The following is a 72,089-nucleotide window of genomic DNA, read 5'->3' on the forward strand; positions in this document are numbered from 1 at the left end:
TTCTCAAGAACACCTGGGCCAGAAAAGCTAAACTTATGTGGAAGCATCCTAGGGTAGTGTAGATTCTAAATTGTTCAAATCATGACCCCCGGGGGTAGGGAGGAGTCACAATAGGGAATCCAAGTTTTACATTGAAACATGTAGTAAAAATCGTTAAAATTCTTCTTCTCAAGAACCACTGGGCCAGAAAAGCCGAAACCAACGTGGAAGCATTCTGGGGTAGTGTAGATTCTAAATTGTTCAAATCATGACCCCCGGAGGTAGGGAGGGGCCACAATAGGGAATCCAAGTTTTACATTGAAATATGCAGAAAAAATCTTTAAAAATCTTCTTCTTAAGAACCACTGGGCCAGAAAGGCTGAATCTTATGTGTAAGTGTTCTAGGGTAGTGTAGACTTTAATTGTTTAAATCATGACCCCTGGGCGTAGGGCAGGGCCACAATAAGTACAACAAGGGGGGGGGGGGGGGGAGAAATCAAGTGAAAAACAGCAAGGCCAAAGTTACTCAGGTGAGCTTAAAAGATTGTTAAATAAGCATAATACATGAACATGTATATCAATCTCAATAGATTTAAAAGGTATACTGATGTTTGATAATCTGAATTAATTTTTTTGTTTTTATTTTTCATACCTCAAAACTGTGATCCATCTGCAGATGCTATACATGTACACTAGCAGAGGGGCCTTAAGGGGTGTGAATAGTGAGGGGGGTGAAAAATGCCTAAGCAATTGGTTGAACCCCTTTTTCATGTGGTTGAACTCCCACCCCCTTTTCACAAATTTCTTGATCCACCTATTCAAAATATCTGCAAGTCCCGTTTCTTTTTAGTTTTAGTCTGTGGAACACTCAATAATTCAAAAACCTTTTGTATGCATTGGATAACTTTTAATGTTCAATTTAAAGAAGACCAAGATCAAAATTATTATAATTATGAAAATTTTTATTTTCTACTTGATAGATTCAGAGGACAGCTGCACAGTGCTTTAACATTATTTGGTTGCTATGACAACAAAAGATGTGCCTTCAGAGTATTACAGGTACATGTACATTGTACTGGCATGTACTTATTTCATATCTCAAATGAAATGAAATGAAATATATTGTTAAAGTTTCTAAAAGTTTTAAAATGATAGAAGTTAAACAGTGTCATAACGATTTCTTTAATTCCCAAGTAAAAAAAAAAAGCAGTTTAAAAGTTTCATAGGATGGTAATATATAGCGTATCATATTCATTATTTGCAGGATAATATAAATTATTGTTTATCTACATTTACAGATATCTTCAAGCCTTATAAATTTGGCAAGTGACAGTAGGCAGATATGTGTTCCAATGAAATCCAACATTTGATTTTGAAGGAGAGATTACACCTGACTGTGTTCAACTATTGTATGCATATGTCATTAATACACACATGTTCTATATACATGTACATAGCAGTATTATAAATGGAAAAAAATATGCAAAATAATCATTGAAGATGTACTGTATGTGTTTTTCATGCTGAAGTTGAAGATGGACAGTTGAAAAACAGTGATGTGGTGTTACTACCCAGGTAGCTAACATGTTAAAAAGATATTCAGTAGTGTACTCATGCAGTGTTATTATGTATGATGAAGCACAGAGATGAACATAAAATTATTTTGTTAAAAAACATTCTGATTGTACACACAAGTACTCTGAAGTTGACATTAAAAAGATGCTTGAGTTTCTGATTGACAATATCTATGTGGTTTTTGGAGACCAGGTCTTCCAACAATCTATTGGAAATCCCATGGGTACCAATTGCACCCCATTATTAGCAGACCTTTTTTTGTATTCATATGAAGCAGAATTTGTCCAAAAGCTTGTATGTGAAAGAAGAAAACACTTGCTGTGGCCTTCAACTCGACATTTAGATATATCAACGACATATTGTCAATTAACAATGGCTATTTCTGTTCTTATGTCAATACGATATATCCTAGTGAGCTTGAGATAAAAGATACCACGAGTCTGACACATCTTTTTCATATTTGGATATTTTACATGAAAAAGACGTTAATGGTAATCTAACAACCAAGCTTTATGATAAATGTGATGACTTTAACTTTTCAATCGTCAACTTTCCTTACTTATGCAGCAATATACCTTCATCACCTGCATACGGGGTTTATATCTCTCAGTTGATTCGATACGAAAGAGCATGCTCTACGTATGTACAATTTCTAAAAGGAGGTAAATTATTGACAAACAAGTTGTTGAAATAAGAATATCAGCTGTCTCGTTTAAAGTCTTCATTTTGTAAGTTCTATGGTTGATACAATGACCTTTCAGTAAATACAATTTATCATTGAGTCAAATGCTGACTGACGTTTTTCATACTAATTGTTAGGCCATTATTTACACACTGAATTGTCGACAGATTTTTCTGTTATTTCCCGATCATGACAAGGAGCACACGGCGGGTGTGACCGGTTGGCAGGGGATGCTCACTCCTTCATGGCACCTGATCCCACCTCTGATGTTTGGAGGTCTGTGTTTGCTCTGCTCCTATTTTGTATTGTTTAATGGACTTTTGAGCTTGAATACTGTTCATTATCTCCATATATTTCATCCAGATGTTAATGAAATTGAAGTGCATTACTTCACTATTAAATATTTAAAACAGAAGATGCACATTTTTTTGTCAATTTTATTATATTAAATGCTTTTAGTTCTTTTTTAAATTAAGTCACATGGCTGTAAGGGGAGGGGGGCAATAACTTTGCCAAGATATACCGGTATACATGTACATGTAGTATCCCAAGTCAAAGTGAACTGCTTATTTTAGCAGTTTATAAACAGTTATTAGGCAGTCTGGAGGTATTTGGGCAGTTTTTAAGCAGTTTCTAACAGTCTTAGTCTTAGCATTCCTTAAAACTGCTAACAGACTGGTTAAGAAACTGCTAAGAATTTGTGTTAGCAGTTCAGTATTGAACAAACTTAAGCAGTCAAACAAGCAGTTTCTCAAAACTGCTAAAAGTGCAACTAATTCATTTCAGCTTCTCACATGAGGAAATACAATACTTTGTCACTCTTGGTGGTCCTAGCTTTCACTAGCCTTCATTACAATTGCCCATGTGTTACTGTTAATGCATCACAAATAATTGGGGGCCAGGCAGGAATTTCTTATACAGAAAATAAAATTAGAAAGAAACAAAGATATATTTAAAATCTTACTAGAAATGATACAGTAGTTTATAATAAATTGAGGCTACACATTAAAAAGGCATGCACACATGAGCTTCTAATCTTTATCCCATCAACTTGCAAATGCAGTCCTCTAGTTAACAACCTGCTGTGTCCCCCCTGGTTGCTTGAAACTTAGGGTTGTATCCAATGAGGTGAGCCAGTCAAGATTTGTGCGCGCTTCTCAGACCAGTTCAAATTTCAGTACAAATTAATGTTTGTGAGGGGTATGAAATTATATAGATGTATACAGTAAAGAAGTGAAATATACTTTGGGAAATACATATCTGTCATCACTGTATTGGTTTGGATGTGAACATTAATTAGTTACAAATGTATCTGAAGTCCATGAGATGGGAAATATTAATGTATATGATCTTTTTATTGACTGGCACTTCACGAGCAACTACTATAATTATAAATTCAAAATCTTTGCAGATAAAAGTTGCTGATTGAGGGATCTGCAGATTATCCCCCTGTATTGACCAAGCTCTAAAGTTGGCACTTGTTTATAAGAAATGCAAAAAAAATTAACTTGATGAAAGGACTTATTTACAATTTATACCTGTATGATAATTGAATGGAAAATGAAATCCTTAAAAAATGATGTTTATTCATCTACACAATGATTAAATCTAATACTAAGCTAAATTCCCATCTGTAATGTTATTTTTATGAATGAATCACCCTGGAAGCATAAATTTTATGCATTTTCATATTCATAAATGGGTGGAGTTATCTCCTTATAAGTAGAGAAGAAAACTGCTTATAGCAGTTTCTTACCAGTTTTTAAGCAGTTCATATATTTTCATATTTATATGTAGGTGGAGTCATTTCCATATATGTATAGCAAAGGAAACTGCCTATAGCAGTTGCTTAGCAGTTTTTAAGCAGTTCACCTAAACCTTCCTATTGACTGCTTAGATACTGCCAAGGAAACTGCTTAGCAACTGCTAGGATACTGTTAATGAACTGCTTAGCAACTGCTTAAACGGTGGACTGCTAATAAAAACTGTCTAATGACTAGCATGCAAAAACCTTCAGCCAACAACAGAGGAGAAGGCTAGTAAACTGTCTAAAAACTACTTCAGCATTGAACTGTGAAGGTTAAAAAACTGCCAAAGAACTGCCTTCCACTTTGACTTGGGATACTATAGAAAACAAAGCTACTTTACGGATGTTTTCCATTAATATCTTTGATGATCTTTATTTCTACCTGTTAGGGAGTTTTGGCTTGGTAGTGCCTACCCAAACTGAAAATGTTTGGTTGTCCTCCTACCCCTACCCCCCCCCCCCCCAAAAAAAAATGCTTCCAATGTGACTGAGTAAACAACATAAAAAAATCATGTAGCACACCAATGCTGTTTCCTTTTATTCTCATCTTTTCATTTTCCATAAGAAGTTCAGATAAAAAATATGCAATTTCAAAAAACTCTATTTTTATACACCCCTACGAAGAAGGGAGGGCATATTGCTTACATGTAGCTGCTGTCTGTCGGTCGGTCTGTCTGTCAGCCAAACAACAGCTTCTGTTCATTTTCTTTGCAGAGGTTGCACATACTAAATTGAAAATTGGTATTCAGATTTATCATATTTATCATACGATCGATCAATTTTTGACAGAGTTATGCCCCTTGGACTTAGAAAAATCCCAGTTATTTGCAATTCTGTTCATTTTCTTCGCAGAATTAAGTTGCACATACTGAATTGAAATTTGGTATTCAGATTTATCATAAAAATGTCTAGGCCAAGTTCTGTTTTGGGTACAATCGGGCAACTTTTGACAGAGTTATGCCCCTTGGACTTAGAAAAATTCCAATTTTTTGAAGTTTATGGCACGCCAATTTCACAAAAATTAGCGAAACTTAGTTTCACAGTTGATAAACTAGGTTTATCGACTGTAAACTATAGTTTACAAACCGTGAACTATAGTTAACGATTCGTTAACTATAGTTTTCATCTGTAAAACTATATTTAACGGTTGTTAACTATAGTTTACGAATGCTAATCTGAGTTTATCTGTCTGTAATTAAACGTTAACAATAGATTTTGTTGATAAACATAGATTCACATCTGTAAACTATAATTTACAATCGTGAACTATAGTTAAGAGTTGTTAATCATAGTTTCACAAATCGTGAAACCATATTTATCAGATAAACTATGTTTTACATTCGTTAACCATAGATTTCGGTTGTAAACTATAGTTAACTGTCATTTATACTCACAAACTATATATAACTGACGTAAACTATACTTATCGAACGTAAACTATAGTTTTGAGAGCTAAACTATGATTCACATTTGCCAATCATACTTTATCGTAATAAACTATAATTCACACTCGTAAACTATAGTTAAGAGTTGTTAAATATAGTTTATGAATCTAAACACCTGTTAACTGTTAACGATAGTTTTCAATTCGAAATTTCGCGGCACCAATCGCGAGAAGCAATAATGGGGTATAGGTTTTATCAGTGCGACACGTGTTGAGCATTATCTAAAGCAAAGACCGAGTTATATATAATCAATATTACTTTCTCTGTTTAAACAGGATTAATTGTATTTGTTTTAAAATGTCGTGTATATATACATTTCCTATGGGGAAATTTTTAGAAATATGATAAAATTTTAATTTTTTAAAAGACAGAATATTATGAGATTTTTGCTCAAGCAGAGGAGGGTGAAGCGCGTTTTACAATGTGCCAGGCATTTCCGGCCACATCTCATCACCAAAACAAAGAAAATGCAGTGGCGAATATAGATAGGGTTGTGGGGGTTTCAACGTCCTCCTTTGAATTTAAGAGAGAGAGAATGAGAGAGAAGTCCCAAATATTTGTTGTGTTTGTTCCGTGAAAGGCCACTTTTATTTATGTATGAAGAAAATTCGGTTGTTGAAAAATAAATTCCGAGCCTGCAATGTTACATGTACTGTGTTCTGTCTTTATTTACAGATGAATATAAAATATACATGTATTTTATTAATGACAGATCACGCATTTCGGTCTCTATTTTTCTCTTTTAAATCAAAAAAATAAAATTTTTATCAATAATTTTCCAGTCATTTTTCTTTTTATTTCCAAATAGATTTGCTTTAAAATAATAGAACATTTACTTATAACGCCAACAAGAAATATACATGCATAATTATATTTAACAACAATTGTCGTTACATAGCAAAATCTTATAAAGCTGTAACTAGGATTAGCCGATCTATAATTTACAGAAAAAACTATTGTTAACTATAGTTTTGATCGTAAACTATGGTTTAGAGTCGTGAAATCTAGTTTCACAGAAAATTGTGCATCTCCGATACAAAATAAGAGATTCTGTTCCTAAACTGTGTTTCTCAAGTGTAAAACTATGTTTATCGCATTTTTGTGAATTTGGCGCTTTGTATGTCTGTAGAGTATACTTTTACAAAGCCTAAACTATAATTTACATTTGTTAAGTATAGTTTAGAGTTGTAAATGATAGTTTACAAATCGTGAAACTATATTTATCAGATAAACTATATTTTGCAGTAGCAAATGATTGTTTTCCGTGTTAATTATAGTTTACGCTTGTGAAACATAGATTATCGTGTAAACTATAGTTTACATATGTGAAATATAGATTATCATCGTTAACTATAGTTTACGGTCTGTAAACTATAGTTTACAATCGATAAACCTAGTTTATCAACTGTGAAACTATGATTAGCTCATTTTTGTGAATTTGGCGTGCCATAGAAGTTTCTGGTTCATTTTCTTTGCAGAAGCTGCACATACTGAAATAAAATTGGTTTACAGATTTATCATAAAAATATCTAGGTCAATTTCTGTTTTGGGTATGATCTAGCAATTTTTGACAGAGTTATGCCCCCTGGACTTAGAAAAATTCCAATTATTCGCAGTTTCTGTTTATTTTCTTAACAGAGGTTGCACACACTGAAATGAAATGGGGGGGGGGGGGGCATAAGTGTTTCACAAAGATCTCGCGTTATTATTATTTTTTTTTTCTTTGGTGAACAGCGTTGCCATGGTTACTTAAATAGAAATTTCTGTATTTTCTTTTTCAAAAGTCTCCTCCCATTCTTCAGTTTTAGTCTGCCTGCCACAAAAAGACACTAAACCAAGGACCATTTTAAGTACAAACCAGTAGAGCTACAGCCTCATCAGAGATTTCTGGTTATGTTTAAAAATGTGAATTAAAAGAAATTTATGAAAAAATTTTGACAAATTCCGGAATTTATTAGATTCCTGACCAATTCGGATTATAACGTTTACAAACAACTTCCTAACAAAAGATTATTTACCTTTGCTTTGCACTTTATTTTTTAACTGTTAACGAATGCTTAGTAGTTTCAACCGGAGTTCAAACCAAATTAGTCGGTCTGAGAATATTGATATATTACTGAGTCAACAAAGCTACAGAGGTGTGTAAATTTAGTAGAGCCATTATGCCGTTCGAATTTCCTCGTTGATAATATTTACATGATATTACTGTATATTATGTAATTCAGTATATTGATTATATGATGTTAATCAGATATACACGCATTTCAGTAAATTTCATGGAGTTAAGTTTCCATCTTATTAAAGACGGTCACGCCATTGCATTACAACCTGAATGATAACAAGTTCATAATTCCACAATTTATCACCTTTCAATCTTGACTTATTTTGCTTAAGTGCAAACTGCCTGGTATAATGTTATTTTACAAGCAATTTGAAAACATTAAACATTTAAACTCTCCTTCATGAGATCTAATGAAACTCTCAGAGTTAGTGGCAGCATTTATTAAACCATCTAATGATCTTTTCTTGCGCAACAATGCATTCATTAACAATATACATCATAAAATTTAGACATATACATGATTCTGATAAACAGCATGATGTCATTTGTTATAGATGTGAATTCAGCTAAAGTATCATCATCAAAGGAAGTTGAATAAGACATAGGATTATTAGTTCAGCACAGTCAAATGTAATGGAAGAGTTATTCTTATAATTTTTATACCCAAGAAATGTTAGGCCGGAGCTAACACTGTTAATCAACAGGGATGGAAAATTCAACAATGGCTGATCAACAACATACCTCTCATAGTGAGGATGGTACTCAGAACAGACCACAGCATGAATCGGCAGAAATAAGGGCTTCAGGTGTATCCAAGGAATCCAATCTACAAAACAAGGAAGTGGGTGTACATGAGAACAGACTCAGTTCTGAAGATAATCCTCACAAGGATGGGGAAGAGGATCCTCAGGAAGGGGGGTCAGGTGAGTCTGAGGACAGCAGTGAGGGGACAGTGGTCACTAAAGTCAAATATAGAACCTGGCAGAACACCAGCTCAGAAAGCTGGGAGTCAGGAAATCCTATATCTCCTGTAGAGGCAGAGGAACTGGAAAAGGAGGCATTGGGAGGGCCAAGCCAAGAGGAGGGTACAGAAGATGAGGCCTCTAATTCCTCATTGCCTAGACCAGAGAGTTTGAACCTTCCAAGGCCACTGCAACAGTATGAAAAGAAACGAAGTCGCAGCGATGGGGTGGCAATTGAGTGTTATAACCATTTAGCTAATATTCCAGACAAGAAAGACTCGGAATTTGAAAATATTGAAGAAACAATGTTGTCCAAGAGCATGCCACATGGAGTGGTTATGAAGAAGGGGGAGTTGTTTGAATTTGTGGCAGATGACCTGCAGGAGAAAATCAGACAAAGTAGTCCTTTACCTAAGACTGGTAATTCAGATATTCAACATTTCTTGTTATATATAAAATTTATGCATGTACATGTACAGTAACATATATTTTTATTAAGAATCCCATGGACTTGCATATGTCCAAAATATTCTCACCCTACATAGCTTGAAAGCTTGTTGCATGCATTTCTTTCTCTAAGTACATGGAAGAAATATGCTAGTACTTATACTTAGCCTTATTATTACTGGTATATATTCCTTTTGAGAAATGTGTTTACATGGTTAATGCTAAACAATACTAGTATTTAAAGAATAGTGAAAACACACATCAACATATCATAAATGTTTACCACTACAAAGATATCTAAACTAAATTTTTCTCCATTTCTTCCTTATCAGAATCCAGTGGTTTAAGCAGTAGGACTTCTAGTTCAAGAAGTATTGCCAGTATTTCCAGTGGAAACTCCTCTGCCATGGGAACATCCATGGCCTCTGAAATGTCAAGGTCGCCAAGTACTCATTTTCAAAACAGTCCCATAGACATTCCACCTATTGATCCCATGGCAGTAATGGAACTGGAGATGGCCGCCAAACGGGTGGCAGATAATGTAGACCTTCTTATGGGGAACCTCAAGTCAAATCTTCATAAGGTAGGAAAATCAGATAAGGAAAGCAACCAGAATAGATAAAAATATTACATACTGTCAGTTTAACGTACCAGTACATGTATTTAGTTGAATATATGCATCAATTCCAAGGATAAGCTAAGCAGGTAAAAATTTTATCAGTCTTTCTATTCACATCTTTGCAAGCCTAAGGTGTTAATGTGAACTCAACAACATTGTAGAGTTAAGGCTTGTGAAGATGCTTTGTTCACATCTGTGCCTTTTTATATAAGGATAATTTTCATCTATGAGATTTAGTGTTTGTTATCGCTTATATTTTTAAAGGTTATTTCAAACTTATCAGAGGTCAACTAGTAACTTGCCACAGTAAAGATGAGCTGCTTTGTCATGTGTTTTACAGAGATGTTCTCTCTTTCAGATGTCAGCCATTACTGTCGGGTGTTTAGATGCCTACAAGAAATCTGTAGATGCCACTTGTGATTCTGTGGACAGTAGTATCAAGGTACATCAACACTTCTCAAAATTTTAGAAGAATTATTTTTAGTCAGAATTTTTTTTAATTTTAAGCATTCAATCCTGTTGACTATGAGTCTGCTATTATAATTTTTTTCAGTCAATGTATGCCCTAATGGCCAAATGTGAAGAATTGAGCAAAAGCATGCAGCCGGTGTACCAGCTAGCAAACCAAATGTATCCTTTCTATGTATTACATGTGACTGATAATTATACAACATGTACATGTTTAATGTATATATGGCTGTGAAATATGATTAGACTATGTGTATACATGAACATGTGTCAGCTGAATATTTTTTAATGAATACTAGTATAGTAGAGCTACATGTGTGTACATGAACACATTTTTTTCTTGTTAAATGGAAATATCTCTTGTATTTTTTTTAAGTTTGATTTAATGATACATTGCCTTAACTTTAATCTAGAAAAGAAATCAAGAGATTGCTGGACAGGTTCGAGTCCCAACTCTCAGAAAAAGCCTCCAAAACAAAATCAGGATAATTCAGTTCAAGCTCCAGTATAAGAAGGACAATTACTCATACTTTAATAATAATGTGTTTCATATGCATATGGTTAATGAATTTCAGGAGGTCACATGCTTCTGTTAGAAACAAAGTACATTTGCATTCAGTTTTATCAATCAGATTTAATAGAAAAATACTCCAAATGATTACTCTTAATACACAAAAGCATTAATTAAGGTGAATGTACACTGTATTTCTAATTGTATTCACTGTGACAGATTTCAAACAGGGTTATTGTGCAATATAATTCCCTTTCTCTGGATATTCAGAGAAAACATTTATGTGTCTAAATTTAGACAATAAATCACGAAATTTATAGTTATTCTGGATTTTCTTTGAAATCTAAAGAGCTCTTTGATGTTTTTATACATGTATGTACCTCGAGATCATTATACAATGTCAGGGTATTTCATTCATCAGTTGATGTCATTAGGAGAGTAGATGTGTATACTTGGATTCTGGGTGATATCTTCTGTTAAATGCAGTGCTAGGCTTTTCCGATCATGTGAGGAAAGTTCCTATATTGTACTCTTCTCTAAAGGTCATGAGCAATGACTTGCAGATGATAAATTCATATATCATGATGATTTTCAAATACAGTGGATATGGAATTTGATTGATATTTGTTGATGATTTATTTTTTATTTTCTGTGGGTACTTAACATTTTCAGCTCACTTTACTTTGAAAGTTTAATACAAGAAAATCATAGGGGGTCCAGCTTTTAGTTGGATCCACCTTTGTATTATTTTGTCCCATGGGATTAAGTACCTACTGGGTACCTTGATGCACAGCAGGATTCAGAGTAAATTAATTTTCAAATAAGATGTCAGTTTACAGTAATTATAGGCATCCAAAGCAAGACTTTTAGTATACTTCTATACAAGCATCACCCATGCAAGTTTGTTTCATGTGACCTTCAAAATGAAAATCCTCAAAAAAACAAGAACCTAGGATGCCAACAGTTACTGTTTGGGGTTTCATTGTACTCTCTTCAACTTTTGTTCAGGTGAGCTATAAACATTCACAACGTTCAAAGGAAGAGGCAATGGATTATAACTCTACATACTTAATTTAAAACTTGACTGGTGTTTGACCAATAAAGCTACATGTACAATCACTGATTAACTGTCAAGAAATAGCAGTTTATGAATCATTTTCAGACAATGTGAATGTTATCACACATACAGATAGTTTTCATCTGACACAATTTTCCTCTGATTTTTTCCCAGATAATGCCATGTTGGAGGTCAATCTGGTGAACAACCAATTCAAAACTGTGACAGGAATTATACATGTACATGTATATGGGAAAAATCTTTACAGTATGAAAATTAAAATGTGAACTTTTCAGAAAACAATGTTTTTACACTTCAATAGCCCATTTGACATGTTTAAATTAGTTAGATAATGAAGAAATCTAAGCATGTTGACCTCCAATATGGCAGGCCAACGGTGAGTAATTCTTGCTAAATTCAAGTCTATCAAAACCTATTTATTGCTTCACAATATATACATCTTTGCTAGCAAGTTTTTTTGGTATGCTACGAAGGAAAATTGAATAGAAATCAATCTTTACATGTATATATATCTGGCAGAAAAACATATGTCAATATAAGCAATATTCAAAAGTCATTTAACCCATATTGAAGTTGACAAAAAAGAGAAAAGAAGAAATGTCTCCACATGAACTTATTTTACTTCATTTATGTTGCCATAATATCTATACAAATAAATGCTGATTCTGAAACAAACTTAAAAGCTCAAATACATTTTTCACAAACTGTATCAGTACACATGACAATACTGTTTATAGAATTTCAACCTTTTCTATGCAAGAACTAACTTTTTTTATATTTGATGACCAGAAGTATATGTACAGTGTAATTACATTTGTTTACTATGAGGCAAATTTTGAACTCTATTACTGTCAGCTCTGACCTATGTGTAGCTGCTAGCAAAGCATACATTATGTTTTTTTATTAATTTATCATTAAAAAAAAATTACATCTTTGAAATTCTCAAAATTTGACATCACCTCATAAGATTTAAAACAGCAGAGTATTTTTAGAGAACTGGAAAGATTGAATGTTTCTCTTCAATTAATTCCATTATCTTCAGCACATGAAAATATGGATATCGATCAGTAACCCTTTCTTTCCAGCTGGGATCTTTCAGTTAAAGGCTTTTTTAACACAATTTTTTTTGGATTATGGGATCTCTTTCACTAGTCACCGTTTATAAAGTACACACACTAAAACATGATTTCTTCTCTAGCTGTCCGTCAAAAATTTCCGTTTTCGCGTAGTATTCATGTAAGGCCTGTACACCCATTCAGTGTCTGCTGTGTCGGCATTTTCTATGGTTCCCAGAATTATCTGATAAACTGAAAAAATAAAGAAAGAAACCTGAACAGAACTTGTTACTAACTCCCTGAGTAAAATATCTATACTTAATATGCATGTACAAAATATGAGAAAACTGCATGTCAAATAAATGTACATGACTACATAAAATGCAAAAAAAAATTATTTTCCTTAAAATGAGTTTTAAACCAATTACTAGTAAGAATGAAATAAAACATTGTCATACAAATGGAAAATTGACACTAAACTGACCGGGCAGTCAACAGAAAATGACTACCTGGTACCATAAATCATTAATATCATTAAGTTAATTAACCTTTCATTTCAAATCTTGGTCCAACTTCCTGGAGTTCTATATCCTTCCCTTTCTCTGTCTTTTTGTAGATGTGATGCCTACATGAGAAGTGCTTGACATCATTGGAAATACGAAATATGCATAAAATATATTTTTGCAATATACATATATATTTACTGTATTCTAATGGTCAGAACTCTGAAGGAATTTGTAGGGAAGGGGGAGGTCATAAATTTTTCCAAGGGAAATGATTTGATAACAAAAATACTTGATCCACTATATTACTTCTGTTTTCTTTTTGAGGGGGCTTTCCACAAACCTGTAATCCTTTGTAACTGTGCTTCCTTTCTGATCTTTAAGTGTCATTAATTCAACAAATTGAACACTCTAGTAAGAAGCTTTAGTATAGGATATTTCGTTTGTCACCAATTGTAATAGTTCCACTATTTTTAACTTAAAATTTTGTCCCCATATGACACCCTTAGTGTCAAATTTTAGGAAGCTTGAATTCTTTCACTTATTACAGCCTATAAGCTACACTGAAGTTTTATCATGACTGTGTTATTGTTTCAGAGAAAAATATCTTTTTGATTAATATGCGACCCCGTTCTTTACATTTTTTTTAAACAATTATCTCCCTTTACAGGAAGCATAATATTAAATTTTATAGAGATACATGTACATATAACTTCTTTTAACTTGACTCAATTCTATACTAAGTTTAGTTCAGGAACCTAAGGCTGAAAAATATACTTAAAAATTTAGATATTTCGAAAAATCTGAAAAATATACTTAAAAATTTAGATATTTCGAACAATAAGAAAGGACTGTAACTTCACATACTGGTACATGGAACTGAACATGAATAATTTATTCTTGGATCCAGTACATACATGTACATTTATACAAACTGACTTTCAACCATTTCTCACCTGAATGAAATGAAGTCCTCATCATTAGCAAAAGTAATAACTCTTTTACTTTCTTCTTTAGGAACAGGAAACAAGTATTTCAGAATACTTTTCACCTATAAAATTCAAATCTATCATTATTTCTTATAAGTCAATTGTTTATAAATATCACTTAGTCATACACATCTACTGGTATGATTATCAAAAACTGTTAGCATTAAAATCAAAATCCTGTATCTTTTCTATTGATACCTACATAAGGAGATGACTCACCCTGTTCCCAAGCCTTGAGGAGAAGTTGTGGAAGATGAGAAGAGGGTACTGTTCGGACATTGTTCCCACGTCAGGAATATCGTGTCTCATCACCACATTAGACAAGGTAAAATAAGCCGTGGGTCCAAAGGGGAGGTGACACACTATCAGGCCATCTTAAGAAAGACAGAAGTGAGGTGCATTACTCTCAGATTCTTATGAACTTGTGAATACTTTACCTTGCGCTCATGTATCATATACGATTGAACTTTGGTATCTCAAACATTGATATCTCGTATACCATGGATATGTCAAACTGAGTTGGAAGTCCCAACCTTTTCTTTATATATTTAAACCTCAATATCTCAAATCCTCAGATATCTCAATGTTTTTTCTTGGTCCCATTGAGTTTGAGATAACAAGGTTTGACTGTAGAACAAAACAAACACATACTGTGGAAGTCAATTTTCACTATGTTCTATATGTACATATGGTAATTTTTTACACAACAGACAATTTATACCCATTCCGACCAAGTATACCAAGTAAATGTTTCAAATATGAAATAAATTTTGCTATCATATAAGCTTAAATAAAACACAACTCAGTTTAGCTTAAGGTTAAATACAGATCAGAAATGGAGGCTAATCCAAGATTTTATTTAGTAAAGAGGAAGAAATTTTTCATTGACCACTGTATATTTGGACAATACATTAACATGTGTGTTTGAAAAATAATGTGTTCAACATCATTTATTCTGTGAATATGGCCCATTACTTAAATAATGTAAATTGTACGATTCAGCTCTTTGTTACACACTTAAGATATTATTCAAGTTTAGAATTTTAGACTAATAGAGCAAGAGTTTGAACTTTCTTCTAATTGTTTAGGGTATAAGATCATCAAAAATCTTGAAACAGTATGAAAAGTCTACCTGAGATTGAAAATGCAAACAAAGATGGTCATTCTTTTGCATTTCAGGCCCTCTTAATTAAATTTGCCTTCTTCAAAGACAGAAGCTAAAATACTGCAATTCACTCACCAGGCACACCTCTGTGCTCATGGAGCAAGATGAGATCTGACACATCATTTGACCTGCATGCTTCAACCAGTTGCTTCACTTCATAGTTACCACGATTTATTCTCTGACTGTTAGGGAAAATTAATCGCACTTCCTGTAAGAAGAATGCAACTCTGTATATATCCAAGACTATCATTTAGATATTTCTTTCATTTATGTAAGAGTTGCCTTTATGACCTTGACCCAAGCTGTGACCTTGTGACCTTGTATTGAACAATCTAAAATGTATTTCTGTGATATTTTATGGTAATAGTCATCAGAAACAGTGTTATCCTTATGGATCATAGTCACATTCTAATGCTGTTTTGATAAATAATTTCATTACAGATTGTCATGTCTTAGGTAAAGCAAACAATATGAGGTTCGATGGTTGAACCACAATTGGTGAAGCTGCTTCTTTAGCTGTAACTTTTTTTCATCATTCAACAAAATGAGACATTTGTCTGATTCATGTATACTTTTTCTTAGTGTCCCATGCATACCACACAAAAACATGACACAAGTACAGTATATTAAAATGATTATAAAACAACTGCAAACCCCACAGATATTTGGAAAAAAAACATTAAAAATGAATAAAATTTTGTTGGAAGTTAACCTTGGCAAACTGCTTGAGTTTAGAGCTAGGGTCCCTGGAGGTAGTGATCATTATTTTGGGATCCTCCACACCAGCCCATTTATACTCATCATCCACATGGTTCACAATGCCTGCAAGAGAGATCAACACTTGACAATTAGTCAGATTTATCCTATTTAATACTCTACAACTACCTCAGTCTACAAAATGATGAACTGGAAATTTAAAAAAAAAAAAAAAGTATGTTGGATACAGACCCTCTGCTCCTGGGCCCTCCCAGTCTAATGTTTTCTGGATATCAATTGCATCCTTCCTTAAGTCTGATGGAATTTCTTTGTTTTCTGAAATATTGAACAAAAACTGTTTCAGTGTTGTGTTCAACTGTAGGAAGAATAACTTTTCACAAAAAAAGAAATCAGAAAATAAAATGTACTTACTACTTAAATAAACAAATAAATTATGCTTTTATCTCTTAAACAGCTTGAAAATTCATGTATTTCGTTTGGTTCCTGATTTTAATAAAACAATCAACAATAAAATATTTATATTAATGATTAAAGGGTGAAGTGCATTACTACATGTACATATAAGATTTGGGAAACTACTTCTTGTACTTTGGACTTCCAAAATCCATTCTTTGTGACCTTTTTTTCTTATTTCCAATTGATGTTCCATTCAATACATTTAAGTTCTTTGTGACACTTAAAACATGACATTGCTATAAGCAGTTATGTGCTTTAAGCATATTTCTATAGGCATTTTGAATGTACCCAGTACTGTAGAATCACATATTTCCATGGGGTTAAATTTTCGTGGCTAAGAGAAAAAAATACTGGTGCATGTGGATTTCAATTCTTGGTTGAAGAATTTTGAAGTATGAGATATGTATTTGAAATTTTACATTTTTTGGACATCATAAATTTGTGATTCGATCTCTTCATACCACAAAAACACCGAAAATAAAACCACCATGAAAATGAGTGATTTCACAGTTTTCTCCCACACTTTACCATCAAGAACTTTTGTAAGTCGTTGTTTCTTTTCAAGGATAGTCTTGTCTCTGTCCTCAATAGACTTCCTATACAGGTATTCTCTTCGTAGACGAGCTTGTCTTCTTAACTAAAACATTATTTAGTAATAAAATTTAAATTAAAAAAATATATATTTGCAACCTAAAATAGCTAAAAAATTGTTTCCAATTTTATGCAGCTGTACTACTCAACTTAAAGCATTTTAATTTTTATCACTCAATTGGTTCAGCTCTGTGCAAACACAGTTTTACCCTCAAAGCTATCAAGATTTTTTTCGCTTAAAGCTATATTGAAGGTAGCTTCTTTTCCCCCCTTCTCATGGATAGAACTTGTAATTGAGTTCAAAGGGGCTTGATTTAATACGTGTGATGACTTGTTTACAAGGTGAATTTAACGTAACAAATAAAGATTTTTCAAGTTAAATTCCAAAAACTAAACCGAAAATTTACAGAACCAACCCAAAAAAATTGACAGCCCTACTGAAAAGTACATCAATATTTAGGAAAACCATCCCTAACTTAGGAAGTTAGTGTAAATCATAGTTTTGTCGAGAAAATGTAAAAATGTCTACTCAGTAGACCTTTTTTTTTACCCTACCAAATCTGTAGAATCCAGGAGCTTCTGAGGGCTTGGCCCCCTAGGCCCCAACAAGGGCTTCACCAAGGACCCACTGAGGGCCTCAAGGTGGCCCCCAAACCCCTTGCCTACTTTTTGCACCCCCCCAACTTCAATTCCTGGATTCTGACTGTACCATGACAATGAAATAAATATGTAGGATGGAGTACAGAAACACGTTTGTTTGTTTTTTAGCTGCAGAAGTGTAGCCCTCTGGCTGAGAAAATTCGGACTGACAAACCTGGCCCCAAGACCATAAACTGAGAACAGACTTAAGTCAAAATTTCGAACCAATATAGCTTTTGAAATAATTTTGATAATGAAACAAAATTTTCATCACATATTTAAATTTCAATGTTAAATAAAATTGCATAATTTTAAGCAAATACATTAAATAAAAATCAAGATATTGAGAATCAAATTTTTGAATTAAGTCTATTCTCTTTTATGGTCTTGGGGCCAGAGAGCCAAGCATTCTAAAAACCTTCGATTTACGCCACCGCTTTTTTTTTTCGCTCGCTTCAAGTATTATTTCTTCTTTATATACATTTTGCATTTTTCATAGACAATATAGATGATATATGACCCCCAAAAATATTTATTAAGTTTTTCTCAGCATGTGTATTTCCTTTAATAGACGTATTTTACCAAGACCTCAACATGGACATCCAGAATATGAATTTCTACAACTGACAATCCAATTCCATAGAGGGGTGTTTGGAACCGTTGAAAGGTAAATAAAGCAACAAGATTATGAGTAAAATATATGGTTACTGTTGAATAAAGGATACCATGCTTTTGGCGGGGACAAATGGAAGTTTTTACAATGCTTGGATCTGTAGTTCTCTGGTTTGTCTGTCCAAATTTTCTCCACCAGAGAGATAAAGTTCTGCAGCTATATGGTTTATGCATAGGATATCCATTGCCAATACATGCTAACAACTTTCTTAAAAACAACTTTTAATGTGACTGAAGAATTAGTCCTGTAAATCAAATTATAATTTAATTATTTTATTTTTAACAATCCGGAAGACGAGCCCCTATGATTGATTAAGGTGGCTGTTTCGCACTTATATCCATTAGTATGTTATCATGAAATTTTCCAATACATTAAAAATAGTTTTTTGAAAGAAAAAAAACATAGAAAAATCATTATGTACATTTCCTTTTACGTTTTTCAGTATCTAAACCTAAACCTACACTCATTTTGTTTTGTCAACTTTTAAAATCATGCAATATGACAAGTTGACATAAATCTCACCATTATCAGTCCAAAAATAATCACATAACTTGCTCTTTTAGAAAGACATCAAAGAATCAACACAACGTGTTCAACAACAGGAAATGAAGGTCGCATGCTAACTCGAAACATGGATCGTCAATGTTTCATGTTCCGGATATAGGCTGCAAGAAATTTAATAGAGTTTTTCTTTGCCATTCAAACTAAAATACAACGTTCACTGTGAGACCATACAAAATATTGATGGAGAAACTGCATGATTCATCATATATGAATAATAATGAATATTTTTTTTAATATATAAATGATGAATACGGATCAATCCAGGTTCTGTACTTTAGTTTATTGTCCTTTTTTCCGGTAGTGAGATGTAAAAGACGTACAAAGCACGAAAAATGTTATTCTTTGCGAGAAACGGATAATATATTGCTTTATATGGTCAGAGAATAGATAAAAACCATGGTAAGAATGTAAAGCGTTCAATTAATGTAATCAAAATTTTGCTTTGGGTGATTATTGTAAATTATTTCAATTTCTTCGCAACAAAGAAAAGGGGGATACTTCTTGAATTTCTGTTTTGATGTAGCTGTAGCAAGTATATTTTTGTACAGATGTATAACAGTCATTTCCTTTTTTCAGGCTAGAAACAGTGAGAAGGCCATGTAAGTACAGACAATTTATACAAAATGCATGTAACAGGAAACACAGTGGCTTGCTCCCATAGCGCCATTTACAAAACACGGACAGGTCACGGAATCACGGATGTACGGAAATATAGAAAATAGTACAAATCACGGATTGTTTTTGCACGGATGATAAATTCGTCCGTACATCTCCGTACATTTAAAAAGTTATACCTATCATTATGAATATTATTCCGTGAGTTCTGTAATTAAAAATAAAACAATAAAACAATGCACAGAATTTATTTGTCCGGAGAAAATGTTACAAAATTTAATAACAAAGATTTATAGGATAAACATCATTTATGAACTCTTACAATCCATACATTTGATTGTTTTAGACTTTCTAATTTGTTTTTCATTAAGTGTCGTATTTTGACATCGTGGATGAAACCACTGGCGGCACTTGGTACAATTAAACATGAATCCATGTTCAGGCATCCTGCACGTGCAAAACAACTTCATGTCATATGTAAACTCTATTGACTGTTGTCGTTTGCACGGAGATGACGGAAATTTACGGAAAATTCCGTTAGTTATACAATTCAACAAATGGGGCCTCAGTGCTTCAGTATGGAAATGAATATTTTCTGGAAGCCCACCAAAACATATCTCTACAGCGTCGTGCCAAAAGTTTTTCGCGGAATATTTTACTGCCCATTTGGAGACTGTCATTCAGTTCCTTTAGCATTTCCTCCATTCCAATAATTGCAATTAGGTCTGGAAATGTAGCAATAAAATGAACAAATCCTTTGTCTTCATAGGCAATAGCTTGTAAGTTTATTAATGCATCTTTTGTTGGCCTTTCATCCGATTTCATTTTTTCTCTGATGTAATGAATTTGACGAACATTTCTTGGCATGTCCGTGATTTCAGCATTTTCTTCCGTAACAACGGATTCTTTATAAATTTTGTGTGCACTTTTGTCATTGGACTTTACGTTTTCTTCAATTTTTTTTACCACGGAGGGTTTAATTCTCACGGATATTTTTGTCTGTTTTGTACAATTTCCGTGAGCTTTTGGTTTTGAAAAAGACGCATCTCCAAGATAGTGAATCACGGCAATGTTTTTAAAGTTGGATGATAAAGGGACATAAACTTCTTTCCTAAACCTTTTGTCCGTAATTCTTTTTCTCCCCTCCGTAGCAATATGCAAATAGTAATAATACTTTTTTAATTCTCCTGAGTTTCCTTTTACTTTCCGGGTTCCTTCACATGAAAAGCTATGTATATGAAATGAAAGAAAGAAGATAAAGAGATAGCAGAAAAAGAAGAGAAAACAATTGATAGAATTGAAAATGTATAAGAACAGTAGTTTTCCAACTATATTTATTAACAATAAATCTTTGCAATATACCTATGTCCATCAGCAACCCAATCTCTATTTTCCATTTCGTTTTTTGGATGAAAGACATAAACTTCGCCGCCTCTTGGACGAAATGGCATTTGTGAACTGTGTTCTTTATATAGGATTAAATGTTCGACATCTCTAACACTAAGACTAGAGTGTCTATTTGAAATTATAGGTTCAACTTTTGTAGATTTATCGTCATCCATCTCGCGCCAAATTCTAGCTCTATTTGTGACGTCACCGTGGATACCATTGTTACGTATACAGTAAAGCTATACGGATTTCCGTAAACTCAAATGTAAAATAATAATAACTACTACAAATAACACAAAAATATATTATCCATGATTTAATTTTCCGTATTCCGTATATAAAAACTCTATCCGTAATTTCTCCGTATTTTGTAAACTTATTTCCGTATTTCCGTGCATCCGTATTCCGTGACTTATCCGTGTTTTGTCAACCTCCCTCCCATAGCGTAAAAAAATCTTTGATAAAAAAAAAATCATATACCTACTATACCAAATATAAAATCTTTGATAAAAAAATCATATACCTACTATATCAAATATATCATGTACCAAAATATTAATTTTTTTTAAGTGGGAAGCAACCCCCCCCCCCCCTCCCCCAAACTCTAGGCAGGTGCTCTACCACTGCCTAACTGTCACACTGCCGCATTCCTTTCAAATGTTTTTGCCCCTGAAGACACTAACCCAGGTTCTTCTCTGGCAGGTCTTTCATATCCTTGTCATGGCACTAAACTTGATATTGGAACAAGATTAAGAGACGACTTTAAGAAGTATGACCTCACCAAAAGCACAAGTTCTAATTTATGTAAATTCCTCTTGTACATAAGACTCTGTAAAACATAAATTACTGGTTCAGTTATATATACTGATACATGTACATGAAATTGGTCTCATCCTTTGCATTTTCTTTTTCCCTGTTGCATGTACGTCATAAATACAGTGTATTTTTCATACTGTGTGAAATAATAAATATTGACATAAACACGGCAATATTCATCTTGCAGGGGTATATGCAGACTAATTAAATTTATTTATTTCCCTTCTTGCCTTAATTACCTCAAGTTTCCAATCTCCCATGACTGTATTGAGGATGTTACATCAAAGAACTTTAACATCATGCTTAATTGTTCTGTAGTGCAATCAATCTCATAACACAATATCCATGCATCAGTTTTGTAAGTTTAGGGTAACCAGACACTTCAGCTCAAGTTATGCTTTGACCAATTCAGTCCAAGTTGATCAACTCAAACATTTTGACACTTCAGCTTATTTCTTAGACTGATTATCAGCCAATGATAGATTGTCCCCCCCCCCCCCAAAAAAAAAAAATACCAACATAATCATATTTTTGTTTATTTTAGGACCACCTTGGCCAGGTGGAGGGCTGCTCATCTGGAAGACAAGACAAAAGAACAGGTATGGGATTGCAAGGCAAAACCAGACAGACCAAAGAACTGAGTTATGTAGTTAATGTTTACAGAACCCAGAAGCTTTTTCATGCCATCTGTACACAATGTCAAGTAGGGCTGAAACGATTCACCGAAATATCGATATTGTTCAATATTACTGCTCGGTTCAATGTTCGATTCAGTATCTCGATTTTTGGTTCGGTATGTTTTTTTTTATAATCATATTTGGTTACTCCTTGAAATAGATCGGGTTTGACCTTATTTTAATAGTTTGACACACACGAGGGAGAAAATTGCGACAGAGAAAATTTCAGAGCAGGCTGCCACTGCTAGTATTGACATGAACAAAGTGCTCTTTTAATCTACAGAAGCACAAGTAGTGCTCTTTATTGTATAACCACCTTTTACTTGCCTTTTGAAATCTGAATACATGTTTTCTTTAACCTTATGATTTGTTTCTTTTTTAAAATGTATCGTATTGAAAAAATTGAATTGTGACACAAGTATCGCGATACGTACCGTATCGTGGAGGGGGCATATCATTTCAGCCCTAATGTCAAGGTGTTCTGTTTACTAATTTCTTTGAGCAATTGCTTGACATTGTGAAGATATATTGACACTGTCACAGGAGCCATATGTAATCTTGATAAATTTGAAAATAAATTTTAATTTCAAAAAATAAAATGAGGAGACTCTTGTACTATTTCAAAAATATTTGTATCCACCAGATCAAATGTCATTGAGTTAGAATAATTTTGATGAGCAATTGATAGAATTTTTTTTAACAAATGTTGCATTTAAATTAAAAGGGTAAACTGTTTTCAATGAATAAGGCATTTTTGAATAGCAATTGGACAATTGCACCTGCTAATCTCTAGTATGTAAGCACTCCTCACAATAGTAGACATTTTAATAATTCACCGTTGTAAACAGAAATGCATTTCATTAAAAAGCAGTTTCTGTTAAATAACTTGTGATATATATTTTAGGAAAGAAGGCCTTACCTTGCAACAGAATGTGATGACTTAAAGAAGGCTGAGAAATGGAGGAGACAAATCATCGGGGAAATTTCTAGGAAGATGGCACAGATTCAAAATGGTATGTTTAGAGTTTTTGCTGTATTAACTGGTTGCTTGAACATTTTTTATGCAGAAAAGATTTGTTCTACATGATATACACAACATGTACTGCCAATATTTTACCAGAGTTTTCATTTTGTACATCTTTTTACTTGATAGCTGGTCTTGGAGAATTCAAACTGAGAGATCTGAACGATGAAATCAACAAACTTCTACGTGAAAAGGGTCACTGGGACGACCAGATTAAGGCACTAGGTGGTCCCGATTACAAGGTACATGTATAAGTTACTTCTTAAACATTCTGTGTAAAAAGAAGAGCCAATCACAGTAATATTGACAGGAAGTGAGAATACTGAGAATTGTGGGTACTTCCTATTTTATCATTTAGAGACAGGGTTAAAGTTAAAGCTGCATCAAAAATTGAATCATGATGCAGTGTTTGTAACTTAGAAAATCCAAATCCTTTCCGATGATGTGTCAAAAAAATGACTAATAACAGAAACTGTAAGATACAGTTGATCAACTTCATTGAATCACCAAAAAAGAATTTTAGAATATTTTACTTTTCTGCTCTAGAGCTAAGTCGGTTCATGTTAAATTAGATACATTTGTGAATTAAATCGGTAATCATGGTAATAAGCAGAAATAGATTTGCTCTCAGATAGAAATAGCTGATTCTCGATTTTTTTTCTGCCCAGCATCACATATGAGAAATTGCAGTATATAAATATAGAAATATATATTATATATATATATATATATATATATATATATATATATATATATATATATATATATATATATATATCTTGATAATGAATTGGAAATAAGCAATATTCTGGAATGAAATACTTGGTAGATTTATTTGTAGTTCCTTATTTTTTTAGTACTATGCCCATTGTACTTGTTAGTGTTTCATGTGATAAACTTCAAGTAAATAAACTTTGAATAGAGAGTTGGACCAAAGATGCTGGACAAAGAAGGGAAAGAAGTCCCAGGAAACAAGGGATACAAGTATTTTGGTGCCACGCGAGATCTCCCTGGGGTCAGGGAGTTGTTTGAACAAGAGCGTAAGTAAGAATTCTGAAGAAATAAGTCGTGTAAAGAGGAATCTCAAGGAAGAAGAAAATTATATAATAGAGAATCCCCTTGAACAGAAAAAATTGCTTCTCTGCATGTTCTGTCTAGAAATAGTGTACATTTTTCTGTAACTTATTATCATGACCTACTGTGGATCAAAAAAATTTCATGACACCTTACTGTGGAATCATTTAAATTCGTGGGGGTCAATGTTTGTGGGCAAGCAAAATTTTATTGGTTCGTGGGGATGTAATTTCGTGGGCAGCTTGTTTATTTGGAAGATTTAATGAATCAGTACGTTGACAAAAATTTGTTCGTGGGGATGTAAATTCGTGGGTAAAGGTGACCCACGAAATCCATGAACATTGATCCCCCACGAACAATGATGATTCCACAGTATTTTCACGACAAAACTATTCAGTTTTAGTAAGAGAGAGAAAATTTTTACAAAATTATATTGGTTTTTGATGTACATAATCCTTTATGAAATTAATATATGCAAGAATGAAATTTTTCGTGGGCAGCCGGACTCCTGTAATTACACAAAAATAAAGTTCTTGCGAATAAAAAGTGATTTACAATACATGTATGACAGGTTATAAGATTTTTTTTCTGATTCTGAATTACATGCAGATGCATTTAAAGAAAATATGCAAAGGATTGCTCAATGAAGCACATGTTATTGTTATTCCATTCATGAAGCTACATTGTACATGTACATGTATAATTCAATTTTACAGCTCCCCCACTTCTCAGAAAAACACGAGGCGAGCTGATGAAAAATATAGATGCTGATTACTATGGTTACAGAGATGAGGATGATGGACGTATTCTTCCCCTGGAACAGGAAATGGAGAAAAAAGGTATTAAAATTGGCGGTGTTGTTTAACATTGTATTTATAATTGTTATCTCATTATGATATCTCATGAATATTACTTACAAACTGTTCAACTTAACAGATAAAGCTTTTCTCATTTTTAAAATTAGAATTTATACATGTGTATCATTCTAAGAGAAAAAAAAAATTGGTATCACTGCAAACATGTAGTTTTTAGAGAAATTTTTCAATTTCCTAAGTTCATATTAATTATGCAAATTTTTTTAGTAATGGCTCAGAAAATAAGAGAATGGAAAGAAAAAAAGGAAGCCATTGTCCGAGGGGAAACCCAGGAAGAAAAGGAAATGGAAACGGAGGAGGAAGAACCTTTGTACCAGAGAGAGGAGGTTTGTTTTGATTTGATTTGATGATGCACACGAGGTACATGTATATTGTATGATATATTCAAGCCTTTCAAAATCTGCTGGTACCCAGTACTTTTACCCAGGTAAAATCATTATTATACCAGCCAAAATATTCATTGAAATTAAATAACATATTTAATTAAAATAGCTTCCACAAGGTACCTCTTATTTTAATAAAGGTACCATTGGTTTCTAATCTTTTTGAAAGCCCTGTATGTTTATACATGTATGTATTTCTGTGGTTAACTTTTCTTAAGAATTTGTAGCTATTTAATCAAAATCGCAGACAGGTATAATACATGTACCTGAATGTGTTTGATTGGAGGAAATCAATTTGCTACTCAGTATTTCACAGTTGAATTATTTTTTTCTCAGTAGGATTCATACATGTACTTTATATGATGCTTGATATTTGTTTTTCTGAGAAAAATCTTCTTTTCAAACCATTGTATTTTCCCTTGTTTTGCAGTATGTGGATGAAGTGATGGCAGAACCAGAGGAAGAGAAATCAACAGAGGAAGAACATTTCATTGCTCATGTACCTGTACCCTCCCAGAAAGAGGTGAGACGTTTAAGGCTATGAGGGGGAAATTTTAGAGTTACGACCATGCTTTCTTTGGAGATTTATTAAGTAAACAGAATGCCAATCATTTCTTTTGCAGAATTTTTACTTAACATCTACCCTAGTTTGATAAATTATTTTTTTATGTTTTATAGTACATTTAATATATGCCCCAACAGTTAAAGGTTGGGGGAAAAATATTTGTGACGTTTGAGTCTAGTTTGTAACTCTGTATTGACAACTTTTATGTAATTTCCTGTTCAACAACGGATAGAACATTTGATTCTGATAAAGAAATCTCATATTTGGTGATTTGTGAGAGTTTCGTATCAGGTAAAGGTCATGATTATAGGTACTGGTACATATGTACCATCTCAGGAATCTGCCTTTACTTTAGGCATGTGTTTCACATATACTCATCCAATTACTTTGAAATCACTCATTTTCATTGTGATTTAATTTTATTTGCTTTCATGGTACATACATGTATGAAGAGACAAATTTACGTCCTCCCTAAAAAGTTATTTCAAACTACAGTATCATATTCATGTTTTCAACTATGAAATCAATTCCCACAAACCAAAATATTTTCTTCAAACCCAAAATTTGACCCTTTAAAGTAAGTGATCTTACATTAGTTTCTTACAAGTAAAGTTTCATCATGTTCATCTGTTGTACAAAAATTTGAATGTCAGATATCCTGAGTCCAGCACTGTGTGTACAAAATAGTTATGCTATATAAAGTGGGCAGGGCACACTTGGTTATTAATTGTGTTTATTGATTTTCCATCTATTGTGTTTTGTAGATTGAGGAGGCTCTTATACAGAGAAAGAAGATGGAGCTCTTACAGAAATATGTCAGTGATGACCTTCAAGCAGAGGAGGAGGAGTCAAAGAAAATGCTAGGCTTATGATTGGTGGACAAAAAAAGACTATTATTTCTATTGGTTGAATTGTCAACCAAACTCTGAATTGTTTTCAAATTGAAACCATGCCAGGCAGCAGTATAACAAAGTGTTTGTTTTTGACAAATTTTAACCCTGACAAAAACTAATTTGAAAAATATTCCACTGGTAAGGAAAACAATTTATTTCACCATGTGTTTAATATAGTTCATACTCTACAGTACCTGGCAAAATTAATGCAATAGAGTGGGTTTAGAAGAAAGTCGTTTATCACTGTACATATCATCAATCAGCAAAATTGAATGAATATACATGTTCATGTAAAACACACATCTCATTTTTCATGCAGCTTTGTGATGTGTGCATTTATAATGTATATACAATGCATATTTTTGTATAACAAAATCTTCAAATAAAGTCTCAACTTTTTTTTTTTTGGAATGACTTGTTTATGATTGCTAATTAATGCTTTTTAGCTCACATCAGCAAAGTTAAGATGACCTTTTGCTAGAACTTTGGCATCAGCATCCTGGTTAAAGTTTTAGGAGCAAGTCCATTTTTAAGTAACTTTACATGTAAGTCTTACCTGAACCAAACTGGCATGAGTGATGAATTCTGGCATGTACACTCCCAGACTTGCTTTGGATGATGGAACTGCCCTACTTGTACATTTTTGGAATGAGTGATCAGATGTTTTTTTGGAGCAGGTTATTCCCTAGTGTGTTTCTATAAGCTCTATGATGATCAACCTTGCATAGATGATATATCTATGGATGAACACTACAAAATAATATGTTTCAGATGCTGGATATGACCTACCATTTCAAGGTGATTTAACAGATCAGTGGTTTTAGAGCTGGTCCATTTCCGTGTAAATATAAGCCTTATTGTGACTTAAACTTAGAAACACATTTTTCTAAAAAAAAAAAAATTCTCTGGGTCATCTCTCTACAATTTAAATTTTTTTTAGAAAAACCTGTTTATAACATTTTTTACCAAATGACTCACTCAGCCATATTTCAAGTTATATTTTAGCAAATCAAATCATTTGCTGTATTGCCTCAAAAGAATGCTAAATTTCATGTGACAGATTAATGAAGTTTTCACATTTCAAGCGAAAATTCATCCCACAAGGAAAAAGTATGTCTACTAAAAGTATTTCATTTTATCAAATGTAATCTGCCACATGACTACTTTCGAATTTCACCTGTCCACACCTCTTTTGGCTGTACGTGGTGAGTGTGGTCATCATGGCCCCCTGCCAGTCTACTGTCCTTTCTGACATACATGTATTTCATTTTTCAAATAAATTTTGCATCTTGACTATTTTAGAAGAGCGCAAGCTAGTACCATATCAATGTACGATCTTTCAAATGCCCACAGGTCACTACAATAGTCAATTTCTGAAGAGACACAGTTACTAAAATGCATTTCAAATGTGTTGAAACCAACGTGGTTATGATTATTCTTTAATTGATATCATGCACTTAAAGCCCTGACTTCTGCTTTTGTACTACAATTTTCAATGTTTGTCTTGAAGCCTCCATTGTTATTAAATATACTAGTAGCCCTTAACTGATAAGGTTCCTTTGGGAAAATTTACAACTTTGGACTTTTTTTCATAATCAAGTGGCATCTTTCTGAACCACAACCAGACAAAATATTACCCTGTATTCTGCAAAAATCTTTTGAGAGCAATGAGTGAAATGACGTCCTCGTAGTTCAGAACCATAGAGCTGTGTCTTCTTTAACACCTTTATGAAGACAATGAACTTCTTTTGCTATGTCATTATAAATAGTGCAAAAAGTAATGGAGAAAGGTTATCTCCTTGAGTAACTTAGGAGGGGCATTGAAACTAGTCAATGTTGCATCCTGTAAATTTTTACACATGAATCTGTGTTTACTTAAAGCGATTCTAATACATTGCAAAAAATTCTATCAAAGATGTTAGGTAAAAGCAAAATTTTTATAAATTGTGATAAACTTAATCAGTTTAATTTTCTGAGAACAATAACATACATATACATGTATGTAGATTCTTGGCTCTGTATCAAGTTGTTCAAATGAAAGATGTGATCTTCACAATTTCTTTTTTTTTCCTCTGAGAGCGCGATGAAAGGTTAACCCACTCAAAATCATCATCTCCCAATGTACAATTTGAGTTTGCTCCTTTTCTTCTGGCTACGTAGAGATCACATGAATTGAATCAAATTCAAATAATTGCAAGTAATACAAGACAAAGTAAATCAACATTTTATTCTTCACCAAGTTAATATCCTGATGCAAGTCTTGTGTTCAACAAAAGTAAAATGTTCAGGGATGACAGCAAAGAGTTCACAGATAAAAAAAGACATAAATAAATATAATTGTAATATCTATGTTTAACTAAACACCCTCAACACCCTGCTTACAGACATTCCCTCTAATACTGTAAAATTAATGTACTTATATTGGTGCATATTTTTTTAATAGCATTGTTCCACTAATTTACATGTATGTATTAATTGTACCAACATAAATATTAAATAATGTAAATAAAATTTTTACTGCACCAATACAAGCATAACAATGTTTTTACTTTGATTTCGGATCCATACATCATAATGGAAAACGTTCAAGTACATTTACTTTACAAACAGTAATACTGTGCGATTCTACTTAAATTGCAAATAGAAAGTCCCAAAATATATTTTTCTTACAGACTTTTGTATGAACGTCATGTACTGTAATTCATGTTTATATGCCAGAACATTATTTTGCATAATTATTCGAGAGGGTCTTCTCGCAAAGATTTCAATCTCATGTATATTTTTATCAGACAAGTTTAAATTATATAGCATTACAGCAATAACCAAAATTCATGAAAATTTTCTCTCGCTTATAAATACCTCTTTTGCTAAAATAAAGTGTTGCAAATATTTCGTGATCTACAGTATTAAAAAGAAACAATAAAAAATATCCTCATTCAATGACATCAAAGATAGCCCCAATGATAATGAAATTGTGGAGATATTTAATAATATGTAACTACACTTTCAATATCATTATTCAATTCAACACAACTGTCATCTTGTTTAATTAAAAGAAAAAACTGGATAAAATACACAGAATTAGTTATAAATATGTTTGCTATGAAAGCTAGAAAAGGATCCTAATACAGAAATGTGATACTGTAAACCAACTACATGTATTATTTGCGACATCTTTTGTTCGCGATTCGTCAGTTTGAAATCTATTCCCGACAATTAATTTTCATGACTGGGGAAGCAATCTCTACAAATACAAAGAAAATAGATAGTTCGCGGCGATTAATATTCGCGAGTTAAAGTAGGTCGCGAAACTTGCAGGTATTTCTCGCACGCAAATAAAAGTTGGCTTACGTACAGTACATGTACTGGTTTGTGTACAAGTAAAATTCCCCTAACAATCTCAGTTTCACTGTTTGTTCATGTGACCACACAACAATTTTATCCCTTTTAAAAATACAAAACATATAAATTCTGCCTCCCTCTCCCATTTAACATAATAAAATGCCTAATAACACGGCTTCATTTACTTGATACCAGTTAAGTCAAACTCACTGGGAAAAATTGGATTCTTTTTTTAAGATAACAAAAAAAAATACATGTACCTATAACTGACATGAAACATTTATGTAAATATTGAAAGGGCAAAATCTGCAATAAGAGAGAAAAAACAACAACAAAATTAAGTGATATGATTATTCAGGAACACAGGGTTTGCAATAAAACAATTAAACAAGATTAGGCAAAAAAAAAAAAAAAAACCACTTGAACTAAAGCATCTCGAACATTGACAGGTCGAATATTAGTACCTGGGGTATTTCAAAGTGAGTTGGGAGTCGTGCAGACTTTACAATCTCAATAAGTATCTCAAAACATTTCACAGTTTGAACAAGTCCTGCCAAGCCCGAGATACTGAGGTTCGAACTGGATTGATTTTCAAAATACATAATCCAAGACACCATGACCAGCATAAAAAAAAATCTCCATGGTCACAAACACTAACAAAATATGTAATAAATAAGAGCTACACTACACATGGATAATCTCTGACGTGACTCTACAATAGATCTGAGTCACTATAAATGGCATCTACAGTATTTCATCAATTTTCTCTTCTGTAAAAAAATAACATCTGCTTCTTGACATTTCTGTTAAAGCTCAAGATTCCATTGTCAGAAAATCAAAAGAATAAAATTGGCACGTACATTTAACGAACAGCATATTAACACCACATTTAGTAATATCTTCATAATAATACTACAAGCACTTTCAGTATGGCGCAACAGCAGAAAATATATTCTCTATAAAATTATCAAATTTCAAATGTGGTACAGTTCATCAAAATATAAATAGCACTATCTTTTCAATTAACTATTATAACTCTTCATTTCGTATCACACACTTTTTCACATTGTTTTTTCTTTCCACAGACTTTAAAACAATGCAAATACATGTAAGTTCCCAGATCATTGATTCAGCAGTCAAAGTCAATCTTTATACGAGAATTTGAATATTCTCACTTTTTTGCAACTTCAGCATAGTGGAAAAATTAATTCGATCAGTCATCATTACTTCTAGAAATTGCAAATAACTCTCAAATTCTTGGCATATACATTCCTGGTTTACATCATTGATAAAATTAGCAACAATCTTTTATTCCACTTCATATTGAAGCTTGTTTTAATTTCTGTTCAAATCTGAACAATGTATAGATATCTCGTAGCAATTTGCTATAATTAAGTATGTCAATAATTAATTCTTTAAACAATTATACATCACAACACATTTTCCAGATCTAGTTCGGGGGGGGGGGGGGGGGGGGGGGGGGGGGGTCGGGTCACATATGCAACACTAAGTGACTTCAAAATGCTTGTCGCATTCACAAAATTAATAAATACATGTGCATGTACCACTAATAATGTCTGTAAAAATTGACAAAAACATTATTAAAACAAAAAAAAATGAAAAAAGAAAGAAAATAAATTTGTTCCAAGCACAACATAAAAATGAAGCTTCTATGAGACACAGACTCATTCCTATGATTAAAGTCATGCATGCTCTCAATCTAAAACTCCTGTGTTCTCGTATAATGGCACTAGGATGACCTTGATGGGTAACAAAAATTAAGAGTACATATATGAGTAGTTAGTAAAATTAAAAAAAAAATTCAGTCTTGGAGCAAACTAAAATAAAAACAAATAAATTCTTAATATTTAAAATAGCATTATCATCATAAGAATTTTTCCTTTTCTAGTGTGAGTTGCACAGCTTCAAATACATTTTCCGTCGTGTACTTTGGTTTCAAGAGTTCAGGGTCAAGGACGAAGTCTCTATGGTTACGATGCGATGCACTATGGCTGTTGCTGAATATTCCTGTACACACCAGAATGGAGGAACAACTTGTGGAATAATTGCCTTGCCCTCCTTCCTCAGACACCAACTCCTCATCCTCATCCTCAAATTCAAAGTCGGCCACAGCGCCGCCCCCTCCTGCGGCCATTTTGCGCTTCATTTTCTTCTGGACTTTGTGTGCCTTTCGCTTTTTTAGGTAACGGTCATAAACATTGGCGCCATATATATCTGTGTTGGGATTATCTCTGTAAATGAAGCATCAATATTTTTGAAAATTGTTAAAGAATGTAATTAAAAATTAAATAAATGTATTTATAAATATATATTTATTTATAAATACTTATATTTAAAATAATAAATACACTGATACCAATATCTTGAAATAGGAGGTGTTAAATAATTAGTTTTTGCATTTCATTGTATCATAGAGTAAATCAGCATGAGGCAAACGTACAAACTTTCATTTAACATAATGCTTGATTCTGTAAACATCATATGTACATCAAAATTATGCATTATCTTGTTCTTCATCTGATCAACTCAATCATAAATAGGCACACTTGGGTTTGATAGAAGACATGTATTTACTGTATTAGTCTTAATCACGAATATATTAGTGGATAAGATGTAGCACAAAAGGCAGCACTAAAATATGGTAACCACTAAAATAAGTATGTTTATATTCAATTTGTATGCACACTTCGTGTGATGTTTGACTCACAGAGTGAAATGGAGAAAATAACCATTTACTGCTTACATAAATATTCAAATGTCCAAAATGCATATTTTGGTAGTTTACATTCAACTCTATTCAACAACAAAATTTTGAAAGAAACAAGATTCTTACCCAACACAGTATATAGATTTCAAACTTCTGAAGCCTAGTTGCTTTGCATGTTGCCACAAAATGTTGTCAGCGTAGTGATACGTAAAAAGACTGGGTTTTCCCAGTAAGGCGGAGTACTTCAGTTCTCTTCCTGTGTATTGCTGTGAATGAAGACACAAAGCTTTTTTAAGATTGCAGTCCAATATCTCCCTCGTATAATATTGGATTAAAGTGCTACCAATGTCATAAGGAATATATAGAGACAAAAATCTTACTTGATATGCAGTTTCCAAAAAGGTCAAAAACATTCCATGGCCAAATCTAGAAGGAAAAAAGAGTTAACTCCATTATGATCAACTTGTGGTTATATGGTGATGTGCGTATGTATATTGTAAACGTATATACATGTATATCTGTGCTAATAACAACGTCACAAAACTTAGTCTTTTAGACATAACTTACTTATAAAGTTGTTGACAACAAAACCCTAATTAGCATTTATATCAATTATTAATCACAGAAACTGTGCTTATGCAAATAATTACTAATCTATAACATTTTTAATTGATGTGAATATTGCATACAGATGTACATACAATGTAGTGAATGTACAATAATTAGGTCTATCAAAAACTTATACTTTCCTATTACCATTACTTTTTATCATTAATGTGATGCCAAGAGGAAAAATTTCATCATAACTTTCGAAAGAGAGACATCTTGTGGGAAAAAATATTCTTTGGCGAATCATACAAGGACTTTATTTCTATTTCACAGTACTTCCTTTAGCAGTCCTCTGAACACAAACAACTATAACACCTGCCGTTACCTTGGTATAGGTACTTCAGCCATCCAGAACAGGTCCATGTTGCAGGCCACAATGGGTAGGTGGGTGGAGGGGAATTCTTTGGGGAGATGAGACGGCATTCCGTTACAGACCAGTACGTCCACGATAAGTTGTAGCTTGGAGTCCCATTGATTTGGTTCCCCAAATAACACAACAGCTAAAGTTGGCAAAAAAAAAAAAAAAAAAATTTACATTTTGATTTTATACACTACATATGTATGCAATATTAATGTCACTCCCTTTCTTTTTGTCTGATCTCATATGATAATCCGTGTTTTTTTTTTTAATGTCAATTTTTCAATTTTCCATATCAGTTTGTATGTCACACATTTTTTTTATATTATACACCAAGCTTTAGAGCATGATCATGATTTCAGAGTTATTCCCCTTTATAGCATCAATCATCTATAATCAAATATAATTATTACCTTCTATTGGTTTAAAGTTGGCAAATTTTACTGGACAGGGCTGAAATCATAAAATGAAAAAGTCATTGGTTTACAAAACAGCTTTCACTGTTACAATAAAACTCTCAGATTACATACGATGGATGACAAAATCAATACAACAGAGCTCAACTGCTGCAATTAGGCTTTCAACATGCTAATCCCAGCATAAATAAACTCCATATAGACTGAAAATCTACACCTCTTTTATTCTAACTGAATGGTGCAATAAGGGGCAATAAGTATTGAAATATCAGCAATAATGTCATTATCTTTGTGTTACAGACACTGAGGCTTTTTTTCCATATGTTATATATCCGTCTGCTTTGTAATTTGATTTTTTTTTCTTTTTTGTTGTGTGAAATAGGTCAGCACTCAGAGATTGTCTCACTATTTATGGAAGAAATCAGAAATCCAATCAAAGCAATGTTTGACGATGAAGTCTTACAATGAGATTAACCAAATGTAGACAAGCCATTACTGCAACAAAAATCAAAGTTACCATATAACCAATGAACAACATGAATAACAAAACTTGCAAGAATATTTCTCTAGGAAAAAAAGATTTTTTCAAGAACAGAGAGTGGCTAAAGTACAAAGAAAAGAGAAAAGCAATCAGAAGCTCATGTATTAAACAGGACATGAAAAGATGTAAAGAATAAACCAATTCTACCAACTTAGACCTAACTATAATCATGTTCCTGCTATAAGCTGTGTTCCTCCCCACCCACCCCCAGTTTTGGATGGGCTGGACTGGAAACAGACCTAAATTCTGTTATTTACCAAAATCAATGACGCAAATTGTAATAAGCATCAGACAAGGTATTGAAATATACACTTGGTGTACATTTGACGTGATAAGATAGAAACAGATCTAAACTTTGATCTTTGAACTTTGGCCTTAACTTTGAGTATAGGGACCTGTACACAGACAAACAGCTGATTTTCGTAAAATCTAATAACTGTTTCAGTGTAGTGGATTTAAATAATTAATAAGAACAAGTCTACATAAGAAAGTTTATATGGCTTAATAAGCATAAATTATGTACAAAATCCTACAAGTAAATAATCAAATTAACCTCAACTTTCCTATGGGAATGATCCACCATGTCTAAATAAGGAAACAATTCCCTGAGTTGGTCCACAGTGGTAACGTTGGTGAATCCGAGGTCGCGGGCGATACTCTCGATGGGGCCCTGACCACAAATCAGGGTGTGCATGTTGTGGAAACGCTTAAACATCTTGAGAGGACTGTGGGACATCACAAGCTGTTCTGTACTTATCTACAAAACAGTCAGAAAATTAACACATCTAAAGTCATTATGATAATTAAGAATGGAATATTCAATAGGATAAAACACTATATTAAGGTATTACTTGATTTAAAAATATTTCTCCCAGCCTTGAAGCTTAAAATTCCAATGCTTATACCCAGAGTCTGTGGGGCTGAGCGGATACATTGACTCCAAAATGAATGGGCCTTGTTTTAAGACACAACATCAAGTGCCCATGGTGGGGCTTGAACCAGCAACTTTTGAGTAACTGGCCAAACACCTAATTTGACCACTTAGCCATGTGCTCCACAATTGATTTTTAAATTAGAGCTTGCTTATTATTATTATTATAATTTTTACAAATTGCAAAATTTTTTGAATTTCCAAAATATTAGGTTAAAAGGACACCATATGCATGATCATGATGATATCATGGTACCTTTTCGCTGAATTCACATCTATATATTTCATAATATTCAATTTTCCTAAAGAGTGCAAAATTCTTTTCTACTTTAAAGACATACATAATGTAGTTTTGAACTTTATTTACTTATTCCCTGTATAATTTAAGAGTTCCAATAACTAATGGAACTCTGTGCAACTCATATCCTGCCTAATGAGGCTGTTCACAAATCTTGAGGAAATACCACCTAAAACTATAATACTTATGTTAATTCTTCTTTAAATAACACGTCAGGATTTTCCATTCAAAAACCCCTGGAAAAGTATGCTGATTTTTTTTTCTCTGAGAACATCTCAAGGTACTATGTCAGATAATAAATCAAGAATATTTTGAAAGATTATCATTTTAAGGTACGTGTACATGTTTGTTGTGTATGACCTTAAATATGAAGTGGACATGACTAAGTGATGACAATATATGTTGTAAATCAATGATTAAAACAGGTATTATATCACATCAGCAAAGATGCAGTCATTGACGTGAGAGGGTATCCTATCATAGTAACAGTGGTGGACACTAAGTAGTAAATGCTCAAGTGCAATCAGTCATTCACCCTAATGATTCACCCAGAGATGTAACTAACATGTCTAATACAATCATTCAATCAATCAATAATGAACATTGACTGAAAATTTTTAATTTTTAGTTCAATCTGAAGAAGTATGGGTGACCTTTGTTTGTTATCAATGAAAAGGGAAATAAATGCTGCGCACATCTGTCTATCAGCTGTTGTTTTGGACATTTGGGTGTACCGGTACATAATATTAATGTCACATTCTAAGAATTCTGAAGTTGTTTATATCTTTATCTGTGTTACCATTGTTTTCATAATATTTATGACCTAATTTATATTTTCTACGTAGTCATATGCACTTTGTTTAACATTATTTTCAATGTCTATTTTTCCAAAAATTCTAGTGCACATAACCTTGGCATTGCTGGTATGCCATAGGCCATTTACCTTTTACTAGTTGACTTCTACATGTTCTAGGTATCTCGTAATCGTCCATTTACCTTTTATCATTTTATAAGTAGCGACAGTCTAAAAGATATCATAATTCAGGGGGGTTCCTTGAGGTGCCTTTCTTTAACCTAACAATTCTATATTTGGCAAAGAAAGCTAAATTTATTTAATGCAAGACAGCTAAAACAGCCTACGTATGCATGTATTTTAATGTCAAATCCGTCAGGAGAACAATGTCGACAGTTCGTTTGGTGCCTTAATTTCCTTTATTTTGTCACCTGACAAAGAGAAATTTTATGATTGTCAACTTTTTTGTTACATTTTAGTTTTTTATAATATACATCATACTATATATTTTTCTGTATAATTAATTATATTTAAAGCTACTAAAACCTTTAAACAGTCTATTTAATAGCTTAGTTTAGGAAACATATAGGAAACATATTCCAATTCCTTTAAAAAAAAAAAAAAAAAAAAAAAAAAAACAACATGTAAATCTTCATTTTGTTTTAAAAATAAACAGGTATACTTTGAATCTGTTGAAAGAAAATTCATCCTCTCTTTGTCAGTGCACTATTTAGTTCTAGATATTAAGATTTTGCAATCTCATCTTTACATTCATGGAGGTGTATATATAAACAAAATCTTTTCAAATTCATCAAAGCTAGAATGTGTTTTCAGTGCAAATAAATGAAAATGGGGTGGGAAAATAACCATCTGGTATGGTATTATTAAAACCATCTGTTTGCCTATCTTTGCAACTTCAAAAATTGGAAATCAATTAATAAAAATGATCCAAACTTGAAATGTTACTTCAGTATCATCTAATCAATATAGTGTTATGTCAGATAGTCTAGTTCTCACTCCACCACTGGGTTTCCATTTCAAAGTGAAAATCATATAGATGTGCATTGGATTGTGGGCTTGGGAACCAGAGACTAAACTCTGGAGAACAACTCTCTGTTTATAAAAATGATCTTTTTTTTTTAAACTGCAATATTGTTTTGGTTTGAAAATTGGATATGACGAAATAAAAAAAAATATTAGTTTGTTCAAGGATTTTTTATTCTAATATAGGATTTGGGATTTCCGATACTCAAAAAAAACTTATGCCGCGATCAGTATTGACACGAAAACTTGCTGATTGCGGTATTTACCGCCATGAGCATGATAAGGGATAAACATGATAAAGATGATGGAAATTTATAAAAGCTGGAGGTATTCTGATTGAGCTCACAAATTGATACCCCCATTAACATTTTTTTTTCCAAATTGCTGTATCCAATGTTTCTCCAATAGAAAATTGTGGGAAAAAAATTATACTATTTTGCCAGTTACCTTGAACTTGCTCAAATGAGCTTGGGTCAAGGTCAAGCACACCCCAAGGTAATAAGCACTCTTTGTAGTTTGTATGAAGTGTTAGCTTCCGTTTCACAATTAAGAAGATAAAGCCAGGGCAGGAATTACACATTTTGTGACCCTGAACTTGTATAAATGACCTTACATCAAGGATATGACATACTCTCTGGTCATAAGTAATGTCTATGTGAAGTATGACCTATCATGTTTTTCTACAGGAAAGTTTTGAACTATACACTTCTTTCTGACAGTGACCTTGAACTTGCCCAAATAACCTTGGGTTAAGGAACCATTAAAATTCATCTCCTCTTTAGAACGTAACGTTCATCCCTCCTTAATTTCTTACCTTTATTCCTAAAAGTTCAGAAAGCTCATCAGCTTTGGTTTGCCTAAATGTGTTCCCAGCATTTGTTACAAATACTACTGGTAGTCGAAACTTCCCGGAGTCATCAGTCAGGAGCTGGAACGCCTCGCGAGCTGATGGAAGAATACGTTTTCCTCTTTTTATCACTCCATCAATGTCAAATAAAAATCCAAAATCATGTCCTCTGTTTGGCTGAAATAAAAACATAAAATGAAACATTTTTCATAAGATACTACTTTAAACATGTACTGCAGATACAGAATATGCATCTACACACCCCTTGGATCCACCTATGCATAAGTATTGAGTACAAAGCTATCAGGAAGTAAATTTATGCAATTCTTTGACTGCAAAAACAGAGGAATTTACTGGAGTTAAGAAAATAACACTTAAATCACAGAACTGGCACAAAGACCACTGGATGTGCCAATACCAATACTGTAGATTCCGTAATTAATGTACACAAGGAATTTATCATAATTGCATTATTTTGCATGAATCACCACTTCCGAAATAAAATTAAATTGAGCTTTTGAATTTTTTTCTTTCTTTTTATTTATTCTGCTCTTGAGTTCAATAATAGGCACATGCTGATATCTTTATCTAAGAAATTTAACAAGCAAAACTAATTAATGAATAGGGAAGATATTATTGGTTGAAAGCTATAAAATTCCCAGAAGCAATTCCGCAATCTCCAACCTAGTACAATAACATTATACATGTACAATAATAAAATATGATGCCTGGATTATAATATTTATATTTGAAAACAGTGCAAGTCTAACTTTCTGAAATGCAAGCTAGCTGTCATATAATATGTAAATTTCCTTGAACACGACTATGATGATAAGTTCACCTGGTACAAACAATGAATCACAGTTTCAATGATCTAGTAATAAGAATACGAAAACACCCAAAAAGTCCTGATAACATCACTGCAACCTGCAGCTTAAAAGTAATTTCAGCCTAATTACCCCCCCTCCCCCCCCCCCCAAAAAAAACATGAACATGATGAATATGACAGCATTTCAAATGTAAAAAGAGGAATAATACTATATAACAAAAAGAAGATAATTAAAGTTACTTTCTATATAATTCACCCCTCCCTTAAAAGACATGTAAATTTTTATTGCCCTTTTTAAATTAAAAAAAATGATAAATTAACTGTATATAAATACACTAGTTTATCTTTTATGAGGAAGGGTTAGCTCTGAACCAGAGCCTTTTGTCTTTGGTTACCCTCTTGACATTAATGCTTTGAGTTGGCATGGTTACAAGTCGCCATCGGGAGGGGTGGGTAGTGTTGAAAACCCTAACATGCTGAATGCCAGTATTCTTGATCTTTTAAAATTCTAAACATAGGTAGCACTTGTCATGTCATACCCAATAAATGTCCATCTATGCGGGGCCCCTTCACTATTTATTTTTGTAAAAAGAAGATACCCTAGTGTTGATGATGCAATATATTTTATACATGCATTAGTGATGATGCAATTTTAATCCCCAGCAAGGCGTAATGTACAAAATGTAATCAAAGTTTAACAACCCTCACTAGTTTCTCTATTAAAAGACTTTAATATTTTCAATACTATATCAATTTTCAAGCCCGAAGGTCGCGGCGCAAATCACACGATAACCGTTTTTAATTCATTTTTAAAAGACAAATGTTGTTTGCACGTCGAAAAAGATGTATTAAAATCACGATTTATTTCTAGAACTCTCGATTTCTATTTTCAAATTGATTTTTACTTATTTACACAATGGTAAACCTTTTTGCATTTTTAAAATAGCATTATTCCGGAAATCAGCTGTTTTTAAGGTCAAGTAAATTTGAGTCCTTCAAACCTGTTTTTTAATCAAATTTAGTGAAAAGAATTGAAAATAAACCTACCTTATGATTAATATGTCTTCTAAACATTCGCTTACATATATTAGTCGACACTTTTCCACTTAGTAAATCGCCTAAATTTAGCGATTTTACTAAAATTCTTCCACTGAACGCCATTTCAGCTCAACACAAAACCGGTGGTCGAGATACGACCTTCACCTCGATGTAGGTGTGTTGCTACTTCGCCAATGAAAATCCACTGACGTCACAGCTCAGCCGTCACGTAGACTTCCTAGACGAAAGAAAAACAAATGAAAATGCGCCGAAAACCGCTCTTTGTTGGACAAACAGATAACAATTGAACCACGTTATACCGATTCAGGCGTTTTTTGATGATTTCACAAGTATTATAAATTCGCTTAATTTCTCAGTACTTTGTTGTGAATCGATCATGATCGGATAACTTTTATTAAATATTGAATATTTTTCCCGGAAACATGGGCGGATACAGGATTTGTGATTAGGGGGGGCGTGGATAACTTCGTTCAGGCAGGGGGTCTGGGGGCCGCCTTAAGGCCCCCAGTGGGGGCCCAGGGGGCGAAGCCCCCGAAAGCTCCTGGGTTTTCGTGAATTTTAAGAGTAAAACCAGGCACAAAAATAGTTGTATTGATTAGTTATGTACACTATGATATTCATGGTAAGAAATTCTCTTGATTTTCTCCGGTGTAGCTTTAGACTAAATTTAGTCAAAGCGCAATTAACGCTTATCTTTATATTACCCATGAGAGTGATGCGAGACAAATGATGTCAGCACTGTTGAGGGAAGGATCCAACATTTTTTTTCAGATTTAAAATTAAAGCTTTAAAACTTTATTTTCAGAGAACAATATAAGGCCTTTCATTGCGGGGGCGGGGTGGGGGTGATTTCAATTTCCTACGTGCTCAATAAGAAGAACGAGTTTAAAATGAAACATTTAATTATCGAAAATAAACGAGTAAACAAAAAACAAATTAAAATAAAAAGGAAATTAAAATAATTGAATTTGTAACCCTTATAGTAGTACCATATAAAAACACAGGTTTTTTTCATAAATATGTCTTCCAGGCGCGTAGCTGCCTATACGCAAGTACGCAACTGCGTACACATCATTTCAAAAACAAAAAAAAAACAAAAAAACAAAAAAAAAAAAAAAAACATGAGAGAGAGAGAGAGGGGGGAAGGTATCGCAATACAATCCGCGAATATTTCCGTTTCATTATTTTTTTTTGGGGGGGGGTCATATTATTTCGAATAAAAGTTTGCGATAGCATGTCTTTACAATCAAATGTGAAATCTATTATCAAATTATTACCAAATACAAATAAATTTTCTATTAGTGTGTAAGTATTCTATAACCTATTGACAATTTTTTAAGATACTTGAGAAATTACATTTTAATCATATCGTTGAATTAATCAAATAGTTTATAATTTAAAATACAAAAGTTTTTTAACTAACATTTATTAAACTTGTTTCCGGACATTATGCTATAAAAAGTGCAGACGATACCAATATATTAGTAAAATATCCAGCCTCAAGTACTCGTAAAATAAATTTCCATGGAAGATAAACTTTGTGTTAAAAACAATATTACTAAAGTTTTTATTTCTAAAGAAAAGCGATACAGCATATTTCCCGCTAGAAAGTGATTGAAATATATTTAGAAAAACCCTGGAGTTAGCTTCCGGGGGCTCCGCCCCCTGGGCCCCCATCAGGGTTACACCCCGGACCTACTGGGAGCCTCAGGGCGGCCCGCATTTCCCCTGCCGTTCCCTGCATGCGTACATTTCAGCTCCATCCTGGCTACGCGCCTGTCTTCAGATGTATACGGGGGGAATGGGCTGATTTTAGGGCATAGATGGGAAGGAGAGTCTCTGGGGAAAAGAATTAAAATTTCAAATATTGAGAAATGTTGCCTCTGAATGCGTAGTAAGAAGGGTGTAAAAAGGCCATGTTTACCTTCTTCTCAAGGGGTAAGTTAAATATGCAGGGTATGGGGTAACTCGCGGTGTACACTATGGACTTGTACACTATGGACTCTCCTTAGATTTAAAAATATTTTAAGGCTATAAGAAAAAAGAAATCGCTAAATTTCAAGATTAATTTAATTAATTCTAAATAAAACTGAAATAAAGGAGATGGGTGAACATGACGAGCGATAAGCCTATAGTGTGACAAACATGAAGATGAAAAATTAAATTTCAATTTTATCAAAATTTTCCTTGATATTTCGTCTAACATTAAAATATACTTTATGTAAAATCTCTATAATTTGCAAAGATCCCTCAAAGATTGAAATTATTCGCCTGTGAAATATTAGACACACACAAAAGCGGGCAAAAAGAGTCATTTTCTCATACTATAATACTATTTTTCGATATGAGTGGGTCTTTGCTCCACCTTTTTGAAAGTTAATCCTCAAAGTTTGCATAAAAATAAACATTTTTTGGTTACCAAAAATATGGAGCAATGACCCACTATACCTTAAAAATATACTTTTATGACATAATATTCGCATCTTTTCGAGAAATACTTGAAGTCCATTAAGTCAAGGGTCATATCACAAACGTGATTTAAATGCCATTATTCATCAGGACTTGTGTAGTCTAGTGGTTAGCGTGCTAGTCTCGAAAGAAAATAATACTCAGGATTTTTATTGCTAGGGTTCGAACCCCACGAATACCACATTAATTTTTTAAATAAAAGAATAAATTTTGCCGAGAAAATTTTCCTCAGAAAAGTTTTATTTATCATAATTTCATAAATTTCAAAAATGAGAACTTTACTCTAAATACTAAATTCACAAACTGAACATGATTTTTATATATCTGAAGCTATAGGCTTTCTGCACGCTATGTTCGCCCATCTCCTTACACATGCAAAAAAGTAGAAGAACACCTGGTAGCAAAATAAACGAGCATATTAAAGGAAATAAATGCTATAATTATCAACGACATCCGAAGAAAATATTTGTAAAAGTAAAGTAATTTTTTTCTTAGATCCACCTCTCCAAGATTCTGCCATAAATTGTCTCGAATCACTCTTACGGGAATATCGGCGATTAGCGTTAATAGCACTTGTATTGAGTTCAGTTCAAAGCTAAATCGGACGGGATTTCTTGGGATGTTCACTTTTTAAAACACACACACACATACAAAAACAAAAACAAAAACAAAAAACATTTACAAGATATGTGTGTTGGGTAACTTCGGGGTATTTTCGATCGATGTGCAAATATAAACGAAATTATTCGCGTCATCTCTAATTCAAAAATATAAATTAATTTTAATTAAATTATTCTTTTGTAAAACATAAAAGATTGTGAAAAAATGCTGACAAAAAAGAAGTAATTTTCAAAATGTACCTAAATTGAAACATTAAGTGCACCAGGTGCCTAGAGACTGATTTACCGATTTGTCAAGGCATGCTACAAATCTATATATATGCGCAGGCATCTAAATCACATGTAAACAGAACAGATGATTTTTTCACTGTTCTAGAACTAGTTTCTACGAAGTATTCTTGTACATAATACTTATCCTAATAATTTTTTATACGGACGGTGATCATGATTTTTTTCTGGTAACAAATAGCATTGCGTCATTTTCATTGGTCGAACTGAGTTACCCGCTGACGCCCTATTCATGCATGGGTAACTTCGGCCGATTTCTGTTCAGCTGATTTGCATTTTATTTGTAAAAACTAAATACTATAAATTAAAAAGGTATGAATTTAAGTTGCAAAATTAATCATAGCTGATAAATTTCACGCCAGGAATATCCACTGTGTCTTTCTATATATACAAGATATTTTCAGAGGTGATAAACTGATAATTCCCCGCAATGGTTTAAAAATACTCGTCCGTAATTTTTCGGGCGATAAAGTTTCTTCTTGGATGTAATTTTCCAGTGAAGAAATAAATTTCGCAAATTATAATCGACATTGATTTGTATATGAAAAAAGCATTTTCTTTCTGCATAAAATAGATGTGTGTATACTATAATGGAACAAATTATTTTAAGGTATTTATGAACGGTCGAAATTAACCAGGTGGTCGAAGTTACACCATCCTTACCTATATCCTGACGTTAAATTCCATTTATATGGAAAGATTATGAGATGTGTGTAATGAAAAAAGTCTTGTATCTATGTAAGTAAATTACTGCATAGTTACACCATTTGATAAATAAATACATCAATCAGTGGAAGGGTTTGTAACGTAGACCGTCTGATTTTAAATTCATTTATTTACCTTCGACCAGCCTTTAAATATTGCAGTATTTTTCCTTGCATCATGATAGGAAATTGACAAGTGCAGTTTACCCTTCAAACGAAATCGGGAGACGTATTCCGGTTTGAATAATTGAGATAATATTCATAGCCTAGGGAAAGCAAGGTTTCAGACTTGATTTTTAAGAAAACCGATACTTGGTCATTAAATAAATTACCATTAATTATAAAAACAAAGTTTGGCATTATGAATATTAGTCATGTCATACTTTGAAAATTTTAGGGGGGGGGGGGCGTGTGCCCCCCACGCCCCCCCCCCTTAAATCCGCCAGTGGGAACCTATATATTATATTAGTCAGTGTTAGTATATACATGTAGGTCCCTGATATTGCATATATATATATATATATATATATATATATATATATATATATATATATAAGTAAAATACAAACAATAATAGCATAGCTTGCGGGGCAAAATTGGACAAAAACGACACTTCAACCTGACAAGATTATAAAGAAATAATAGACATTTATGTCATTAAAAGTTAACTCTCTTATCAGAGTATAGATGAACATTAATATTATTAGTATCTAGCATAGGGTTTATTCAATTAAGCATGCGTGTTAAAAATAACAAAACAGGCAATATCATCTATGAGCAGTGGCAGTTGGCAGTAAGCAGTGAGCAGTTGGCAGTAAGCAGTTGGCTGTCGTATATGGAATTCAGGCGCGTAGCCAGGATGGAGCTGAAATGTACGCATGCAGGGAACGGCAGGGGAAATGCGGGCCGCCCTGAGGCTCCCAGTAGGTCCGGGGTGTAACCCTGATGGGGGCCCAGGGGGCGGAGCCCCCGGAAGCTAACTCCAGGGTTTTTCTAAATATATTTCAATCACTTTCTAGCGGGAAATATGCTGTATCGCTTTTCTTTAGAAATAAAAACTTTAGTAATATTGTTTTTAACACAAAGTTTATCTTCCATGGAAATTTATTTTACGAGTACTTGAGGCTGGATATTTTACTAATATATTGGTATCGTCTGCACTTTTTATAGCATAATGTCCGGAAACAAGTTTAATAAATGTTAGTTAAAAAACTTTTGTATTTTAAATTATAAACTATTTGATTAATTCAACGATATGATTAAAATGTAATTTCTCAAGTATCTTAAAAAATTGTCAATAGGTTATAGAATACTTACACACTAATAGAAAATTTATTTGTATTTGGTAATAATTTGATAATAGATTTCACATTTGATTGTAAAGACATGCTATCGCAAACTTTTATTCGAAATAATATGACCCCCCCCCCCCCCAAAAAAAAAAAAAATGAAACGGAAATATTCGCGGATTGTATTGCGATACCTTCCCCCCTCTCTCTCTCTCATGTTTTTTTTTTTTTTTTTTTTTTTTTTGTTGTTTTTTTTTTTGTTTTTGAAATGATGTGTACGCAGTTGCGTACTTGCGTATAGGCAGCTACGCGCCTGGAATTCCATACATATCATATATGGAATTCCTTTTTTTTTTCTTTTTTTTTTGTTAAGTAAGGTTTACTCAAAATATGATTCTTTGGCACAAGCACGGCATGCATGCCAAAACTGAGTTACGACTGTAGGATTTTATCTCTCAAAAATAAAATGATAGCTGATAGTAAAAACGAAACGACCCCCCTCCCCCCCCCTGAAAAAATGCATACCCCCTCCTCACAACGACACACACACGCACACACCAGCCGTCGAACCTCAGTGAGTACAGATTGTTGCAACAAAATTTGAAAAACAAATACAACATGTGTGAATGAAACCCCCACATTGCATTAATTAACAAATGTATCCTTTGGATGAATATTTCTTAAAACTATTTGATCTGAATGTTAAACTATTTATTCTGGATTCCTGTTTATGCATTAAATATGCCTGGAATTCTTTTTCATCAGTTAATTTATTAAGTAAATTCACAAACTTATATACAATTTTATATTTTTGAAGATCCTTTGGAAAACAAACTTTTTTCCAGGTACGTTTTGTATGGCACGCCAAATTCACAAAAATTAGATAAACATAGTTTAACAGTTGATAAACTAGGTTTATCGATCGTAAACTATAGTTTACGAACTGTAAACTATAGTTAACGATTCGTTAACTGTAGTTTGCATTTGTAAAACTATATTTAACGGTTGTATAGTGTAGTTTACGAATGCTAATCTATGTTTATCTGTCTGTAAATAAACGTTAACAATAGATTTTGCTGATAAATATACATTCTCATATGTAAACTATAATTTGCTTTCGTTAACCATAGTTAAGAGTTGTTAATCAAAGTTTTACAAATCGTGAAACTATATTTATCAGATAAAATATGTTTTACATTCGTTTACTATAGTTTTCGGTCGTAAACTATAGTTAACTGTCATTTATACTCACAAACTATATTTAACAGACGTAAACTATACTTATCGATCGTAAACTATAGTTTTGAGAGCTAAACTATGATTCACATTTGCCAATCATAGTTTATCGTCATAAACTATAATTCACACTCGTAAACTATAGTTAAGAGTTGTTAAATATAGTTTATGAATCTAAACACTTGTTAACGATAGTTTTTAATTCAAAATTTCGCGGCACCAATCGCGAGAAAGTGCAGAGATTAAGGACACGTGTTGGGCATTATCTAAAGCAAAGACCGAGTTATATATAATCAATATTACTTTCTCTATTCAAACAGGATTAATTGTATTTGTTTTAAAATGTCGTGTATATATACATTTCCTATGGGAAATTTTTAAAAATATGATAAAATTTTGATTTCTTAAAAGACAGAATATTACGAGATTTTTGATCAAGCAGAGGAGGGTGAAGCGCGTTTTACAATGTGCCAAGCATTTTCCCGCCACATCTTATCACCATGCAAAAGAAACTGAAAGAGAGGATATGCAGTGGCGGATCTAGATGGGGTTGTGGGGGTTTCAACGTCCTTTTTTGAATCTGAGAGAGAGAGAGAGAGAGAGAGAGAGAGAGAGAAGTCTCAAATATTTGTTGTGTTTTACTAAAGTAAATGTTCCGTAAAAGGCCACTTTTATTTATGTATGAAGAAAATTCGGTTGTTGAAAAACAAATTCCGCGCCTGCAATGTTACATATGCACTGTGATATGTCTATATTTACAGATTAATATATGATATACATACATGCATTTTATTAATAACAGATCACGCATTTCAATTTGTTGCCTCATAAAAGGAACAATTGGCCGATTTGCGGCCGATTTTTGACGCTTGCGTCAATATGTTTCTTGTTCATTAATTATTGTTTCATCAGCACAGAAGGTTGGAAAGACGGCAAGGATAGATATCAGCGATTTCTTCCGTTGCTGAAGACAAATTTGGTTACAGACCGTTAACATGCATTTCTCTCTATTTTTTCTCTTTTAAATTAAAAAAAATAAAATTTTAATCAATAATTTTCCTGTCATTTTTCTTTTTATTTCCAACTAGATTTGCTTTAAAATAATAGAACATTTACTTTTAATGCCAGCAAGAAATATACATGCATATATATTTAACAACAATTGTCGTAACATAGCAAAATCTTATAATGCAGTAACAAGGTTTAGCTGATGTATAATTTACAAAAAAAAAAAAAAACTATTGTTAACTATAGTTTTGATCGTAAACTATGGTTTAGAGTCGTGAAATCTAGTTTCACAGAAAATTGTGTATCTCCGTTACAAAATAAGAGATTCTGTTCCTGAACTGTGTTTCTCAAATGTAAAATTATGTTTATCGCATTTTTGTGAATTTGGCGCTTTGTATGTCTGTAAAGTATACTTTACAAACCCTAAACTATAATTTACATTTGTTAAGTATAGTTTAGAGTTGTAAATCATAGTTTACAAATCGTAAAACTATATTTATCAGATAAACTATATTTTGCAGTAGCAAATGTTTGTTTTCCGTGTTAATTATAGTTTACGCTTGTGAAACATAGATTATCGTGTAAACTATAGTTTACAGATGTGAAATATAGATTATCATCGTTAACTGTAGTTTACGGTCCGTTAACTATAGTTTACAGTCGATACTATGATTAGCTCATTTTTGTGTCAAATTATATATAGTAAGAACGATAACTCTAAAACAAAAACGCAAAAAGAATTGAGTTATCTATCTTTGATAAGTACTCTCCAGTGACAGCCGCGCAAATACACTTTGCAGAGAGCACACGGATTACAACAAATGTGAGTATTTAATTTAGACTGAGAAATAATTTTTGTGAAGGATTTTAATAGGTGTATTTATAACGATATATAAACGAACATTTACACAAAAGCAAGTATCTTAGATGTAGCATTAGTCGTCTGCTAGCATTCATACTCGCGTGAACTGTCAAAGTTGCATGCTGATGAAATTGAAACTGTCTTACTTGGATTTTTTTTCCAGATGAATAGAAAGAATACACCGTTAGTGCCAATTTTTAACTGCAAGAAAAGAACACGAGAAGCAATCATTGCTGAGGAGGGTGAAAATTACACATCTCCATCCGACTTTGTCCATTCTGACCATTGTAGGCCGAGTACAGGTAAAATTTAATGAAACCAATACTGTATATTACTGCATAGCGGGAATTTTTAGCGGGTGCTAATTTTAGCTTAATTTTGCAGTTTTGTAGTTGGCCGATAAAATTTAATCGCTAAATAAAATTTGCACCTTTGCTAATTAGCTGCAGAACTGTAGCGTTATGATTTTATATTTTAGTCTTTGACCATAACCATAATGCTACAGATCCCGTAGGCATACTGCAAATATTGTGCAATTTAAGGTGCAAGATTTTCTGCGCACTTTGGGGATGTATTTCGCCACTTTCCAGCATTTAAGTCAATCAACGACCATTCATTCCCTATATTCTAGACATATTCTATAACCAACCTGTATATTTTATCCACATCCTAACCCTTTATAGTCGTCTCTACAGACCATTTATAAACTTGCTTGTTGTAAATTTTATGCCATCCGACAACAAATTCACAACAAGCGAGTTTATTGGTCTGAGGAGACTACACATGTACTATAAAGGGTTAGGAGGTGGATAATTAAAATACACAGGTTGGTTATCATGGTTATAGAGTATGTCTAGAATTAGAGAATGGATGGTCGTTGATTGACCAATGCTGGAAAATGGTGAAATACATCCCCAAAGTGTGCAGAAAATCTTGCGCAGTAAATTGCACAATATTTGCATTATGGGATCTGTAGCATTATGGTCAAAGACTAAAATACATAGATAAAAACATAATGCTACAGTTCTGCAGCTACCTTGCTAATAAGTACTGAATACAAGAAAAATATCTTCAATCAGTCTGCTGTTAAACATCTTTCTGTGGTATTGTTATTTACTCAAACTCTTGCATAAATTGATATTTAAATGTATATCATGAAACCCAACTAAAAGATGAATTTCCTCTCCTTTGCAACATCATAAACTCTGTGTCTGCCAAGAGAAGTTCCCCAAAATTATTGGCATTCCTTTAAGCCAGCACAACGCCAAATTTTACACTTGCTAAAGAAACCCGCTAAATTGCAATATTGGGCCCTTGAGAGCATACAAGCAAAGAGTATTAAGAATAAAGTCTTAATTGATAGCATGATAGCAGCAACATATCGACCAAAAAAGAAAAATCAACTAAATAAAAAAGATTATGGCATATTGGGGATTATCTATAGATAAATGCTTATAAGAGATATAGCATGTAATTAATATAAGTACAAAAAAGAATTTGTAACATACATTGTATTTGCATTAGAATATTAACAATATATTACTATTTGGCCAAATAAAAAAATATGTGTGGTTCCGGTTACCCGACCGTCCCTATTTTATACCCCCAACCCTAAACTTTTTTTTGGCAATTTTCATATTTTTTCCGGAATTTTCCCCAATTTCCATCAATGGCTCCGGTTTAAGATTTAGTTTCAGCAATGACGGCCCCCTTGCAAAACATAGTGCAAGTGTTTATTAGTGTTAAATCCAAAGCAAGCTAGCATGTAGGTGTCCCCTACCAATATTGACTAGTATATTATCACACCACATCTAAATGTCATTTGCAAAGTAATGATAAGTATTATTTAGAAAAATTAAGAAAATCATTTTGTTAAAAATTGAAAAAAAAAAAAAAAATCCCTACATACCTACCCTAATTTTTTTGGAGGTGTAACCGGAACCACACATATTTTTTTGTTTGGCCTTTGCAATTTTTTTTATTCTTTCAATAATATTAAGATTATATAATGCACTATTTCTTATTTAAAAATATAAATTTATTTAAAAATTACCTAGCTTAATAAGCAAACATTATCATTAGACATAATCAGCAGAAATTTTTTCTTATTGTTAAACTATAAAATTTCATAAAATATTTATTATCTCTTTTCTAGGTGATTCACATATTGATGCACCTCAAAATATCGGCTATGATCATAACAATCAAATGGCACCATATTCCTACCAGAAAAATAAAACATGGGAAAATGAACAAAACTTTCAGTGCCAGTCTTCTCAGAGTGAAGGGATGAAGAATAATTCAAGGTACAAGTCATGATGAATTTGAAATTATAAAAAGGTTTTATTACAACAAAATTTGTAAAGAAAATATTTTTGGTTTGCTGTGATAAATTACAATGATTTTGACTATATAATCACAGTTCTGAGAGTGACTAACGAAGATCACCACATATGTACTGTTAAAGCAGAAATATTCATTGGGGAGTAAATTTCATTAATTTGGTTGTTAACAATTATAAACGAAATTAAAACCCACACGAAATTTTATATGACTATATATTGAATAGGATTACTTTCGAAACAACGAAATTAAATCCTCACTAAACCTTTTTAAATGACAAATCAATGAAATTTTATCCCCACGAAAATTTGTGCTTCAACAGTATGTCACAATTATAACCATCTCCCAACATGCTCAAGCTGCATGAACAACGACTTTATAATTTAGTCAGAATTTTTCCACATATTATGATATTTATTGTGCAACTTTTCTCATCTGTCACAAAATTTTACTAACTGTAACGAAACAGAGAAATGTTTTGATTTGATATTAACGCACTCTAAAATTAATTAACTCTTGAAATTTTCACCTTTAGTTTAAATATTAAAATGATTTTGATAAGGTATGACTCAGAACTTTAAGTTTTCTATAATAAAATGTTAACATTAATGTGGATTATTTAGGTTTCAATATCAGCATAGTTCAACCCAAATGAACAGAGGAAGAGAAAGAAACTTCAATCAGAATTCCTACAGTCAGACAAGAAATTCACAGAGATCAAACATGGATTTGATACCACCTAACCCTCCCAACCCAAAAACAGCTAAATACACAGCAAGTCAAAGATCAGCAGGGGCAGGAAATAGCCAGCATAACAGACCCCCAGGAGGGGGACAGGGTCCTGATAACAGAGTGGGGTACAGGGGACAGGGCACTGATAACAGAGGAGGGTACAGGCAAAATGCCAGTAACAGTAAAGGGCATGGTAGAGGCATCAGTGATACACAGAATAATATGCATCCAAATGCTACAAGCAGCAGTTCATACCAGAAACAGAGTCAGAATCAATGGGAGAAAAGCAAACAGTGGAATAGTGGAAGCAACCAGGGGAGCAGCAGTAGCAACCAATGGAACAATAGAAGCAACCAGTGGAATAGTGGGAGCAACCAGTTAAACAGCCAGAGGAATAGTGGTAGCAAACAGAGGAGTAGTGGTAGCAACCAGTGGAATAGTGGTAGCAAACAGCTGAATGATGGGAACAGCCAGTGGAATAGGTGTAGTGGTAACTTTGACTTTAGGAATAGAGCAGGTTCAGCAGAAACAGGTTTTCTTAGTGGAAACCAAAGTTGGAGTCAGTCAAAAATTGTTGGTCAAAGACAGTCTGGGAATCAGTGGGGTAGAGATGGTCAAATGCAACCTGCTGTTGACATGAGTGGTAGTGCATGTAATGTGGATAGGAGATATGCACCAATTGCTTCCTCATTTCAGGTACTGAATTAAAATTTTCAGTGTTTTGCAGAAATACAAAGAGCTTTCTCTTGCAGAGTTTGAGAAAGTATACTTGCAACAGTACATTTAGGATAAAGTGCATTCAGAATACCTTTATTTATTTTGAATTTGCAGATTCCTGATGCCACTGGAGATGGAGTACCTTTGCACAGTGTAAGCGGTGACTCCTGGCATAAGAATGTGTGGACAACGCAGCAGCAGGGGATTGAAAGAACTCAAAGTACAAAAGCCCCAAACACAGCTGAGGTACAAAATATTCGTTATACATTCTAAATCTCAATAGTTTCAACAAGCTTCAAAAAATATGATACATGTATCTTGAATGCTGACGATAATGAATTAAATATAAGTTAAAAGTTCTGGATTTTTTTTATGGAAGATTAAATGGTTTAATTAATTTGATGTATTTTTTGCAAGCCTGATTTGTTGTTTGTGGAAAAAAAATGCAAAAGTATTTTGTTGAATTTGTTTTAATGATGGTCTGATGCATATAGCACTGTGCTGCTTTTATTTTTGATGGCAAAGTTCAGTATATTCTTCTCACTGGAGATTTACCGTACTTGACCTCTGAAAGTTTTAGAATTGACATCTTATGGACAAAGTGTTGTCGTGTGATGAAAATGATGATGCTCTTGTCTTGTATAATTGAAGACAAAACCAGACCAGAAGCCAGCATTGGACAGGTCACTAAGAGTCATTACTACAGATCTAGCTGGAATACAGAACTGGGAGCACCTCAGAGGGATGTTTACTTTTCTGTTTGAGATATTTGGTATTAATATTTACTTTGCTCAAGGTTGATGAATTTTTTTTGTGCATACATTTTTCATTTTATGAATAATAATGTAAATAATTTACGGTACCAATTTTAATGCACCAGATGCGCATTTCGACAAACTGTGTCTATTCAGTGTTGCATATCTAAAACATTGGAAATCCAAAATATTTAAATAAAAAAGCTTTGAAGAGCTGAAAGGGGGGGGGGGGGGCAAGACTGGAACCAAATACGTTGAAGGATCAGAGCTATGCATGAGAGAGATAATCCTTAATTTTGAAATAAATTTCTAAATTTTACCACAGCAATTAAATATATATCCATATTTTCAAGTTAGTACCGGAGTACTCATAGTTACTGGGCAGTAGAGACCCTTGGGGACTAATAGTCCACCAGCAGAGGCCTCGACCCAGGGGTCATAATGTAAACAATATACGGTACCAATTTTGATGCACCAGATGCGCTTTCGACAAATTATGTGTCTTCCATGATGCTCATGCAAAATCGTTGGAAATAAGTGATTTTCTAATAACTTGCAGAAAAAGTATGTGGTACATTAAATTTTCAGAGATTGACTGATTCAAAAGATTAAAATGATTGACTTTAATACGCAAATTTCGAGATTGTAACTCTCCTACGATAGAGGCGCAAAAAGTATCCATATCAGCATGAAAGTGGGACAGGTTGTTAATGTATACAAACGTGCTCAAATAAATGAATGATGGGTATGGCTTTTAAAATTCATTTAATGTTATTAAGAAAGATGATAATGCTAAGCAATGAGCATTTTGAAGGATTTATAAAGCACTACTATGCATATTTACAAAATTTACTTTCATTTAGGATACTAGAAAAAGAAAGAACCGTCATATCTTTGTAAGAAAAATAATTCTTTGATTGACTTGTACAAACCTTTTCTAAAAAGTTATTGGGCTCTTTGAAGTTATTATAAGGAAAAGAGTCTTTCAGAATGCCGATGTACAATGATCAGATGCATGTGTATTTATAAGAGACCCATATATCTTCCGTTGTTTGATAAGTTCTTATCCGCTGATATTTTCTTTTGTTCCAATTTTTAAATTCTATTTTATTTTTAATTTGTTCATAGAAAAAATTAACACATTTACTTTAATTCGGTAATTTTCGAGTTGAAGAGTGCATCCCGATAATCAGTTACGATGGTATATCGATGATGTAATGTATCACGCATATAAATAACTGTCCCACCTGCTTGCTTACGCCGGCACAAAACTCCCCTCCATAACGAAAGAGTGCACCAAGGGAGATAATCTCGAAACTTGCGTATTGATTTGAATGATTAAAAAATGTATTCTTTTTCTGAACTTGAAATATCATTATAAGATTAAAGAAATTGTTTTGTCTTGATAATTAATTTTTTTAAATTTTAAATTTTTAAAATTTTTTTTTCAAGCCCAAGTGAATTCTGCAACTGTTAAAGTACCAGAGGTTGATGCTAAAAGATTTTCAGTCAAGGAGTATAATACATCTATGGACTGTATCTTCTATGAAATTGTAAGGTTTTAATTGCATCATGTATAACAAGCAATCCAAATGATGAGCTTGATTTGCGCAAGATCAGTTTTACTTAACAATATAGAATTTTTCTTGATACAGGATCTATAATTTTTATGCAACATTAACTTGAACTCCTGTACCATCGTAATTATATAATTAATTTATATTTTCTCTGGAAAGTATTACAAATCGCCATCAAAGTAAGGATGTTTAAGTTCATAATTATGAAAAAATTTGATTGTTCACTTTGTAGGACCACTCTTTACCAAAGCTTACCGGAGGAAAAATATACAGGTACTTTAAACATGTCATGTGCAGATCAAGGAATTTTTTTTTTATTTCAAGGTTGAAAGGGGGGTGGGGGTGTCTGGGGAGTCATCCACACCCACTTAACAAAAATTATAGACTTAAACTTTTTTGGCAAGCAACAACAAAATAAAAATGTTATTGTGATGAATTTTTACAACAGAGTTGTTTCTCAAAATGAATGTAAATCTCCTTTGGACTAATCTAGCCTCTAAATATAATTGGGCTATGGCAATATTTTAGTACTTTATTTCTAGGTTTCACCATATATGTATTGATACAGTAATGGATATTTAATGAATTATTATACCCCCCACTTGAAAAGCGGGGGATATATAGTGAAGGGGATGTCTGTCCGTCTGTGATGCTTTGGATTCCTATCTCTTATCCCCAGCTCCTTTTATACATTTGTCAGCGAATAAAATTTAATGATACTTTCACAGAGTCTTTATTAATACATGATGCCATTGTGCACCTCTTATTTTACATTTTGATCAGACTTATATTTTGGGTTTCCCATAGCAAAACAGACCCTGGCATTCTTTCTGTAATATTGGGGGTACCCATCTCTTATCCTGAATTCCTCCTATATCACTGAATAAAATTTAATGATACTTTCACAGACTCAATTACACTGTGCTGTTGTGCACCTCTTATTTTATCTCTCGATCAGATGCATATTATTTCTTTCCCATAGCAAAACATGGACACTGCCATTCTCTATATGAAGGGTGGGGGGGGGGGGGGGGGGTTACTCATCTCTAATCTGCAACTCCTCCTATACCATTGAGTAAAATTGAATTATACTTTCAGAGAATTTTTATTACACAATGCCATTGTTTACCTCTTACTTTACTTTATGATCTAATACTTATTTCAGTTTTCCCATAAGGCAGTACATAGATACTGCCATTCTTTCTATAATATCAGGGGTCCCCATTTCTTATCCATAACTCCTTCTATACCACAGAATAAAATTTAAAGATACGTGTACTTTCACAGATTCTTTATTATATAGTGCCATTCTGCACCTGCTACTTTATGTATTGATCAGACAGACATTTAGATTTTCTCATAGCAAAAAAATGGATTCGTATGGGAGCAGAGGGTATCATTTTGTGAGCTCTGTGCTCACAGTACATGTATCTCTAGTTTTGAAAATGATGAACAGTCAAATACCTTTATATATATATATTTTCAAAAATGATTGATTCTTTTAAAGTATACCTTAACCATGCAAAAATGAATTGAATTTTTAAGTGACAAAATATTAAACTCATCTAATTTTCTTTAAGCTTAATATAGCAGTTACTGAATGAAAGTAATGTTATAAACCTGATTGAAAGTACAGTGATATGTTTTGTATTTCATCAACTATAATGAGAATATCTTTGATACACATATATTTTACATCACAAATCACCTGTAATGTCCTAGCCGCATTATTTAGAGTTATTGTATCAAAAAATAATGTTTTCAATGCCTGAATCTAATAACCCATATATCAGTAAGGAATCAGTTAAAGGAATATTGATTATTTTGGAAGGAGAAATTTTGAAAAGTATCAGGTTTTTATTTTACATGTATGTATTCATCAAAATGATAAGCTGAATATTATTTATGATGATAATCTTTTATTTGACAGAATTGTTGGGTCCTATGACAGCCACCAAAATTTGATCAAATGTGTATCTATCCGAGAGGCAAACCAGGAGGAGCATGTGGCTCACCAGAAGAATGTCGAGGTGTGTGCAGAGTATAAACTGAAGCTCTCCAGTCTTGTCAGAGAGCAGTAGGCAAATTCCAGTACATATGTTGGTGAAGAACAGCAAACCATAGGTGTCTGTTCCGATTCCTATGAGCATACATGAGCATTGTTAGAGTGCTGATTAAAAAAGAGTATATTGTAAATACATACTTGCCAAGAAAAATCATTTCACAAGGAGATGTGATCATGAAATCTGGTCATCAGCTATTGTCATTAGTGATATCCAATTATTTGTTTTATTGAAAGATTTTACATGGAACTTTTTTTTAAACTATAAAACAAGAGGTAATTGTTTTTAAGAGTACTGATAACCATTCAGAATAAATATATAAGTTATCCTGCTTACTTTTAAATTAAGTTTTCTGAATTTTTATACATTGTATTTCAAGCAAGGATTGAACATTGTATAAAAAGAAGCATAATGAAACTGTTATCCATGAAGCATCCATACTTATATGATGGGATTGCAACATTTTTTTCTCTTATCAATAATTAGAATATTCATTAATGGTTCAGTATTTAATATACAAGGATTGTATATTATTATAATTTATTTTGTTCATTTGATATTTGAAGTAATTAGAAACTTCTAATAAAAAAAATAATAATAATAGTCTTATTTTACCTTTTTATTAAGGGGTACATATACAGGATCAACACCATTGAAAGAAATCTGGTTCAATGTTTCGGTTGTTGGAGCATTGAGTTATTAGACCTAAACTATTGTTTGTTTGCGCTTGCTTACTGACCACCTTGAAATGCTTGCAACAAAAGAGATTTTTCAGCTATTTATTAAAATGATTTTTCTATGTTTAAGTTTTCCAAATACTGAAACTCTGTTTAGTTTTCAAATTTAGAGTGTTAAATTTACATCTGTGAATTAGGCACATTAAGTATAGATGGCAGGTGCATATAATTTTTAGCACCCTATAGAAATCTCTCTGATTTTTTTTTCTAATAAATGTCAAACAAGATTGCTGTCATAAGACAGTTATACCTGCACTTAGGTGTTTGCCTCTAAATGTACTTGCCTTCATAATTGGGTAAGAGGGAAAGAAGCCACAGTAACTTACAACTTGTAATTTACAAAAAAAGTAGGTTTTCGACCCTCCATTGCCTCCATGATGAAAATCTAAATCCACATCTGCAGGACACACCCAGACTTCTTTTATAATATGATTGGGCTATTTTGAACAATGTAAGAGGAGTTCGGGGTACCAGGTTTTTGTAAAAAATTCTGAAACCTTAGTTTAGGGAACCAGGTTTTTGCAGAAAAACATTTTTTGATCCCCTGTCGTCCCCCGGGTGAAAATTGAAATTTAAAGCTAAACCTTATGGTACATCTACAGGATACTCCCTTTCATATTCCAAAATATGAATAGCTACTGTAATTGAAGTTCGGGGAACCAGGTTTTTGACGATTAAGGACGCTATTTGACACCCAGTCGCCCCAAGGGTGTTTTGAGAACCAGGTTTGTGTAAAATGAAAAACTTTTTTCGACCATTTGGCCCCCAGGGTGAAAATGAATTCTGAAACCTTATTGCACATCCACAGGACATCCCCAATCATCTTGAAAATAAGACGAGATGGCCACTGTAAAATGTGAGAGTTCTGGGGACCAAGTTTTTGAAAACGTGTTTCGACCTCATTTGACCCCTGGGATAAAAATGAAAAAAAGAACCTTATTGCACATCTGCTGGATCCAATCTTCTTGCAAAAATGAGATGGCTACTGTGTAAAATGTAAGAGTTCTTGGAATCAGGATTTTGTAAAATAATTACATCGTTCTTCGAATACCGAAACCTTATTGAACGTGCATCTACAGGACATCACCAGTTATTTTCCAAAAGATGATTTGGCTACATGGATTAAAAGTATGAGAAGTGGGAACCAGCTTTCTGTAAAAATGTCATTTTTTCGACCCTATTTGATCTGTAGGGTGAAAATGAAAATTCTGAAACCTTATTGCACATTTACAGGACACCACAAATCATCTTGAGAAAAGATGATTTGGCTAGTGCGTAAAATGTAAGATTAGTTTTGGGAACCAGGTTTGTGAAGAAAAACGTTTTTCCGACTCGATCCCATTTTGCCCCTCGGGTGAAAATGAATACTCTGAAAATTTATTGCACATCTACAAGATACCAACTATCATATTTATAAAGACGAATTGGTAACTGCTTAAATTATATTGTAAGAGAAGTTTGAGGAAGTAGAAAGTGTGACAGGCGGACGGACTAGATAACAATCATGGCCGTAGGAACCGGGGGGGGGGGCGTGCCCGCTCCCCCCCCCCCCCAATAATTTTGCCGATATATATTTTACTATAGAAAACATAGCTACTATATGCTTGTGCCCCCCTCAATAAAAACGTCTGATGACCTTTTTTTTTTAAATTTTCATTTATTTATATATTTATTTTGCTTGTCAAGGAATTTTTGGTAGTTTATAGTGCCCCCTCAACTGAAAATGTATGGCTGTGCCCCCCCCCCCCCCCCCCCCAACTGGAATTGCTTCCTACGGGCCTGCCAATATACCCGAACTTTCTTAAGAAAGTGCGGGTATACTAATCAAAATAAATGTTCATGTCAACGCCTCTCTTCAGAAGTTTCATTTCTGATTATTGCACTCATGGCACATGTACAAAAAGGTCAGGTCTTGTGTGGTCGGTGATTAACATCAAATAAACTCAAACAAGTGAATGATATACCGATATTAGGATTCAAGATCCTCTTCTCTGATAAACATTTCATTTCTGATCATATTTTCTGATCACAAAGCTTTTTGTATAATATACCAAGCATATTAGTATTTGTATAAAACATTAGTAAGGAAATCCATTATATGATATTAATATAAACTGTAATCTACAAGATGTATTGTTGGATGATAATGAATATGTCTAGGATCATGCTGTATGTTGAGTTTGATTCTCTGTAAATCTATTAAGCTGAATGATTTTTTTTTATCAATTTAGCCCAGATGAGCGACCTTAGTCTTTATTATACTTCAGAGAAAAACATATATAAAGAAAGAAAATCTGTATTTTTGATAATATACCATTTGAATAGTAAGCTAGTTATTTGATTAGATATCCCTATTTCTCCTTTTAAGCAAGAATTTTTCGAATCTAAATGCCACCTTTCCGACTGTTTTTATAATTATTGAAAGAAACTGAAAACATCCACGGTTTCTCTGAGGAGAACAGACACGGGAAAGGGTTTGTCGTATTGCATCAAGATAGAAAGAGCAAGGAATCTAACCCAAAGGTAAGCCACCAATAATTTAATTCAATGCAACCTTTATTAAGGTATTCAAATGTATAACGACCATATTTTGTATCTAATAAATGAACATCCTATATTTGTAGTTATGGTATCACTTTGAAGGTGTTATAAAAAAAATACTCCACCAAAGAAATTTGAAAAAAATTGATTATTGTCAAATAAATTGCACCTTGAATTTTACATTGAAGTCTATGGACAATGCATGTTTTATAAGATATTGTAAAAAGTAATTTGAATTTCATAAAAAGCTCTTGGTGAAAGTATGCATATACCCTCTCTTTATTAAAATATGAAATAAAATTAATCATTTACCACAGAAATTTTGACGAAATTAAAATTTTCTTTTTTTTGCCTCAAGGGCAGATAACTCTTCAAAAACTTTTAAAGTGCAAAATGACCAGTTACTTGTATGTTATCAGTCATGTGAATTTAGTTCATTTCACTTTCATCGTTATCTAGCAATGCATTTTTAACTAGTTTCAAATGATTCAAAATTGTTCAAAATCCCTTTATTATACATTGAACACCTTAAAGTAATTGTTGAGACTTGTATATTCCACCTACCGGGAAAAGGCGAGCCTGATTTAGTATGTGATATATCTGTTCGAAATTGTTTGGTTAATCAAATCAGACATACAGTGTATCACGCATTCTCAATTTTTAGTGCCAAATCGGTCCTTGGAAAAGTCAAAAAAATTGTGAATTGAAACTAACATTGTTATATCATTTGAAACATGAAAATGTATAGTTATTAAAATAATTTGACTAACATACTTCATGCTGTGTTTTGTTGACCTCCTTTGAAATGAATGCGGTTAGAGAGCTAATTTTACACCCAGATATTTTCATGTTGTTGGAAACGAAAGAAATTAAGAAATATTACATAATTTAGATAACACACATCAAATCTTGTTAACTTCAAACATTTATGAAACAGTTTAAGCACATTTGTAAAAGGGATGTGGATTCTTGAATTCGGTTATTAGTAAAAACAAAACGGACATAATTTTCATTTAAAGGAAATTATTTTCTTTTTATTTTAACAAGATTTTCAAATCTGATGTAAAGAAAAAAAATGTTCCCAAAAAGCTTCATTATTTGATTCAGTATTTATCAGGTCAAAGAAACGCACATTATCTAAAAGATAAAAATGTAAAATATTTTATCTGTTATTACCTAATTACGAAGAGTATGTTAAATGTAACGTAAATATCGCACATAGATACATGTAACAATCAAAAATAAATGTATCCTCGCAAATATATATATATATATATATATATATATATATATATATATATATATATATATATATATATATATATATATATATATATATATATATATATATTGAATTATTAGTGTTCTTGACAAAGGATTGAATTGAAAAGTCAAGCTTTGTTTTATCTCGGAGAACATTTTTATGAAACCACCCAACCCTCTTCCACCATTTTTTTATCTGTTAATTTTTTCAAACACTTTACTGCTTGTGTAAGCTTTATCGAAAAACTCACACACACACACACACACACCCTCACACACACACACACACACACACAAAATAAAATAAAATAAAACATGCATTGTAAAAGTATTTTTATAAGGCAATATAGATTCTACATATAACGTAAATTAAATATTTATTACCATAAAAGCATAGACACATGCCTTCTATGCCTAAACAACAATTTTTACGAGAAAAATCAGGTTGATAATTAAATATGTATTTCTTGCAAGGATGAAATCAAGTTTGACCCCTTTTTTGGCATCCAACATGCACAGCCGTGTTTTTTTTTTACCCCCCCCCCCCCCGCCCCGCTGTTAAACACAGTACCAATCTGCGGGACTTCATTTCCTACGAATAATGATATGGAGTTGTAACGTAGTAATGAGCTGTCTGGAGCTTGCCTCTTTCCGTATGTGTTCAACGCTTAATCAAAATTTTGTTGTAAAGAAAGCTTGATAATGTAAATATTGATTATGATATCAGATATCATAAATAAGTCCTAAGTCAACCCTATTCAAGAAGCATATTTTTTTAATTAACGAATCTGAATAATTAAAAAGTCATTTTATTGATAGATGATTAACATTTATAGGCGCTGAATGTCACAATCATGTTATTTTAACAATTCTTTCTGAAAGATGTATATGCAATTTCATTAATGAACACTGTTTAATAACGAATTGTCCTTTTTATGTAAAATTTACTGGGCATAATAAAATTTAAAATTTGCTTTCTTATATTATAAATATTTAGCACAGTATACAATGTTATAATCTAAATTTAACTGCATGTACAGTAAAACTCGTTTAGTACGAACACGAATATAACGAATATACAGATATAGCGAAGTTTTTTTGCAATCCCCGGCAAAATTCTTAATAAGTCCTTGTAAAATTTTACGGATATAACGAATGCGGATATAGCAAATGTACGGTTATATCGAACTGATTTTGTATCCCCTAGAAGTTAAAAAATAACAGAATTTACAACTTTTGTAGCGAATTTTCAAAGATCTTAATGTTTAAAATATTGAACACATTGAGATATTTGTAAATATTTATATTTAAAACCATTTTTAAGTTGATGATACACTAGTTAGCAGATCAAACCACAACAATTAAAATACAAATAATTCAAATAATTAAGCACAAACGATATTTACAATACGAATATTAACGTAAAAACTTTGAACTTAAAACTGTATAAATTGCTGAAAATGGAAATATCCAGTTTTTACACCACAATATTAATTCTGGGTGTGAATGCTATTACAATGTATGTCAGTTCAAATTTGAAATCATACAGATGCCAAAAATATTAATTTTTTTTTTCACTTTTGCACTTCCATTTGCATCAGTGCACTGTTGTTCCAGAAAAAAATGCCAATGTAAGAAACAATGTATTTCTCTGTTTTTAAATAATAATGTTTCACCCGAAAATTTGTTCAAACAGCTTAAGATTTAAATTTAATTAACTTTAAAACATTGTATCGTAAATATCGGTAACATATATATTTTTATGAGCTTTGTCGTACCTTTTAATGTTGTTGTTTAATTATTTCACTGTTAATTGAACAGTCTGTATATTGCTTCAACAATTACAAACTTATTGGTATCTCGATTGCTTTTGATTTGCATAGAACCATTCGCATACCAAATTTCATTGCAATTCATGCTGTCATAGCATTACCACAATTCCTATGCCTTGAGGAATGTATAACAAAACTCATAAGTTCATTTCACATTTATTAACTTGGAAACAGTAGTATTACACCAATCATTATAGTCACACATTTTCAAATACAACAATTGTCAACGTTCACTCTAAAGTCACTGTAAAGTCTACGGATAATGGACATAAATGGCCACATTGTCCCCAAATCTTATATGAGGTCTGTGGTTACGGCCGAAATACCAACGCACAAAGGTGCATAACGGGCATGACGGAGGCCTTGTGTTGAGCACAAGTGCCGGTGAAGTCCCAATGCTTGACAACTAGCATGTGGACGGGAATGGCCTGGGACATATCTGTTTACCCTGTTTCCAGAAGATTGCTCCCTGGTTCGATAGTACTTACTGACACTGAGTACTCCAGACTGTGAGCCTTCCCTCCTTTTAAAAGAGGTGAAGGGGGCACCAAGTATGGCTTAAACTTGTAGAACCCCAACCATAAACTACATAAGGGGTAATACTTTCCCCACAAACAATTCTACTGTTTGAGTGTAGGTCAATTTGATCCATAGGAAACAGTGTTGATCTCATACTTAATTTGTGAATAAATATTAACACATAAATATCAATGAAATTTTTACCACTGGATTTATAATAAAAGGGGAGCTATATATTTGATAAATACAGATAAACAGTGTCCTTTGTACCATTACATACAATAGCATAAATTGATGTTAAAAAGTTACAACTTAATCATATTGCATCATTTCAGTAAAGCTACAAGTCCATTTAAGTATCCAGTTTGGAAAGTATTTGTTTTGCTGCGACATCAATATTCGATAAATTTTATATTATTTAAAAAAAAAAATATTGTGACCCGCATATGTGTGAAGGATATGATATTCAGATAATATAGGTCAAATTTAAGGCAATGTAACTAAAAAATAGATCTGTAATGATTTCAAACTTCTCAATTCAAAATAAAAACTAAACAGTAACATAACGATTTCTGCTATAAAATGTGATTTTCCCATAAGACAATCGTTCAAGTTATAACAAACAATTGTTGTATTTTATTCAACAACCAACAATGGTTCATATGACTGGCAGAAAATAAAAGTTATTTGAAATGTTATATTACTTAAAACACAGTACATTCTTCAAAGCGAATTGACACTATACTTTTAGAATCAGTGGTATATTAATTTCAGTAAAGAAATTTTCTTTTTGCAAAATAAAAGAGTACATTTGGAGTCTCTGACCTACCATTTAACAAGTTTGTAAAATGACACGGGGGTTCTTTAAAATGATACTTAAAAAATTCTACAGGAAAGCTATATGAGAAATATTTTTGCTGTGGCCTTCAATTCGACATTAAGATATTAAATAGATTTGTCGATGAACAAAAAACAATTGAGCCTTCGGCTAAGGTGAGATAAAAAAGAATTAAGCTTAATATAACGTTGATATTTTTATTTTGAAAAATAAACATTAGTTGTTTTGCTCAGATAATGTTTTCCCATTGAACAGTATATCAAGAAAGAAAACGACTGACGTGCAAAACTTTAATTTTCATTTTCGCTATTTTATTATCACTATTCATTGCATGCAATAGGTCTTACCGGTTTAAATAGTACATATTATCACTAGCAGAGATGTAAACGCCTCATGTATTAGACCCAGGTATCTTATTCCTCATTGGAATTCTATGGAGGACATAATTTAGGTGACATGCTAAGTACATGTATATTATTCTCATTAACAATAAAAATGTTTAGCATGTTATCTAAATCTATATAAGAAACAAACAGATCCATTTCTTATTGGCGAAATTCCATAATGGGACACGAAGAGTTGGGTGTACTTGTTTGAAATAGGTTGAGCAAAAATATAATAATTTTTCGGTATGAGAAAAAGAATCAAGACAGCTAAATATTAAGGAATAATAACATATTAATGCCACTGTTTTATGTTTGAAGATTTATTCTATTGCATAATGAAAAGATATTGGTACATAACTTTTTTCCCCAGAATAAATCATTTAAGTTCTCTTAACCTATAAGATATTTTCGAAGTAATATTTGGTGTTAATAAATTAAAGAGAGTATCCAAAACACCGAAAGTCTTGTTCACAACTTGGTAGATTAAATAAGATCCTTTCACTCTCCAAAGAAATACACGTAATTTTACCCAATATATATATAGTATATGATATCATATTCTTCTTCAACGAGGAGGAACCAGAAGAATTGAAAATACTCAGGATGATAATTTAATCTGATCTGAGTAATATTTGCATATTTGCACCGTCTTTTAGTATAAAAGTATTATTAGAGAATATTTTGGATAGTTAGTCGAGATATGCAAAACTGTTTGTAGATAAATTTGAAAATATTTAACAGCACAACTTCCTGTTTCAGATAGCATTGTCAGTAGGAGAAACAATATCAGTAACAATATTCCCTTTTTTCCGAATATTGTTAAAGGGACAAGTAAATATGCTCAACAAATTATTCTTTTCTGTTTATTCTTACAGGCATCTCCGTCTTTCGAAATTATTGTTCAATATGGTAAAAGAACTTTCACTGGATTACAATATAGAAGGGAGAATAGAGAGAGCCCCACTGGGAGTCATATCCTATATTCTTAACATCATTGGAATCCTTGGCAATGGTGTGGTTATACATATCTTTCGAACACGTGCTGTTCCAGTCTCAAATTACAGGATATTTGTCCTTTTTCTCTCTGTAGTCGATCTTTTCCTTTGTATTTCTCACATTCCAAAAGAACTGAACAGAATGATGTTCGTCTACAGTCAGCAGACCCAGAGGATGAATTTGATATGTAAGATATCTCACTATGTTGGTAATTCTGTAGGGATGGCTTCTCTACTGATCGCTCTTTTTATAAGTTTCGAAAGATACAGAAAAATTTGCACACCTTTCAAAACTCAGATTACAATGATCCGTTCGAAGATGATGTGTGTGAGTGTAATTTTTCTCGGTTTTGTCATACAAGTCCCAATTTTTTTGATTCACGGTAAAAGAAATGTACAGGTAGAAAACATTAATGCCACTCGGTGCAATGTAGAAAATGAATATGATGGAAACTTTTTAACTTTCCTATATTATGCTTTCATATTCATGGCTGCGTTCTCTTGTATTATACTGATAGCTATATTTCAAGTGAAAATACGAAATGCTCTTGTTGAGAAAGCCAAAACCAAGAGAAAGATGAAAAGCAAGGATGGAACAGTAATAGATTGCAACACTAGAATACCAGATGGGAAGGGTGTTAAGAAAGAGATAGCGAATCAAACCGAGTCAAAACAACAATCAGTGGATCCAGAGGCGGAGAAGAATAGGCGAATAGCGATAACATTTGCTTTTGTATCCGTTTTCTTGGTCGCTAGTTTCGTCACAATGACCTTGTTTCAGACTGTCCAAGCTATCAAAAGATATTTCTATCCACGGCAAAAAATTTCCAAAATGGAAGACATCTTTGAAGAATATCTGCCAGATATTGTAGTCGTTAATGGGATTTTGAATCCATTTGTTTACTTTTTAACTGATGTACAGTTTAAAGTAGAAGTAATGAAACTTTGTGGTAGAAGATTATAGATGTCAATTGTCACAATTTTGATTTGATGCCAAATCTGTTAGTGGGCTACTGCAGATAAAATTTTTTTTTCCTGTACGTGAATTGTAATAAGAATGATTTTTCTGCCATTTATTCTTGACCATAAACACTGCAAAGGTAACAGTATGACTGTCCTTTCCGAAATATTTGTGTATATAAATTTATAATCTGCCATGAAAGTAGTAAAAAGATATTTTTATTTCTCCAGTATTTTTTAAAAACATGGTCAGTATTGTTATTGGATCAATTCATTGTGGGTCATAAGTTTGTTTTTATAATATTATTCAAATGCATTTAAATTTGGAGATGTTGTGTGTTGTAGTTCAGAAAACTATTCAATGTTATTAAGAATGAAATCCTTGTACGTGTTAACGTTAAATTTATTTTGACACTAGCTCTTTGAATGTTATGTTGTTGTGTATTGGAGGAAATCAGTGTATCGTCATTGTGATTTTGTATATTGATTGCCTTCAGGTTATTTTGTTGATTATCTTATGTTAAACAGGATTTTAGCTCACCTAAGCTAAAGCCTCTCTTGAGTTTTTTCTGATTGAAGGGTGTCCGGTGTCTGACCTTTGGTCCTCTGGCGGTTGTAGAACGTTTCAAAATTTTCAACTTCTTCACAAATTTCAACCAAATTTGCCAGAGAGCATCCTTGGATGGTGGTGATTCAAGTTTGTTCAAATGAGGAGCAATGGCTCTTTTACTAAATGGGAGATAATGAGGAGACAGAGAAAACATTGGTGGGGTCATTTAAAAATATGCTGATGAAGAACTACTGGACTGGAAAACAGAAACTCGTGTGACAGCATCCTCAGTGTATATTGAATTTTAATCAGGTCCTGGTCCTCTGGAGGGATGGGGCTACACTACATAATAAAGTTTAACATACACGGCCAGGAACACGTTAAGTTCCTAGACAGTACCGTTGTCAGAAACCTTTAAAGTCAAGCACTGAAACTGGTTCGTTGTCATGAACATACAGGTGAGGTTATGATAAAATCCGTCCGGTGTCATGATTTGAGAAGACAGGCTGTGAGAAGCTTTTCATTTTTCAAGTTAAATTATCTATAACAATGTCTGAAATTGCAATGGGAAACAGGGCTGACACCCTATTTGGTGTTGTATGAATTTCAGCCGTTAAAAAGAAGTAATAAAAGAAGAGTTTGCGTTGGCGACATTTAATCTGTTGAAATCACTTGTGGATTTGATTCGTTTTCCTACTGAGATGTTATATTTTACGTAAATATAATATAATATAGACACCAATTGGTGCAAACAGTATCAAGACATGTTGTAAGCCTTTATAGAAAAATAGAACAAATTAAAATTGAAAATTTTGATCTATTTAAATTTTTGTCCGTTGTCATGACAAGATACGAAATTCAGTCCGTTGTCGCTACTGTACTGTACACACTGCGAAGGACGATGTTATGTTGTTTTGGGAATTGTTAAGCATGCCATCAAAAAGAGGGGTGTGACGGTACATATTGTCGTCGGCGACAAAATGTACATACCCTTACTGCACATATCGTCGTCCATCGGTATATATTGTCGCCGGCGACAATTTGTACTGAGACGAGCCTTTTTTCCTCCTGCGTAATGGAAGACAAAATGTACAGCCTAGCATCGGCACGTTTTGTATTGTGAACATTTGCACATTTTGTCGCTGATATATTGTGTTGAATATTTACTAAGGTCGTGGAGAGAGAGAGAGAGATTGACACACATACACACAGAGAGAGAAAGACGGACAGCTAGACAGACAGAAGGATAGACAAAATGTTTGGCTGATAAATAAGTAAACAAGTTGTATTTATTTAGCATTACTTGCAATATTGTAGGGAGAAATGGTGTTGCTCAGAAAATTGTGTCCAGCATTGGTTTACACGACAATGATATGTCAAAATACCGTAATTCTTGAGATATTTGAAAAATCACCTGTTCTTTTTTCTCGTTATATATACATGGATATGAGATTGAAAGTTATTTGTTCATTAGTAATGTTATCTGGAATTCTTTTTTTGTTTTTTGTTTTTTTGCTTAATTCTCATACGAGTGCCGATATAATTGGTGTAGGGGTTGACATTTTTAACTCACTTGAGCTGATAGCTCTAGTGAGCTTTTCTGATCACATTTTTTGTGTCGTCCGTCTGTCTGTCGGTAAACTTTTCACATTTTCAGCTTCTTCTCAGGAACTACTGGCCAATTTCAATTTCAACCGAAGTTTCCAGAAAGCAAACGTGGATAAAGGGAGTTAAGTTTGTTCAAATTAATGGTCATGCCCTCTTTCAAGGAAGTATAGTTAAGAATTAGTGAAATTTTATTGACATCTTTAAATAATCTTCCCAAGAGCCATTGTGTCAGAAAAGTTGAAACTTATGTGAAAGCTTTATTATAAAGTGTAGATTCATTTTTATTCAGATCATGTCTGGGGAAGGGTGGGGCTACAATAGGTGATTAAAGTTTTAATAGAATATTTAAGAATAATTCTTTCAAAATTTTATTCTCAAGAACTTCTGGATCAGAAGAGATGATACTTATGTGAAAGTACATAGTGTACTTTTAATTTTGTAGATTCTGGCACGACTTTTTTCTTCTTTTCTTTGCTTTTGTAAATTCTGTTTTTTAACCTATATATACTCTCAATTTCGTCCACAGGTAAAACTTATACAGTAACACTCCTTTACACACAAACTTTTTTTTTGCTTAATGTCAAAAAAAAAAAAAAATCTGAAACGCACCCCCTCCCCCGTTCTGAAATTTTTGGATCAAATATTGAGAACAGCAGTAGGCCGGTGATTAGCGATGTTTACATGGAAGCATCCTCAGATAGTGTTGATTCAAGTTTCTCCAAATCATAACCCCCGGACCAAGGTTGGAGCCACAAAGGGCGGTCAAAGTTTTACACAGGAATATATATGAAAATCCTTTTAACCTTTTTCTTCTCAACAACAGCAAAACGATGATTAGCCATATCTGTATGGAAACATATGCATTGTCATGCGGCATGTACTGATGGATGACAATCTGCACAGTGAGTGTGTGTACACATTGTCGCCGGCGACAATACGAACAGGACGACAAAATGTATAGCGTCACAATCAGGGTCGCTGCATGAAATAGCATACGAGATACATCAATGTGGGTTACACACCAATTACATTCACAAATCCACCAAAAACAAGAGGCCCATGGGCCACATCGCTCACCTGAGCACTTTGGTTCGGAAATAGCAGAAATCAGTTCAGTATTCAAAAGTTTAAATATTAAAAGGGGGGGGGGTTATGATTTGAACAAACTTGAATCTACACCACCTTAAGATGCTTTTGAATTAATATGACTTATAATGGCTTTGTATTCTAAAGAAGAAATTTTTATTGATATATCCTTTATAATCCATTGTTTGACTATGATCCCCTGTTTGGCCCCTCTGTACTCCTGTGGGGTCATGATTTGAACAAATTTGAATCTACATTACCTGAGGGTGCTTTTAATCACGTTTTTGCTGTTCTTGAGAATAAGATTTTTAAAGATTTCCCATATGTATTATTATGTTAAACTTTGATCGCCATCCTACCCCCGGGGGTTCTTGATTTGAATAAACTTGAATCTACACTACCTGAGGATGCTTCCATAAAAATATGACCAATCATGGCTTTGCTGTTCTTGAGAAGAAGATTTTTAAAGATTTTCCCTATGTTATCCTATGTAAAAATTTTGATAGCACAGTGATGTCCCACCCCCGGGGGTCATGATTTGAACAAACTTGAATCTACACTACCCGAGGATGCTTCCACATAAGTTTCATATTATCGGCCGTTGTCTTGCTCGTTGGCCGACCAATTTTAAGCATGTCAGTAGGGTCAAGTTAAATTTTTTTTGCGTCCTTGGCCGATTCAATTGAAGCACTTATTGAATAGTCTGTCCACCAACCTTCGATCATCGGCCGACCATCGGCATACAGTTTTTAAAGTCGGTCGTCAGTAGGCCGACATTTAGGAATAGGGTTTTCGTACAACTGTCGGCCAAAGACGAAAATCAAACTGCGGACTAGCGAACGATGATCGGGCGACGGTTGGCCAGCTTATAAATGTTTTTACTTTTAAAGGCATCGGTGTTCCTAGGAATTAATATGACTACTTTGCGTCGCCCGATACTAGTGTTGGCCGATGATGTTTTTCCAGACGACGATACGAAAATAATTTGGTCGCCCGATCATCGACTTATATGTGACCA

The 72,089-nt window shown here is 33.0% G+C and overlaps 6 protein-coding genes across 6 annotated transcripts in view; 4 read left to right on the forward strand and 2 right to left on the reverse strand.

Annotated features, from left to right (window-relative positions):
• The window catches only part of LOC133194769 (ribonuclease P protein subunit p14-like), a 3,668-nt gene extending 1,957 nt beyond the window's left edge, over positions 1–1,711 (forward strand). The window contains exons 4-5 of the mRNA XM_061330678.1: positions 960–1,038; positions 1,278–1,711. Of these exons, the coding sequence (XP_061186662.1) occupies positions 960–1,038; positions 1,278–1,349 (151 nt within the window). The 3' untranslated portion in view covers positions 1,350–1,711. The remainder of the gene's footprint in view (positions 1–959; positions 1,039–1,277) is intronic.
• A 5,829-nt stretch (positions 1,712–7,540) lies between these two features.
• LOC133194770 (uncharacterized) lies at positions 7,541–10,880 on the forward strand. The gene is made up of 6 exons (XM_061330679.1): positions 7,541–7,626; positions 8,105–8,932; positions 9,292–9,542; positions 9,937–10,020; positions 10,132–10,208; positions 10,460–10,880. Exons 2-6 carry the CDS (start codon positions 8,257–8,259, stop codon positions 10,533–10,535), a joined length of 1,164 nt encoding a protein of 387 aa, XP_061186663.1. The 5' UTR covers positions 7,541–7,626; positions 8,105–8,256; the 3' UTR covers positions 10,536–10,880.
• A 1,357-nt stretch (positions 10,881–12,237) lies between these two features.
• On the reverse strand, positions 12,238–19,022 carry LOC133194772 (U3 small nucleolar ribonucleoprotein protein IMP4-like). The gene is made up of 9 exons (XM_061330680.1): positions 18,946–19,022; positions 17,049–17,157; positions 16,296–16,379; positions 16,060–16,169; positions 15,423–15,555; positions 14,402–14,556; positions 14,150–14,244; positions 13,239–13,315; positions 12,238–12,942 (listed from the first exon to the last, which is right to left on the reverse strand). Exons 1-9 carry the CDS (start codon positions 18,946–18,948, stop codon positions 12,830–12,832), a joined length of 879 nt encoding a protein of 292 aa, XP_061186664.1. The 5' UTR covers positions 18,949–19,022; the 3' UTR covers positions 12,238–12,829.
• Positions 19,023–19,296: 274 nt separating this feature from the next.
• Positions 19,297–27,697, forward strand: LOC133194773 (pre-mRNA-splicing factor ISY1 homolog). The gene is made up of 10 exons (XM_061330681.1): positions 19,297–19,386; positions 19,564–19,586; positions 22,352–22,406; positions 23,389–23,497; positions 23,638–23,750; positions 24,431–24,548; positions 25,299–25,421; positions 25,665–25,783; positions 26,271–26,363; positions 27,170–27,697. The coding sequence occupies exons 1-10, from the start codon at positions 19,384–19,386 to the stop codon at positions 27,275–27,277; spliced, it is 864 nt and encodes a 287-aa protein (XP_061186665.1). The 5' UTR covers positions 19,297–19,383; the 3' UTR covers positions 27,278–27,697.
• Positions 27,698–29,506: 1,809 nt separating this feature from the next.
• Positions 29,507–41,268, reverse strand: LOC133195869 (haloacid dehalogenase-like hydrolase domain-containing 5). The gene is made up of 8 exons (XM_061331836.1): positions 41,082–41,268; positions 39,173–39,382; positions 35,846–36,049; positions 34,749–34,788; positions 34,303–34,477; positions 33,749–33,794; positions 33,495–33,634; positions 29,507–32,892 (listed from the first exon to the last, which is right to left on the reverse strand). The coding sequence occupies exons 1-8, from the start codon at positions 41,193–41,195 to the stop codon at positions 32,526–32,528; spliced, it is 1,296 nt and encodes a 431-aa protein (XP_061187820.1). The 5' UTR covers positions 41,196–41,268; the 3' UTR covers positions 29,507–32,525.
• An 8,464-nt stretch (positions 41,269–49,732) lies between these two features.
• On the forward strand, positions 49,733–58,271 carry LOC133194774 (bifunctional endo-1,4-beta-xylanase XylA-like). Its single transcript, XM_061330682.1, has 8 exons — positions 49,733–49,871; positions 51,725–51,875; positions 52,536–53,340; positions 53,476–53,607; positions 54,013–54,133; positions 55,569–55,669; positions 55,926–55,966; positions 57,624–58,271. The coding sequence occupies exons 1-8, from the start codon at positions 49,733–49,735 to the stop codon at positions 57,772–57,774; spliced, it is 1,641 nt and encodes a 546-aa protein (XP_061186666.1). The 3' UTR covers positions 57,775–58,271.
• Positions 58,272–72,089: the final 13,818 nt, after the last annotated feature.

Source organism: Saccostrea echinata, unplaced genomic scaffold, assembly GCF_033153115.1.
Source record: "Saccostrea echinata isolate AGI-Se365-2 ecotype Australia unplaced genomic scaffold, CSIRO_AGI_Sech_v1 ptg000029l, whole genome shotgun sequence".
Taxonomy (NCBI): Eukaryota; Metazoa; Mollusca; class Bivalvia; order Ostreida; family Ostreidae; genus Saccostrea; species Saccostrea echinata.

What these genes read in the sequence shown, in the direction of transcription:
- LOC133194774 (XM_061330682.1), top strand. Translation starts at nt 49,733, where the DNA reads ATGAATAGAAAGAATACACCGTTAGTGCCAATTTTTAACTGCAAGAAA. An exon ending in CAATTGCTTCCTCATTTCAG is followed by an intron (nt 53,341 to 53,475) that starts GTACTGAATTAA and finishes TTGAATTTGCAG; the next exon opens with ATTCCTGATGCCACTGGAGA. An exon ending in ACTGTATCTTCTATGAAATT is followed by an intron (nt 55,670 to 55,925) that starts GTAAGGTTTTAA and finishes TTCACTTTGTAG; the next exon opens with GACCACTCTTTACCAAAGCT.
- LOC133194773 (XM_061330681.1), top strand. An exon ending in AAGACAAGACAAAAGAACAG is followed by an intron (nt 22,407 to 23,388) that starts GTATGGGATTGC and finishes TATATATTTTAG; the next exon opens with GAAAGAAGGCCTTACCTTGC. An exon ending in CTTTGTACCAGAGAGAGGAG is followed by an intron (nt 25,784 to 26,270) that starts GTTTGTTTTGAT and finishes CTTGTTTTGCAG; the next exon opens with TATGTGGATGAAGTGATGGC.
- LOC133194770 (XM_061330679.1), top strand. Translation starts at nt 8,257, where the DNA reads ATGGAAAATTCAACAATGGCTGATCAACAACATACCTCTCATAGTGAG. An exon ending in TAGTCCTTTACCTAAGACTG is followed by an intron (nt 8,933 to 9,291) that starts GTAATTCAGATA and finishes CTTCCTTATCAG; the next exon opens with AATCCAGTGGTTTAAGCAGT. An exon ending in TACCAGCTAGCAAACCAAAT is followed by an intron (nt 10,209 to 10,459) that starts GTATCCTTTCTA and finishes ACTTTAATCTAG; the next exon opens with AAAAGAAATCAAGAGATTGC.
- LOC133194772 (XM_061330680.1), bottom strand. An exon ending in TGAGCACAGAGGTGTGCCTG is followed by an intron (nt 14,557 to 15,422) that starts GTGAGTGAATTG and finishes GTCTTTCTTAAG; the next exon opens with ATGGCCTGATAGTGTGTCAC. An exon ending in ACCAAGATTTGAAATGAAAG is followed by an intron (nt 12,943 to 13,238) that starts GTTAATTAACTT and finishes TTATTTTTTCAG; the next exon opens with TTTATCAGATAATTCTGGGA.
- LOC133195869 (XM_061331836.1), bottom strand. Translation starts at nt 41,195, where the DNA reads ATGGCGTTCAGTGGAAGAATTTTAGTAAAATCGCTAAATTTAGGCGAT. An exon ending in GCTGAAGTACCTATACCAAG is followed by an intron (nt 33,795 to 34,302) that starts GTAACGGCAGGT and finishes TTTTCCTTCTAG; the next exon opens with ATTTGGCCATGGAATGTTTT. An exon ending in TTTTGGAAACTGCATATCAA is followed by an intron (nt 33,635 to 33,748) that starts GTAAGATTTTTG and finishes CTTCATTCACAG; the next exon opens with CAATACACAGGAAGAGAACT.